This window comes from Rhipicephalus microplus, chromosome 3 (assembly GCF_043290135.1).
Source record: "Rhipicephalus microplus isolate Deutch F79 chromosome 3, USDA_Rmic, whole genome shotgun sequence".
In the NCBI taxonomy this organism is placed as follows: Eukaryota; Metazoa; Arthropoda; class Arachnida; order Ixodida; family Ixodidae; genus Rhipicephalus; species Rhipicephalus microplus.
The window spans coordinates 202,589,173-202,661,261 of record NC_134702.1 but is presented as its reverse complement, the minus strand read 5'-3'; the positions used below and the strand labels follow the sequence as shown (position 1 = coordinate 202,661,261).

Sequence of the window (72,089 nt, the reverse complement as noted above, 5' to 3'; positions counted from 1 at the left end):
TAGCAAGGTATCGAGCGGCCAATCCTTGACCGGTAGTGAGGCCAGCCAAGGGGAGTGCCCTTGGCCGGGTGATGATTAAGACATCAGAATATTCTGACTTGCCTGACCTCCAAAGGGCTGCAACAACGTTTCAGTTGAGAGAAACTAACAAGAAATACTAGGAATGAAAAGCAAACTAAATCTTAGCTACAAGGATCCTGCCGCTCGACGTTGAGCCGATCACCGATGGCGAGCGACGCGTCTTGCGTTGGTGTTGGCTAAGCAGGGAGGGATGGCTTCATATCCTGCTCCCAGCGTGGCCCCGCGCTCGTGTCCCAGATGGTAGCGCACTGCGATCTTGCCAAGCCTCTTCGTCTTCCTTCCTTTCGCTTCTCTGCCTTTCATATGTACGTTACAATATATATCCAAATCATGCAAAAAATAGCATTACTGTATATTGAACTAGCTTCTGTAGAGGCATTTATAGCGGACAAATGTAAAAAAAACACATCATAATTACCGATGCGTCCCACTGTAAAAAAAACCTGGCATCGGTACTTTTTCCGAGACGATTCCGAAACGGTTTTTTAATGATTCAGGGCGGTGTTGACCTGAACTATCTAAGTTAGTGTCATTAAATAGTTTACTTGTTTTGTAAATCTTTTGTCACACAATTATTATGGGAACACCATTTGTATGAATAATTTCTTTCTTGGCCAGTCCCAAAAAGTGGGCGTGAGCCATACACCTAAGTAATCATCATCATTATCATCAAAAGGTGGAGCAGCTCCAGATTAAAAAAAATAAACAGAAGAATGACAAGAAACAAACAATAGCAAAATTAAAAGTGGTTCTGTGCCGTATACTTTGGTGCACAACTCCAGAAGAGAAGACCGGAAAACGAGTAAGCACCGCTCGGTGCAGGCTGCACCAGAATGTTTGGCCACTTACGCGATTGTTTCAAGTTGTTGTGGATAAAATTACACTCAGCACACGAGTAGTAAAGCTTGTTCTCGAACTTGCTTGAACACCAGAGATTGAACTGCAAAGTTCGATCACTGATGTATAGAGATTCAATCCCGACGCGCATGTGCTCTCTATGCTTCATTAGCCGATACATAGACACGTTCCCAACACCAGGCATACCTTAGAACTATTTTGGGCGGACGGTATTGCAAGTGGGATTCACTTCACAATATAAGCACGAACTGCATGAGTAACTTGTAATTCGCAAGTTGAAAGCGGCTTCCAGGAGCCTAAACGAAAATGCTGGTAAATTGTCTATCGTGCTTGAATATTATAGCAATGATTCTTAGAATTTTACAACAGTATACAGTGCATGCAAAGTTTCATGCTGCCACAGACTATCTCTGTTTGTTTTGGCAATCTTTCTGTCACAAAAATGTTGTTTTTGTAGTTTATGTCTGATTTTGTTCTAAGAATGCAATCAATTACTTTGTACGCTTAGCACGGCGCCAATGAATCTGATGAGTGCTATGTCTTGCAGTATCTCATTGGATAGATGCGCAGTTTATTATCTAACGGGATAAAGTTGTTTGTTCCATGGTGACTTGCATTGCAGTGTTGTGTCCACCACGCACTGCTTCCTACAGTTTACATCTTCCATAATGAGCAGGGTGTTTTAGCGAAAATCACCTAGTATTGAAAAAAATTATACAAAGGCACTATATGTCTCTAATTACCGCAGTATGCTTCTGCGTCGTATAGAGCATGTCAGAATACTTTTTTTCAGTCTGTCAAGCTTTGCAGTTCACAAACATTGCTTGATGAACATTGCTTGATGAACATAGCATACCAGTGACTCTAGAGAAAAATTTTTAATCCGAAATTCGCAGCGTTTAACAGAAATAATAATATTTTAATTCTGCGGTAAGACAACTCCACTGGTTAATTTTCGCCTGCCTCGTTATAAGTTTTGCAAAATTGAAACATTATCAAATCACTGCCACTTTACGCACTGCGTATTAAGTGTCCTCAAGTTTAGGTTCAAGGAATTATCAAATAGTGTTTACGAAGGAAGGTTGCTTCAACAATCTATAGGTGACTAACCCCCGTATTCACAAACGCTCCTCGACTAGACTTTCACCCTTCACCTAACAGAGTTTAGCACGGCGCCACCGCTCGGCTGAAAATGACGCTGTGCGCTACTCAAGAATTGCATCTGATTATCGCTCATATGCTGTGACTTGCCGTGCCTATAAACGGCGCTCCCATCGGCTTTCTCAAGTGAAGGTGAAGCGTTTAGTAAAGGGACGTTCTAGAATACGGGGGTAAGATGAACGTTAAGCGATGCCAGAATGGCAACGATATGAAAAAAGAAAAACAATCATCAACGAAAAAGCGGCTGCCACGTGCGAATGACATAAAAGACCGCAGGCAGAATTCGACGCAGTGCCAGCATTTTCTTTCTTTACAGCGATTAGCGAGCAGCGAAACATTGGTTACGAACTTGAGGCCAACAAGCTATGTGCTTGTTAGATTGAATTTTCTTTTTCGTTGTTCTCATTCACTCTGTTGTATAGTGCTGACATGCGTACCTGTTCTGAGTAAGACGGGATAAGTGGTCTTGCCTGAACTTTGCCTCTTATATAGGGATTACTCTTTGAACGGCGCAAAGTGGCATTGCAGCAACAAAACTAGTGTGTCATCGGTTAATACTGATTGATTGATATGTGTGGCTTAACGTCCCAAAACCACAATATGATTATGAGAGACGCCGTAGTGGAGGGCTCCGGAAATTTAGACCACCTGGGGTTCTTTAACGTGCACCCAAATCTGAGCACACGGGCCTACAACATTTCCGCCTCCATAGGAAATGCAGCCGCCGCAGCTAGGATTCGAACCCGCGCCCTGCGGGTCAGCAGCCGAGTACCTTAGCCACTAGACCACCGCTGATCGGGTAATACTGCCGATGAAGTTATGCTGATCAGGAGTCGCCGCATTGGAGCTCGGCTTCTGACCTAGAGGTCCCGGATTTGGAACCGACCAGGGTGGTCGCATCTCGTGGCTTTGGAACGTGAAACACCAGGTAATAATATGTTGATCAGAAAAGCAGAGTGGACTAAAGAAAGAACGTGTTCAACGACTGTTGTTTTGCCTCACAAAAATAGCCCTGAAATCTTACATGCCTCTCGATTGTATTATCGACGGGCTTCCACCCCTTTCACTCAAGAATGGCAAACATGTAATCAGCCCAAGGCACTTTTTTCTTTGTTTGTTTGATAGGTAAGTGGTGAGCGCTAAGAACTCAAGGAACGAAACTCCAGCCAGCAGCAAAGAAGCCGATGGAAGATATCTCTGTCGTTACTATGGCAACTACGTGCAGCCACACTTTGTCGCGTTTGCGAGCCTGCTTGCCTGCCGTTTCACCATTTGTTCCGCGCGCTTATAAATAAGCCCGCGCCGCTTTCGCGGCTGACCTCCGTAATTGATTGATTGATATGTGGGGTTTAACGTCCCAAAACCACTATATGATTATGAGAGACGCGGCGGACCTCCGTAAGTCGGCGAGGCAAAGGGGGAGGGTACTTGTACAAATGTTATTTATGCTCGTGCGTTTATTTGTATATGTGCGTGTTTACACATACGAAACTTTAGAGTCTTGAAAAGAGTTAAAACACGCCCTCCACCGCCTACGCCTATGTTGGCTATTGAGGAGTACATCACAGCAACGCGTCATCTCTGACGCCTCGAAGCGGTAAATTTACGCATATGTGCACCGTTACTGCCACCGTTTTCTAACAGTGGAAGTCGCCGTAGGTCGTTCGTTTTTGCCATTATTGTTATCATGTGTATTCTGTCTCACGTTTTCATCCGCAATTGCCTTTTTTTGGTACCTTTGCTGGTACAGGAAAGGTGGAAGTGAAGTGAGCCTGTTAGCAAGGCAGCCGGTATTGTTAACCTAAATACCTCCGCTTCACATCCATTATTGTAACAATTTGTCTGGAACTAGACTGTACTTTTTATAAATGCTGCTTTTATACCTGCAGGTTATTTTTTTCACATCAGTCATGGGCGTGGATACAAAGAAATAAAAGTATTAGTGAAAGTTCCTCCAGAGGGATCGCAAGGGCCAGGAAGTTTCGGCAATGCACCAGTGGCGCCCGTTTTCTATCCCGCTTCTGTCGTGGTGTGATTAGATATGTTGACACTGTTGTGATACCATATCCAATCACACAACAAATAAGCGCGGCATAAACATTTATGAATATAAAATGTGACTTTTTTAATGGTGCGAATTGGGGCTGGAATAACGAGGATAACAACAGCGTTCGTCCTCGATGTGTGCTATGTTACAAGTGGTCCGTGTCTTCGGATAAATAAAACATTATTAAACTCATGCATGTAAAATTGTTCACCATTGTGTTTTATCCATCAACTCCCATTTTAACGCAACAGCGTTGAAGAGCTCGTTTTGCAGAAATTCTGGCATTGGTCTCGGCTTCGGCGCCGTTGCATGTGAGCGAAAAATCATCATATGCGTCACCGAAGTATGTATAACGATGCAAATAGAATAAATAACGAAAACTTCTGGATCAGAGTGGGGATCAAAGCCGGGTCGTTGGCGTCCAAGTGGAAATGGAACATGCGTCATTTCAGTGTCAAGCGGATGTTCTACCACACGGCCAATAATTGTCTGCTTGTGAATACATTGAAAATAGCTTCCTCTGCTTGAAAATGCAGTGAAAGTGGCACATTCTTCAGAAGCACACGCGTGCTGTATGCATGCTTCACAATGCAACATGAAACATTGCAGCAATGATGCGCGGTACAAGTGACCATGGAAATCAGGCGTCAGAACATGTGATTATCAGGAGGACGTCGTGGTTTAAAGCCTGTAACTCCCTACAAAAAACGCACACACGCTACTGCGTCTGTTTCTTTAGGGCTATGTAAAGGGTGCATAGCTGGTTTGAAAAGGTTTCATGCATTAAGTGTTTGAAGTAGGCACTATAGAAACAGAAGATCGTTATTGCGTCGAACTCCTAAAAACGAAGCTTTAGGATACCTTATTTTTTGACGACCAGTGTAGTCTTGTTGCACTTTTAATGAATGAACATGATCTAAGCCGCCTCTTTTTGACACGTCAGCCGCAAGGGCGTAAAGAGATTTTTTTAGGGGGGGGGGGGGGGGTCACGGGCCTGGTGTGGTGCCACGATATAGCAACGCCATCGGTCGACCCATTTGGCTGATGGATCTCTTGGACTCTTTCGAATGAACTGTCCGGAGGCAGGCACGATGCCAAGCACTGCATAACTATATCAGAAATATTTAAAAAAAACAAGCAAAGGGCAAGATGGAAGCTTGCGATGAACGATTCGTAAACAGGGCTTGTGTCGAGAGTTGTCTTCCTCAAAGCTAGCACAGAACTGATTTTTTAGCGCTAGCGTGTCTACGCTTCATACCCTCTCCTCAATACATATGAAGAAGACGCGAAAGATACTGTGTCGACAGAGCCTTTTATGAAAAACTGCCCCAGCGTCAAAATCGACGAGTCACCGGAAGTTGGCGGATAACAGGCACAGGCAGCTTTTGCAACCATGTGTGGCGAAGAGCTTCCTAGGCGTAGGACCACCATGATATACTAACAAGTGGTTTAGCACAGCAAAATATCACTTGGTTTATGTTGATACAACCCCTTCTTCAGAGGCCGGGAATCACCACTCGAAAGGAATACGCTTCCATCACGGACAACAACGTCGTAAAATATTCTCATTGATTTCAAGTATACATTTGCGTATATTACCATGGACTTTACGATTGTTACACGGCCGAAGTCCTGTATTCAAGTATTTACACTTGATTTTGCTTGTGTTTGTGAGTGCCTCTCTGCCTGTAAATTATACTCCATGTGCTATGATGTTCTTGTTTTTACATATCACTGAATGCGATTTCGGAGCAATGTGAGAAAACTAAGAAAGCAGACGCGAATTTTTCACACAATTTACAACTACTAATACATAAACTGCGATAAAATATTATAACCTCCATAAAACACTATGCAAATTTTAAGAAATAAGCAACTTAAAAACATATATTAGGAATAGATGCACCCCAAGCGACAATATTTTGGTAGCCCTCATAAAAGCTTTTCTCGTTCATGAGAAGCTGTTAGTCCATTCGGGGGTGCCTCAATGCTGGGTAGCCCGGAGTTGGAGGCGCTTTCATCAGTTTAACCTTCACTCAGTTGTAATATTATGTTCTTTTCTTGCACAGACAGTGATTATCTACTTTATTGAGCTCGTTGCTTCTGTCATCAGTATCAAAATATATGTGCAATGGATTCTTTGTTGTCACAGTGGTCACAGACTGCCGTATCGGCCATTTCAATGCGGAAAGCGTAGAACAGCTGGCTATGCTTTCAAGCATATATATATAGGTATTTGCGCTTTTCACACAAAAAAAAAAGACGGAGTGGAGCAAATGAAACATGAAAAAAAAAGTAGATAGATTGCTGCTATATAACCCTATAGCAGAACTATAGCAGTCTGCTCGTGGTCCGTCACGCGGCTTTTTTTTTTTTCAGTTTCGCGTTTTTTTTTTTTTACAAGACGACAGTTATATCGCGAGAACAGAACGACGAAACAGATACAAGAAGTCTCACGCTATAACTATCGTCATGTCATACCGACCAGCCCAAACTGTCACACTTTCTTTACAACGTGAAAAAAGTAACAGTGCGAGACGTATCGTACAGGAAACAATTTAGCCGGTGGTTTCTGGAAGTGTTCTACATCTCTGTGCTCACATTTTGGGTTTCCAGACCATAATTTCTAAATTTGGTAATCAAAAAGTACTAAATAATTAGTATGAGGTGAAACAAATAATAGCCTCAGTACCTACACGCTTGTGCGAGCAGTACGCGTCTGGTTCAATGCACCACTGAAGTGTCTTTCATTATCGCAATTCATGACATTCATTCGTAAATCATGACATTCATGACATACATGTGATAATTTTCATTATACGACTAGTCAAATATGCTCGTCATACAGTCATGTTATCCCATACCAAGTTAGGTATCGATACCATTAGTTAAACAGCCAGGAGAGCTAAAAGTTGTAAGTGGCTAAATAGATAGATAGATAGATAGATAGATAGATAGATAGATAGATAGATAGATAGATAGATAGATAGATAGATAGATAGATAGATAGATAGATAGATAGATAGATAGATAGATAGATAGATTGATAGATAGATAGATAGATAGATAGATAGATAGATAGATAGATAGATAGATAGATAGATAGATAGATAGATAGATAGATAGATAGATAGATAGATAGATAGATAGATAGATAGATAGATAGATAGATAGATAGATAGATACTACGCAAAGAAGCGCTTCACATTCAGAAAGCAACGGCAAAACGTATAATTTCACATAAACTATGCCTTGCTTCTCTCCTCTTAGTTCGTGTTCTTTGCATCGGTGAATTGTAGGGACCTGAGAAGAGCATGCCAAAATAAAAAAAAAGGTGAGGAAGAATACACTATACTACGCGTACGAAAAAACGAAGTAGCTATGTTCACCTAAATTTCACATAACAATATGCGTAAGAAAAAAAAAGAAGGAGCTTTGTTCAGCTAACTTTATCGAGCAAGGTTTTCCTTAAGATGTGTAAAAGAATAAAGTAAGAATTAAAATATACCTTAAGACTGTGATATGCATGAAGTATTTAAAAATGTACTAAAAAATGAAAATGAAGAATATCAAGACTCCTCGAGATCACAGTGATAAATCGAAACTGAAACAGAAACTTGCTTAGTTTGTTTTGGTGGCGATATCTTGTGGTATTTTGTAAAACTAGTTCACTGCCTGAAAAAAATAAATAGGCTTTGACACGTGGCATCGAACCTATGACGACGCGCTGATGTTGCGCCTCGCAACTATGCAAAAAACGCACTTGGCCACAAATGCCACTGAGCTGCTGGCGATAAGCACGAGTTTATCAATATGCCACAAGCATTTGAAGGACAGCGTTGCGAAAAAAAAAACGCGTTAGGGAACAATGTTATGCCAATTGTGGTACGTTGAGAATCGCTTTAATCGAAAGCTGAATCCCAGGACTACGTACGGTGCACTGACCATCAATAGAGCCTGCTTAATTTTACTGCAGTGAACGTTTTTGTGTGAAAAAAAAAAAACAGGCAACTTTTTTTTGCGGTTTCCTTAGACCCACATTGTACGATCTTTAACTGCTCTGCGAACAAAATTGAAGCTTGCCCCAACATTATCGCTGCAGAATACTCGTTCGTTTGGGTTTCCAGGCGCTCTCTGTTGTCTGCGTTTTTCAACATTCACCCTCTACAATCAATTATTCGAGAAAAAACTCACTGATTCTATTGAAAACGCACTAGCTTCGAGCCGAGACTGCTAGGGGCGCTGGCTGTTGTGTGTCCAGGAAAGCTGGATACGACCAACAAGGAGACCCTGTACCACGTCGAACCTAGGGCTTCTTGTCACTGGCGTAGCCAGGGGGTGGCACACCAAGCCCGTCTTCCCCTACCCCCTCTACCAAAATATTTGTCCACCATAGCGTGGATAGCACAAAATAACACTCGACCACATCTGCCTGCCCGGTCCCCGCTTTAGATCATGGAGATACGACCCACCCCATGCGAATAGTTTACTGTGGCCTGCTATCAATTACGGCTACAGAAGCGTTCTTTGTCGGTGATCCCTCTTGTCGTGATGGAGTACATTGCTTCATTGCTCCTAAATGGAAGCATCACGCCTGTTAAGAAAGAATGTAAGGTGCGGTCAGGCGTCTTTGTGTACAAGGGTTAGAGGCACAGAGATAAAAAGCTACCATGCACTACTCCTTGTGCTGAATAACTGAAAGGGTACTGGGACAATATTTCGCAGCCGAGATAGCCTGCGGGATGGATTCCCGTAAACATGCGCATATCATCTCCCAATTTCGACTGCGAATATAGCTTGAGAGGTAAATTGCAGCAATTCTGCTATTCGGATTTTGAAGGTATTCACACCATCAATAGGGACCCCATAGGGACCCCTTAACTTCCATCGCATCGCCCCGTTGCAGCCAATAAAACAAGTTGTCATGAGGTCATAGCCGCTATTTTTCTTTCGGCGCGTTCGTTCCAGCAGTCGATACTTTTGGGCAGCTGGTTGCGAGTGCGTTGCCGCGGCACACGCGTTAAATGTTTTGTGTTAGGTTACACTGAAGCCACGTTTCCTATTCAAAAGGACTTCTTGATGCAGACCTTCCGGAAATGGGTGACAGTTTTGTGTGCTGATGAGGTCGAGACCTGCTATGCTATGTGGTGGTAGTTCCACTTGGTGGCTTGTTGTTTTTGATACTATCTCAAACCAAAACTTGAGGTGGTCAATAAAGAGAAGCCTGTAAATAATTATCTGCCACTTGCTGCAGCAAACGATGAGCTGTGGTATGACTAACAGGCCCCCCAAAAATTACGTTGCAGGAAAAAAACGCAAGACAAACATACATGCTTAATGATGGATGGTAGCGCAGACAACGAACACGGACAAGAGAAGGCACATAGACACAACACGCTACCATCCATCATCATGCAACCATACCAACAAGCCCAAATCGCCACCCTCATTGAATACATGCTTAAGCTTCGATACGCCGCTCAAGTACCTCGCCTGAAGTGAAATTCTGATTTTTCGCTGCGTATTCGGGTGTTTATTATCGGCTTCATGCTCGTCACCAAAATGACGTCAGTAAAAACTTACTCGACGCCATAAAAAACACATTTGTGTCTGAAAAAAAATTGAGTGTTTCTGTAAAGCTGGATTTGCCTTTATAATGATATTTATAAGGAGAAGCCAATTAAAAACTTTGAGCAGTGTTGCTTGTTGTTTTGTCCACCGCGCCACAATGTGCGAAGCCGCACGCGTGCTTAAGTGTTCACGTGCGTTTCAATGCGGCTGAAATTCGAGAACATGTGTGAGGATAGGTATGCGTAAAAAAAAAACAAAATATGATATGCTGCGGGAATTGCGAAGGACCTCACTACGACGTGCCTGAGTGTCCCATTTTCATCATCACAGAGCTTTGGCTCTCACAACCCCAAGTGTCATAGGGGTACAAATCAACACTGCATTGTGCAGAATCTGTGAAACGTTGTAGTGATCATAATATTTTCTTTTAATGATTCTTATATGGCAAGTTGCTGGTTTTCCCAGTAATATATCTGCTAATGAGCAATACGTTCAATGAACCAATCCTTTTAGCGTAACTATTCAGCCTGGGGGCCTGCGTATTTACCTAGTGTGCGCACGCCCAACGAGGAAGTCATTTCATGTACAGTCAACATTCAGTATGGACAACTGTAGAAGTACAGTATTTGCATACTAGGTGCACGAGGCTTGCAATTTATTGTGTACCTTAATGCAAGGAGGTAAGAAGAACCCGTACTCGGACGTATTATCCACCAGCTGGCTTAACTTCATTTTTCTCTAACGTGGTACATTTTGCAACTTGAACATAAACAATACATTTGTCTTCCCCTTTTTCATGCCATCCTTTTTCTGTCCCCTGCTCATTCTTCTCACGTAAGGTCACAGTGATGACAACAACCGCTCACCTCCCAAGTTTCGTTCAGTTTTGTAGGAGTTTACGGTGTGCTGTACTAACCATGAACAAATGCGCTGCGCCCATTCATCATGCACACTAACCAATTAGCTAAACTCAGTTATCGCAAATCTCTGTCTCTCAATTATTATGTCTCGTGCATAGAGCACGCAATACCTTCGGTCGTACGGTGCCTAAGGTAGTATTGAGCTTCCTGAGCAGAAATTGTCCATGGATGTTATTTAAATGCAATCATACTATAGTGCTTATTCAGGGGATACATTTGGGCAAGGCGCGTATCTGAACACACATCTCCTGGGTCTCTCTCACCCACTCCAATATCCACGCGAAGAGTATCCAACTGGCGCGCAATGTGGTTGATCACCTAGCATGACGTTACGCACGGTACTTCTAGCACAATTTCGGTCCGAGACTAAACGTAGTTAATAGATTTAGGTGAACGTTGAAGAACCCCAGGCGGTCGAAATTACCAATGCCTTCCACTACGGCATCTCTCCTAATCACATATGGTGGATTTGCGATGTCAAACCCAACAATTATTCTTATGAACGTGGTTAAATTGGCAAGCAGGGGGAGTTGGTAATTGAACATTCTTTGCGAAATGGACCACATGAACCATGCGGGTCGTGTCCGTGTTTTTTTTTTTTTTGTCCATCGAGTGAGTCGCGCAGTCAACTTTGCGAATTATGATTTGCCTCTTTTAAGAAATGCAGTCCTACGAAGCGAGTGTCCTGCATTTTCAAATGGCGGACAACATGTGCGCAGTAGATTCACAGAGAAGCATAGTACGCGACGTGTTGCCAGTGATTGTGTCCCCTAACTACCACATCTGCCAGGCTCGAAATCGCAGAAGCTCGAGGAATGCGGATGTTTGATCACTCGTGCATGAAATGGAAACAGGCGCCAGGAACCACTTCTCCCGTGATTGCGCAACACAGGGAGCGGGAGATGGCGCAACACCTATCGAATACTCCAACTCGTTTTTGTACAAAAGAGAACCATCGCTCGCCTCCAAGCGTATCATCGCCGTTAAAGGCGACGCGTCGCAGTAACGTCGACGTTGGCCACATTTACCGGTCAGCGACAGATCGCGCGCGGTGAATCCGAGACCACAATCAATTGCAGCTTTTCAGCGGCAAAAACAAGAATGCCGCGCCGAAGGAGAAAGCGGGCCGCCCGCTTTGTCCGGCGCGCGGGCCTTCACCAACAGTATAGCTTTGACGCGCTCAAAGAGGCGAAAAGAATGTGCGCTGGGATGGCCGGGTCCGGACGGCCGACGCTTCTCTCGTTTCCCCGCGCGCGCGCTCCTCTTTCCTTCTGCGCAGCGGGACGGCGCCAATCGATCGCAGGGCGCACTGCGTTTTCCCTGAAACTGACATAGCATTGAGAAGAGAGCTCGCGCCGCCGGCGCTGGCCCGTTCGTACAGTGCTCGCCTCGGATAGTCAGCGACGATCGGGACGCCGCGGTGCGCCAACCAGCGCAGGCTCTCTCGCGCGCGACGCCAGCGGCGACGTGGCCAGAGCTGGTTTTCTTCATCAGCGCTCCGCCGGCAGGCAGCCATGTGCGTCGAGTTCGTGATCTTCGTGCGCAACCTGGGAGCCCTGGTCAGGGCTACAGTGGGTGGTCACTCCGTCCAACGGCCACAGGTAAGTTCCTATAAGTCTACACCACGTCGTCGCCACCATTCACGGCGCTGGCAGGCACCATACGACGCGCACCCAGTGGTGTGTGTGCGTTCGTTCTGGCGTCGTTGTTACGGGCATGCACTCCGAGCAGTGCCTATCGCCGGCTTTCGAAATGCTGACGCCTGCCTTCAAATGTTCTGTCGTTTACGGATCGGCATGTCATCGTGAACGTTTGACATGAGGTCACACGATTACTGAGTGCCTTGAAATGAGTACCCGCCAAACGGCACCTCATCGTATTGCGCAATCGGTTCTTCTTCACCGTGCCAAATATATTGCGTTGACCCTCTCATCTTCTGGGCCCTGTCTTGCCCCGTTTCGCATGCTACATGACGTCATGAGTACCGGGCACATGGCGCGTTTGACCCGGGCTGCGTCGTGCCCGATAGTCCGATGTGGAAAGAAAGAACGGGCATTGTTAATGGCTAGAACCTCGAACTACCTCGAACTCGATCGGGGCGCCTCCGTGCGTGCATTCCTTGTAGGGAGGGCCTCCCTCTTCTCTTCCGCGAACCCGGCGCCGACCCTGGCAAGGCCGGTGCTGTCAACTGCGTATTCGCGTTCGCCACAACGCACTCTCTCTTTCTCTCCTTTGTCTCCGGCGGTCACTTAGCAGCGTAGGCAATCCGGTGCGTCGCGACAACTGTACTTCAAATCGTCGGCTGTAACGACCTCCGTGTGTGGGTGCGCTTTGACTCCATGTTTTTGGGATGTATGCTTTCAGTAAGACAGATGTTGTTGTGCTTTCCGTTATCCGGAATCACGTCATACATTTTTTTTCAGGCAAAAGTGAACGAGCTGACGGTGTCTTTGTAATCATGCTTCGCGGAAGTAAGGGAACAAAGAACGGGTGCGATAACGGAACATCGTGTCATCGCACACAGTGTGTGCGCTGCGTGCATGTTTGCGTGCGTGTGATTGCTCGGCTCGAAAGCAGTGCACAGAAACATACAAGCCGGTATTCTCACACTGTCAGCCGTCCATTAATATAGCGAATAAATGCGACTCTCAGTCAGCGGTGTTTTAGGGTGAAATAGCGCTTGCGGCGCTTGGAAGTTTAGATTTCATGATACTGAGGAGCCGATTATGTCACCTTAGGCGCCATATTTTGTCAGTACTCACTCTCGAGTGACGTTGTTCACAGTCTAGTCGAAAAAAAGAACGGAGCACGAACGAACAAACATAGGCAGGGCTGCACTTATTAGGGCTTGTTTCATGTTTATGCGTTCTTTGTTTCTACCAAGCTACGACAGTGCAGCAAAGAGGACAAGGCAAAGGCATTCGTTACTCCACTTTTCTTAGGCGATACGCGTTCATACAGATTCTTTTCCGTGAAGGGGTTTCGTGTGACACTCAAGATGATCCGCCGAACTCTTGACAATAGTTGATTGATTGATTTGTGGGGTTTAACGTCCCAAAACCACCATATGATTATGAGAGACGCCGTAGTGGAGGGCTCCGAAAATTTCAACACCTGGGGTTCTTTAACGTGCACCCAAATCTGGGCACACGGGCCTACAACATTTCCGCCTCCATCGGAAATGCAGCCACCACAGCCGGGATTTGATCCCACGACCTGCGGGTCAGCAACCGAGTACCTTAGCCACTAGACCACCGTGGCGGGGCTCTTGACAATAGTTACCGCCGTGTACAGACACGCTGCTTGACTTGAACTTGGCTTGCCACCAGCTTCAATCGGAGTGTTCGAAGCGTGTTTCTGCTGCATTGAAGCCGGTGGCAAGTCAAGTTCAAGTCAAGAAGCGTTTCTGAACACGGGGGTAAATCTTTGAAAAGTTAAAATTCGTCCGGCGCTCTGCGAGTCTCTTATTCAGCTACGTAAGTCAGTGAGGTACTTAATTGTGCGGCAGTAGTGAGCCAATACGCCCACGTACTGGTGCAGGGACAAAGTTGCGCATGCGTGGACTAGATTGTGCGGGCACTTAACAGCACGTAAAGGTGGCTCCTGTGCTCTGCATGCGCTACAGATTCTAAAGCAGCCCTACAAAGTGTGTGGAACACGCATATAAGTGGGAATCGCCTACCTGCAACGTCCGATATCGCCCATCTCCGTCACAAGGCTAAGACTGCTGGGCATTACGTTTCAAAGGATACTTGGCCATGCTGATTTTTCGGGAAACGAAAACGCCAGGGCTGCGCGTAAGGGGCAGCACAGTCACAGCGAAAGCTAAAAGAGCGGCCCTTCTGAGCCTTTTCTAAATACTGTTTGGCAAACTGTTTTAACGAGAAATGGACATAATCTGCCACGAACAATTAACGTTGCGCAGAATATAGCCCCTGTAGGAAGGCTCTGATGATAGAATAATTCACATAGGAAAGCCTTGATTTACACGATACCATAATAGTAAATAGCTTTATCAAGTTCACTTGGTCACAACTTTTTTTCATGCTTTCCCCTATTGAAATATTTCAGTCCCCTTCCCCATATCTATACAGATTAGCATGCCAGCCATACATAGGTGCGATAAAAATCTGCCTTTTCCTGATAGAGAGTCTCTCACAGCATACGACAGCACATGACAGTCCAGGCTGCTACAATGCTCCGCACTTACAATAAAAATGCTAGAGGATTTAGGCTAAAGTGATTCTTTGGACACGCCACCAACATAATAGCCACGCTTCTGCGATAAAAAAGAAAAAAGTGAGACCGTGCTCTGTTCAATGGGATGCTAACTTCAGTTGGGTGTAAACCGTCATGGCCAGGCACTCTGCACCTATTTTGTATAGAGCACTTGACTATGTTTACGTAGCCTCACACAATTATATCGCAGTTGTACTGAAGCACCAGCCTCTCAATTGCTGGCAGTGAACGACTTCCTTTCAACTGTTGACAATGCGAAAGTCATTTCTAAGTTAGTCTAATATCTTCATAGGCATCATGATATTCATCTCGCATTTTCCGTGAGGTGACAGTATTATGTTAAGACAGTCGTTTTATTGGATAATTGACTAATCATTCGCCCATCCTGGGCCTTCATGCATAATCAATCAAATACAGCTTTGCATAACAACTAGAACTATATACGCAGCACATCGCCCAGATACAAGCCATCTGAAGTACTACCTATCCACGTGTAATTATTAAAAACGAGACTTGCCCCGAAGCACTGAACTAGGCTATGAGAAAAGATTCTTTCAGGTTTGGTCAGGATACGGGAATACTCACAGTATATAACATGCCTATTTGGAGAATAACAGAGTCTGGGCCATTTAGGACATGCTTGCTGGACTACACAAGACTCGTAGCCACCACAGATGGGCGATCTCTTTCTCGTCTTCCTTTTATGTTCATTATTCCTGAAAGTACGCATATTATAGAGTTTGTAATTGTTTGATTCGGGTTCAATTTGGGAATATAATTCCAACACCCTTCAATTTATTCAACCGTCTTGCAGCACGTTGCCATGTCTGTTTTTGCCGTGCTTTTTAGGATAACAAGTGCACCGCTTGGCATTGACCTCAGTATTAAATGTTCTTACATCTTATCTAACCACAGACTTAACCTAAATATGTCGCCAATGACAAATAATTACTTCGCGTACACTGCGTCATGCATATAAACTTTGCTACTTAATAAGTAAGTGTGGTTTGTGTGTATGTTCAAACCATCGTGTGCGTGTAGTTTGGTAAATTGCTCTCTCCATCAGTGTTTATAATGTATTTTGTTATTGCTCATGCAAAACAGTCCTTGTAAAATTTTTTTCCGTATATATCGTATAATTTCTGAGCCAAGCACTTTTTTATGGCGTAGCCACCTCGTCGAGAAATGTTGCCAACCAAATTTTAGTATATACACTACGCCAAGGTGAAAATTACCCTACTTTACCTTACAGAAATTTCTTTACTACCCTACGTTGCCCCGCTGTGGTGGTCAAGTGGCTAAGGTACTCGGCTGCTGACCCGCAGGTCGCGGCATCGAATCCCGGCTTCGGCGTCGGCATTTTCGATGGAGGCGAAAATGTTGTAGGCCCGTGTGTGTTCAGATTTGGGTGCACGTCAAAGAACCCCAAGTAGTCAAAATTTGCCGGGCCCTCCACTACGGCGTCTCTCATATTCATATGGTGGGTTTAGTACGTTAAACCCCACATATCAATCAAATCATTACCCTACGTTTTACCCTTCACCTAAAAATAGCACTGTGTAGCAACGATGACGGACAGATAATAACGTACACTCAAGGACATTCAGACGTATGAATATGAGCCTCTTTGGCCAATAATTGGCCCTTGTGCCATCAAAATCCATAAATCAATCAATCATTCAATCTATCAGTCAATCAGACGTATCGGGAGTCGGTGGTGACTTGAGGGGTTAGAAAATTAGTTTAGTCGGGAGATGAAGGACAGCGGATGAAAGGAAAAAAAAACGTTCCGACATTTGGATGCAAACAGCGTTGACTCAAAGTAGCAAGAAAAGAAAGGTATATTGGTCAGTGAGTATACGGCTGGCAGCGTATGAAACATGGTAGCAAGGAGCGTTGAACGAGAAAAGTTGCATGGTCCGTTATGCGTCCATTTAAGATGGCTGGAAAGCTAACTCTATTTTCCTTTTCTTTTTCTCTGTTAATTGTGTTGCCCGACTAGAAATATTTCAACAGTTTCCGTGCCTCCGGAATCGGCGAAACCCTTTTAATACACTTTAGCATCCTGTTCAATCTTTCTGTGATCCGTCTTGTTCTCGTTGACTTTGCGCTTCCGGAGATAGAGAGAATGAAATGAGGGAAAGGCAGGGACGTTAACCAGAAATTGGAGCATCCGGTTTGCTACCCTGTACTAAGGGAAGAGAGAATGGGGAAGAAAGATGGGAAAGAAAGCGTAAAGCTAAATAGACAGGCAAAAAAGAAAACAAATGTATCTAGGGTGTTATAGAAAAACAATTGGCCACTGCCAGGCAAAATTTCAATAAGGCGTTCACTGATTTTCTGTGCGAAGACAGATCTTGTCGCCTTTCAAGCAATTGTCATTGTTCTGACAAAGGCCTGTCGTCAAGGCGAGCTGATGATTGATTGATTTGTGGGGTTTAACGTCCCAAAACCACCATATGATTATGAGAGACGCCGTAGTGGAGGACTCCGGAACTTTTGACCACCTGGGGTTCTTTAACGTGCACCCAAATCTGAGCACACGGGCCTACGACAATTCCGCCTCCATCGGAAATGCAGCCGCCGCAGCCGGGATTTGATGCCGTGAGCTGCGGGTCAGCAGCCGAGTACCTTAGCCACTAGACCACTGCGGCGGGGCTCGTCAAGGCGAGCTAAGGCACCTAACTACCATCTTTGCACGCTTTAACGAGGACATGCAGTGACAAAGAATGTGTTCTATCGTTTTATCGCTGCCGCAATTATCGCAAGCAGCACTGTCTTCCATGCCAATTCGGAAGGCGAAAAGTTTGGTTAAAGTGACACCAAGCCATAGTCGGCAAAGCACCGTTGTCTCAAGTCGAGAGAGTCCGGACGGAGGCTGAATCGACGAGACGTGCCCAGCCTAGCAGTCGCATGTGCCGTAAGCACTTAGCCTTCCACTAGGATTTTACTTCTTCATGAGCAATTTTTCGGATTTTCATTGCAGCATCAGCCCTTGATAATGGAATACATTCTTCTTCGCCATCTTCATTTGCTGATCAAGCAGCTGCATCGGCATGTTCGTTGCCCAATATGCCGCGGTGACTTGCAAACCACAGAAACGTGATTTTGTGTCCTTCGTCGAAGAGGTGGTGCAGCAGCTCTCTAATTTCCAGCACTAGTTGTTCATGAGGTCCCCGGCGTGAGGAGAATACTAAACAGTGTGGTTAACTGCTTTGGAGCCCGTGAAAACGCTCCATTTCTTGGCTTCTAGTTCTAAATAACGATTCCAAGTTTTGAGATTAGCCTAGCAACGCATACATTTAGTACACTCTAGATTGGCCCAACCATAGCCGTGTGATAAGATTCCGTCTGATGACGCCATCATTCGACGTCACATTGTGATGCCACGATCACGTCTAATGACTTTATGATGACATCAAACATTCTGTCGAAAGTTTACCTTTTATGCATTATGAGGTATGTGAGGCTTTCTTTTTTGTTAGTGAAGCCTGCCACCGTTTCAATACTTAGAAGACGCTCCTCGTTACGAAAAAAAAATAAGAGACGACCGAGGAGCAGAAAACATCATACATACATACATGCAAATAACTTTATTTTTACCTACAAAGAACTTTATTTAAAACATCTCTGAAAAAAAACTTAGCACAATGATGCGTGACGTATTATCTTTCGTCTTTCTCCTGTGCTAGTGACATTTTAATTATTACAATACCAATGAGGATCTTTCCGGGAATGTAACCTTCGGATGTGTCACGTGGATCTTCAACATTTTCACTGATCAATGACGGGCGCAATATTGAAATTACCCTACGCCACCATCCTATACCACCCTACGATGGCTGAAAAAATTCCCTACAAGTTGAGTATTTACCCTGTGGTTGGCAACCCTGCCATCGAGGCACTTGGTCTAGCAGATCTTTCAAGCTGCTCCTTCTTTTTCATGCAAGGAAAAATAAGGCCAAAGTTTCTTCGATCATTATTTGAAAGTTTCGATTAGGGTAAGGTAGTGGGCTCTTGATATCTATCTATCTATCTATCTATCCATCTATCTATCTATCTATCTATCTATCTATATATCTATCTATATATCTATATATCTATCTATATATATATATATATATCTATATATATATATCTATATATATATATATATCTATATGTCTATCTGTCTGTCTGTCTGTCTGTCTGTCTGTCTGTCTGTATTATCTTTCCTTCTACGTCGTTTGGCGTCAGTGCTTCGATCGCATACACCACTGTCAAAGCCGACCATGAAGTCACCTCTCACTGCAATGAAGTTTCGTCGCAGACAGTAAATGAGCGGATCACCCATAGCTCTCGCCGGTGCTGCCGTGTATCTCACAATTTACCTAACGCGACGGTCTTTGCGGGCGCATAAGGAGTAGCTGACCTTGGAAGTAATCTTTTTCTTTCCTTCAACCTCGGGCTCGTGGACCCTAGGGGCCAAACCCGGGCTTGCTCGTCACGGTGTTCGCAGCCGGTCGATGAAGCCTTAATGTCCGCGTTTCGTACAGCGAGGCGATGTGCGTTACGCCTTTAAGAAGGCCGTGATGACTTAGCTCACGCGAGTCGCTTCGTCCTCTCTTTTGTTCTTTGTCTCTGCCTCTCGGTTTGTGTGTGTGTGCATGTGGTCGTTACGCGGGATCTGCTCATACATCCGGCCTATTACTTGCCGCGGTAGTGTCGTCGATTTAGCCCAGCTTTGAAGGGCTGCAGATTGAAACAGAGTGCGGTCGTTTTTGTTTTGTCTTTCCTTAATTCTGTCCCGGAAAATGAGTTCACGTTCAAAGCTACGCGTACAAGAGGGCTTTGTTCTAAAGTGAGCAATGTTGCGATCCCGGGGTGCTGTGGTAGCGTGGTGTAGCTCCGGGTTGAGGAAACGAACGCTTACGAGATGGGGATACGAAAAACAAACAGGTTTATGGCACTATTTACAAATATTTACAGCATGAGGTTAAGAGTTCGCAAACCACGAACGTGGTGGTTGAACCGCTACACAGTTCAGAGCGATGTCCCGCACTCGGCGGCGTCCTTATAAGCCCTGTCGGGCTCCTCCTTCTTGCGGGGAACACCAATCACACACACACAACAGGTGAAAGGTACGAGCAGGCACGGCGCACGTGAACATCCAATTTCGAGTCAAGATCACTGCACTTAAAGGTGGCGCCAGAGAGGCTCTTGCTCGTCGTGTATGTCGCTGGTCGAGGGGTCCCAAGCTTCGGACAGCAGACATCAAACGGTCCGCCAAACGGTCCGCTCAATTAGCCGGGCACTTTGTGGCGGCGGTCGCCGTTTCTTCAAAGGAATACGCTCTTTGTTGTCCCCTCCGGAACGGCTTACAGCTTCGTGGCGACAGGACGTCTCATCCGCCGGCTAGCAGGGACAATAGCTGGCGAGCATAGACATTCGGCGAGTCGGCTACTTGTTTGAGGATTAAAAGAGCGCCGCTCCCCCGTCATCTCTGGACGCTGGTTCCGAGAAAACTGGAGTTCCAGGCGTGGGAACGCGGCCCGGCTACGCTTCTCAGCGACAGCATGGCGCCTGCTGACGCCGGTCATAACAGCTTACCCCTCGCCAGATGAGTCACGGAGGGCAGCGGTCAACACTGCTGCTCGCAGGGACGACGAAAGGGTCCGTAGTCGAATCCCAAGAACTCGCCTTCGCTTGTGGCATGGTCTGAGTAAAGGCCGAATCTTCGACACCATTTCTGAAACTGGACCACATGCACAAGAAAGCACTCGGCCCCCTTCGAACAAACCAAGCCAAAAGAGGGATGACCAACCAATTTTAATTACTAGCTTTAACAAAAGCTCACTCTCAGAACTCTCAGGACTCACTTGAGCTGAAAAACCAGACGTGCTACCTTACAAATTTACCTAATAAGATGCACGACAAAAAAAAACTAAAATATCAATTTTCATACACCAAGAGCACTCCAGAATGGTTTAGAAAGAGCGGCTGAGCGCGTCCGCGTTTCCATTCAATTTGCCTTTTTTATACTTAATATCAAAATGATATTGCTGAAGAATCAAGCTCCACCTCAAAAGGCGACTGTTCTTTGATGTCGCAGTTTTCAGCCAGGTAAGGGGACAATGGTCTGTTTCTACTGTAAATTTAGCACCTCCGAGGTAACACTGCAACTTATGAATGGCCCACACAATGCAAGCGCACTCCTTTTCTGAAGCGCAGTACGCCATCTCACGAGAACTCAATTTCCGGCTCAAATAGAGCACGGGATGTTCTTTACCATCGTCATCCTTCTGACATAGAACGGCTCCTAGACCTCGATCGCTAGCATCACATTGGACCGTGAATTCGCGGTCGTAATCAGGAGCTTTCAAGACCGGACGGCTGATCAATGCTGCCTTCAGTTTTACGAAGGCAGTTTCTTTCTTTTCATCCCAGGCCACCTTCGTAGGCTCTGTCCCGCGGAGAGCATCGGTCAAAGGGCTTGCCAACGTGGAATAATCTCGGATGTAATGATTGTAGTAGCCTGTGAGTCCTAGAAACGCCCTGACGTCGGTCTTTGTTATTGGCCGGGGATAGTCAGCTACTGCTGAGATCTTTAGCTCGCAGGGTTTCCTGAAACCTTGTCCTACGTTGTGACCTAAGTAGTCGACGGTTGCTCTCGCAAGACAACACTTCTCAGCCTTTACGGTAAGCCCTGCTTGACGCAACCGGCCGAGCACCTCCCTTAAATGCATCAAATGATCCACCCAGGCATCGGAGAATACAGCGATGTCATCCAAGTAAGGTACTGCAAAAGCCTCGCAGCCCTTTAAAACCTTGTCCATAAGGCGGGAAAAACAAAACGGAGCATTTTTGAGACCGAAGCTCATCATAGTGGGTTGATAGCTGCCCGCGGGAGTAACGAAAGCCGCATATCGGCTGGCTCGCTCAGTGAGCGGCACTTGCCAGTAACCTCGAGTAAGGTCCAACGTAGTCACGTAAGCAGCTCGACTAACCTGTTCCACTCTCTCTTCAATGTTCGGAATCGGATACACCTGATCCTTTGTGAGAGCATTTAACTTTCGATAGTCAACTACAGGTCTCGGGTCTTTGCCCGGAGCTTCTACCAAGATCATTGGGGAAGCATATTCGCTCTCTGAGGGTTTAATTACTCCAAATTCCAGCATGCGCTTTACTTCTTTATCGAGAATATATTTCTGTCGTGGAGATAAACGATAACAATTGGACTTCACGGGTTCCTCGGAAGTCAACTCAATGTCGTGCTCAGTCAAATCAGTCCGACCTGGCTTGTCAACAAAGCAGTCGTCAAACTCTCCTATCAGCTCGCAAAGATCCGAAAGCTGGGATTCTTTTAGTTCCTTTCTTTGCTTAGTTTTACTAAGGAGTTCTTTAGCGCTGCCTTTCCCTTCGTTTAGACAAACAAAGTTGTCCTCCATCTCTTCAGGAAGATTCAGGGTCATATTCACCACAGCCTCTCTTTGCACATAAGGCTTCATTAGGTTGCAATGATAAATGCGTACCTCTTTACGTCTACCTGGAGTTTTCACTGCGTAGTTGGTCATAGATAGCTTTGCAACTACTTCCGCAGGCCCTTCCCACTGTACTTCGAGCCTGTTCTGCCTTGACGCTTTTAACAACATGACCCGGTCCCCTATATTGAAAGTTCGTTGACGAGCTGTTCTATCATAGTAAACTTTTGATCGGGCCTGGGCTGACTTCATGCTGACCTCCACAAGTTCTTTGGCCTTATATAGCCGCTCCAGTAGATTGAGAATGAACTCTACCACAGTCGGATCTTCTCCGTGTCCTTCCCACGCTTCGCGCACCATTCTCAAAGGTGAGCGCAATGACCTACCGTACACCAACTCGGCACCAACTCCGCAAAGCAAAAAATTGCCCGCAGCTTCCCTCGGGGGAACACTGAGGAGGATGCGGAAGCATGTAATTGGTTAACGGGTGTTAAATTGCGACTTACTTGGGTCGATGGCTAAATTGGTTAACGTGGTTGTGAAATGGGGTGTTAAATGAGTGAACACGTACGGCACGTATGCGAAAGGGCGGTGTTTTATTTATTGCGACGAACCAACGGACGAGCGGCAACTGAGCGAGCGAGCGCAGACCTTGAGTATGTATACAGCGCGACGGTGCATGCGCTGTCAGCTGTCGAATGTTCTCGTAGGAGAAGCGCGCGCGCGGCACAGATGGTGACGGCGCGACGGCGCATGCGCTGTCAGCTGTCGAATGTTCTCGAAGGAGAAGCGCGCGCGGCACAGATGGTGGGCGACGGCGCGACAGCGCATGCGCGCGCGTCAGCTGTCGAATGTTCGAGAAGCGGCGCGGACGGCGCGGACGGCGCACTACAAGGCGCGAGTATAAGATGCTTCCGCATCTAATATGTTGAACGATTTTGAGTACTTCGTACTCAACTATGGGAGAGCACTGAGCCGTCCCGCTAAAACAGTTTAGTGGCTGGTAACAGAGTTAGACACATGCCTGAATACACAGGCATGGTTCAATGTGCACCGACGCTCGCGTAGGTTTTAATTAGCTAACTTTACCGTACAAGCTCATGTTTGTGTTACTGGTTTCCGTACCAATACTTTACCTTCCTGGTGCATTTAATGTGAAACTTTGACCGTTTTAACTCGGACACATGTATGCTTTTGAAGTGCAACAAATAACCTTATACTTGATGAACGCGTGAACATTGCAGTAGCAGAGAACGAGTGATTATTGTATCAGACGTAATGAATTAGCTCAACTAAGGCGGTGCGGACGGCGCGGACGGCGCGGACGGCGCACTACAAGGCGCGAGTATAAGATGCTTCCGCATCTAAAAGTGCCGCTGGGAGGCATGCATCCCAGTCTCGTTTGTTCTCGTAACACAATCCTCGAAGGACGCGCTTCAGGACGGAATGCCATCTTTCTACGCTATTGCTCTGAGGGTGATGAATAGAGCTGTGCACTATTTTTATGCCACATCTTTCGAAAAAAAAGGTCGTGAGGACACTAGTGAATACGCTGCCCTGGTCACTCTGTATCTCTGTAGGAAACCCTACTCGCGAAAAGACGGACAACAGGGAATCCACAACACTCTGTGACGTAACCTCACGCAGTGCCACTGCCTCAGGAAATTTAGTGGCTGGGCATAACATAGTTAGAATGTAACGACATCCTGTCTTTGTCACAGGGAGTGGTCCCACTATATCGATCACTAACCGTTGAAACGGCTCGGTAATGATCGGCACTAACACCATAGGTGCTTTACACTTATCCTGTGCCTTTCCAACTCGCTGGCATGTGTCGCACGACCGCACAAAATTTTCCACGTCTTTGAAACAGCCAGGCCAGTAATACTCTTGTAATAGCCTCAGCTTAGTTTTTCTGTGTCCTAGGTGACACGACCACGAACTGCCATGTGAAAGTTTCAGCAGATCTGCGCGATATTTCTGGGGAACGACTAGTTGGTCTCGTTCCACTCCGCGCTTATCCCTGTATGAGCGATACAACACGCCATTCTTCAGATGGAAAGAAATATTTTTCCTGGCCTGTTTACTCGTTCTTTGGCGCTCTCTAATCTCCTGAATGGTGGCATCTTCTAACTGCTCAGTGGCCAAGTTATCCCTGTTCGCACTCAGAAGTAAAGTAAAGCTATTTGATGCTGGTGGCAGTAACGCACACTCAAGTTCATTATCACGAGATTCCTTCTCCGGCTGACCGATCTCTGGTGCCTCGCGGCCACGGTTGCCTGAAATGTCTTCCTCTGTTTGCACCACTGTTACGTCATGCGCTTCCTCAGTGTTATTTGGCTCCGAGGATAGCTGAGTTGCTAATTTTCGCACCTTAGAACGGGTTAATGCTTGAACTACCCTGTCACCGAAGAGAATGCCCTTCTCTCGCAATAACATATCCGACTTGTTTGAGAACAAGAACGGATAAAATTTAGGGAGTTTTTCTGATACTGCTGCCTCAGTTATTAGTTTACCAAAGGGGCCCTCAATTACAACGGTTGCGACAGGCAAGCATACGCTCTGCTCTTCCACCACCTGGCGGATCCACGAGCACTGTCCTGTGTAGTCGGATGGGGACACATACGACGGGTGGACAACATCCATTGTTGCTGCCGAGTCACGCAGCACTTTGCATGGCTTTCCATTTACCACCAGGTCATGCATGTAAGGCTCCAGTAACCTCATGTTTTCTTCGCAGTCACTGACAAATGAAAACGCCATCTTTTCCTTTCGGCAGTTCGCGGCTATGTGACCAGTCTCATTACACTTGAAGCAAGCGAACGGTTTCTTAACCTCAAAAGCATTTTTCGCTTTTCCCGCGTTTTGCCCTTTTTCGCCAGGTTCACCATCGTCCTTCTTTTGAAATTTGTTAGAAGAAACACTTCTTTCCCCCTTTTCATGTCGAGAGCTCGAAAAATGTTTTACGTAACCTTTACTTGAATTTGGCTTGGAATTGTGGGCTCCATCTGCACCCGGGTTATTGCTAAAATATCGTCGCGACGCATACTCCTCCACGAGTTCAGCAGCTTTCGTCGCAGAACTTATGTCATCCCGGTCCAGTAACCAGTTTTTTTCCTGCTCTGGGAGACAATTCAAAAACTGTTCTAATAGAATTCTCTCTACTACAGCGTTCTTGTCACTGTATGACTCTGTGCTCTTAAGCCATTCTGTCAAATTCGCTCTCATTTTGTACAAAAAGTCGGGATAGCTCTCACTTTTAGACTTTCTAGCGCCCCTAAATCTTTGTCTAAAGGCCTCTGCGCAAAGTCTATACTTTCTTAGAAGGCAAGCCTTGACCTTCTCATAGTTGTCTGCGTCCTCCTTGCTGAGTCGCGCAACAACCTCTGCTGCCTCGCAGGGCAGAACCGTGAGTAGCCTTTGGGACCAGGTGTCCTGCTCAAACGACATTTTCTCGCACATCCGTTCGAAATTTGCCAGGTACAGACCAATATCCCCTGACACCACGTATGGCTGGATGTACTTAGACATCTTGAACTCTGCCTCCCTGTTGGGAAGAGCTATCATTTCCTGGGGACTGCTACCCGACCTCTTCCTCAACTCGAGTTCTAGTTTACGCATCTCGATTTCATGCGCTTGTCTTTGTGTTTCACGCTCTCGGTCTAAGCGACGTTCCTCTCTCTCAGATTCCCGTCTTTTTGTTTCACGCTCTCTTTCGCGCTCACGCCTCTCTTCCTCCTCCCTCTGCTGTCTCTGTCTCTGACTGATGAGGTCCCATGCTTCACTGAGCTCCTCATCCTCAGCCCCCAAATCATTAATGACTTGTATGATTATGGGTTTCCGTGCCAAACCCTTTGTATTGATCCCCAATTCCTCACACAACAGCAACAAGTCCGGCTTCTGCAGCTCCCGTAAGTTCATGATCGTACTGAGTGCTCGCTACTTCCAAAATAACTTTCCGAAACGGCGAAACTGAGTCTTTCGGCAAAGTTAACTACCAGTTCTAAAATTTAATCCTCTTTTAGAACCTGGTTCACTCAAAGGAAAAGCCAAGCACTCACCCATACGTGATCCATGTCTCGAGCCAACTGCTTCTCTTGGGCCGACTGTTGTTGTCACTTGTAGCTTCGAATCCGACCGCTGCCGACCAGTTGTTGGGACTCGGCGTTCTGAGTCGTATCTCACCGCTGCCAACCAGTTGTTGGGAATCCCACCGCTGCCACCAGTTGTTGCGATCCCGGGGTGCTGTGGTAGCGTGGTGTTGCTCCGGGTTGAGGAAATGAACGCTTACGAGATGGGGATACGAAAAACAAACAGGTTTATGGCACTATTTACAAATATTTACAGCATGAGGTTAAGAGTTCGCAAACCACGAACGTGGTGGTTGAACCGCTACACAGTTCAGAGCGACGTCCCGCACTCGGCGGCGTCCTTATAAGCCCTGTCGGGCTCCTCCTTCTTGCGGGGAACACCAATCACACACACACAACAGGTGAAAGGTACGAGCAGGCACGGCGCACGTGAACATCCAATTTCGAGTCAAGATCACTGCACTTAAAGGTGGCGCCAGAGAGGCTCTTGCTCGTCGTGTATGTCGCTGGTCGAGGGGTCCCAAGCTTCGGACAGCAGACATCAAACGGTCCGCCAAACGGTCCGCTCAATTAGCCGGGCACTTTGTGGCGGTGGTCGCCGTTTCTTCAAAGGAATACGCTCTTTGTTGTCCCCTCCGGAACGGCTTACAGCTTCGTGGCGACAGGACGTCTCATCCGCCGGCTAGCAGGGACAATAGCTGGCGAGCATAGACATTCGGCGAGTCGGCTACTTGTTTGAGGATTAAAAGAGCGCCGCTCCCCCGTCATCTCTGGACGCTGGTTCCGAGAAAACTGGAGTTCCAGGCGTGGGAACGCGGCCCGGCTACGCTTCTCCGCGACAGCATGGCGCCTGCTGACGCCGGTCATAACAGCAATTAGCGATCTGCAGAGCCGTCTTCCGGGTTTGGTTCGCAGTGGCGTGTGGAATATTAAACGCTTTATCGCCCTAATGATTTTCCCCTTCTAATCGCCTCACTTCTACGTTTAGCGCTTGTCTCAGTGCGATCGTTAAAGACACTAAACTACGTAGGAAAAGTGGGAGAGCAGAGAGAGAAGCCTTTTCAAACACCCGGTAAAGAGAAACACATGCGACGCATGAGGATATGGAGGGACGTCGAGCTGTGCCCCTGTAGCAGAACGCACTCAGAGAACACTTGGAGCACTTTTTCAGCACGGTCAGAAAACGCTGCCGATTGGTATTCGAGGCTCCCGAAAACAGGCCAAGCATTATCGCGGAGTCCGCGTTCTGGAATTTTCAAATAATTTTGGAACTCAGCCAGAAATGGTTCTCTCTTCCTGCGAATGATGTCGTTTACTGAAATGACCGCTCCATATATCCAAAGTCACTGCCATTGGCTGATTTCAGAATCATGCGCTGCATAGTTTCCGTGACCGCCGGGAGAGAGAGTGATGTTCCGTGTAGGTGATTTTCCCCTTTTCGGAGAATTTCGGCCTGTCATTTCGAGCAAAAGGGAAAAGGGAATCTTCGTGATATTGCAGAGAATTTCAGTAAAGGTTAAATTCTTCTATGACAACCGATAATTAGCAGTCACCGGGCACCTTCATCTGCTCTAATTGCCTCTGGCGCATGCACCACGCAAGCATAGCCCTTGAGATTTCTTTCTGATATTTACATGGAGCTATTTTTAGTTCACTATTTGTGTTAGACGTGAAGCCCACAATGTGCAGTGTATACTAACAGTATATGAGTCAATAAAGTCACGCTTTTGTTGTGCGGCAGTGGAGGGGCTAGCCATGATTTCAAAAGTTGCCAGTATGACAGACACATCTAATTATAGCACGTGTGTGCATGGATGATGGGAAGGGGAGGTTAGAACTGCTGTGCAGAGAAATATACTGGGAAGTTAGTCAACGTTTGCAGGAAAAGATCCCCGTAGTAGGGAATTTTCGTGTCTCTGAACGGGAATTCTTCGGCGTAGTACTGAATATTATAGTGGTGTGGGACTGCCACGTGATAATGTAAGCTGCGCGTTCCTGAAAAAAAAAGGGGGGGGGGGCGAAATGTCAGACTGATGACCTGCGTGTGACGTAACTGTTTTTTCTTGTGTCATTTTTTCGCACTTATCTTCCAGCGCGATCGTCCACCTGAGGGAAGAGAGAAAGCAGTTACACAGAGTGCGACAACACGACAACACTTCGTAGCTCCGTTCGTTCTTTTGCGGTGGTCGATTCGTGAGGCCATGAACTCTTTCAATGAAGTCATAGCCATAAGATGGTTTCTTTGAAGACTGTTGCAGGGACCCATTTAAACAGATAACGACGAGACGTGCTCACGGAATGGGAGGGCACACGTATTCTTGGTATTGGGGAAGCAAAAAGTTAGTAGTAACAATAGTGGAGAGGAATATACGAAAGCCTTTGCAAACGCGACTCCATGTCATATTCCGCTAATTAGGTCAATTACACAGTTTCATGCAGTTAGCGCCGTTCTTAATTTATAACTACATAGGAGAGAGAGAGAGAGCTGAGCGTTCATTTTCGACACTGGCGGATGGTTACCGCAGTGCAGAAAGTCGGTAGACTTCAATGCTATCTGGGCCCAGTTCACTAGCTGTAAACAGTTTCAACTTGTTGGTAAAGCTTCATATCAAGAAACATTGCAAACGCCCGACATAAAGACGACACACTGACCAAGTCCAATTGAAACAACCGTAGCACAGTCCTACACGAAATCGCGGTTTTCAGCGAAAACTAAAAGTAGACGGTCTACTTTACTGGTGCACACTTGGAGAATGGACTGTAGATTAATATTTCACTGGAAAATGAGCCCTAGAAGTGGCTAGTTAGAAATCGCGCCCACCGCTTTCGAGCGCCATTTTGCCATCGATATTGTGACGTCATGAGCTTCGTGGAGTGAAGCCGTCGTCTTGAAGCCTCAGCCGCTGAAAATTGTTCAATCTTCAACCCCGAGCTGGTGAAAGCTGCTATAGCTTCACTGTATGCGCAGTTGAACTCGAAATAAAATCGTTGGTTGGAATGCAGACGCCCGCAAAGAAAGCAGTTTGTTCCCTGCTCCCTGAAAAAAGATAGCTCGTCTTCCCTCCCACCTACATCGTCTAGCTGACTCACTCATCTCATGGGCCGTAGTGAAAGAGATCGTAGTTGTCGCCAGAGTTACCAGATGCTATTAAGCTACTAAGTAAATAATCACTCTAAAAGAAGCCACAAGAACGCGGTGCGACACGCGGAGAACTGCAGAAGTGAAAACCCAATCAATTTTCGATTCAATATATTTTCGCAATGGTAAATAAAAAGTCGCGGGAATACAAAGGGATGTAAAAAGTGATATTAACAATTTTATACGGCGAGGATCCACGCAACAATATGCGAAAGCGCTCGTTCATATTTTGACATAGTCCCCAGCGCAGCCTCCACTTGGTTCATGACATGTTTGCAGTGCGCGAAAAACGACACTTTTTGATTACCGCAGCTTTTCGCTTTGATTCTCAACTATCCAAAATCATCAACAAATGCGCCACTCGTGAACGCTATGAGCATCAAAATTAGTATATTATGCAAGAAAACCCCGAATAAGCCCGAAAAATGTGACAGGCGACTGGAAAATTCCACAAGTGGCTCGATGAGATGAAAAAAGAACAGAAAAAGAAGCTCAAATCCGCCGATGGTAAGTGGTACTTGCAATCCTGCTTGGCGCGTATTCAGGCGCTGCAATGGCACTCTCAATGTTTACAAGCCGAGCAATCAACAGATGATTCCAATACCCGATAAAACTCTCAAGGCATCTTCAACCTATATATCCACAAAGGGATAGAGGTATACTGATGGCAGGAGCATTGGCAGTTCTCTCTGAAATTACGAAAAGCGGATGCTACGTTTCATGTCTCTCACACTTTGAGACAATCTATCTTGCGCTGATTTATTTCATGTTCTCAAAGGTATTCTACAAACAAATCAACAAATTTTCTTAGTTGGCTATGCCTTCATAGAACTAGTTCTTTAGGCTAAATTTAAAATGTCTCTTTTCTGATCTGCTTTCAGCGGTTACGAAAAAAATGCCTTGTTTCCTGTAAGTCTAATATTCGCATTGTTTCCTACGTAAAAATGACGCCCTGACAAACGTTCCTTTCTCTCATGTGCACTGTCTTGTATCAGTGCACTGCCTTGTATCAGTTCCTTAATTTTATTCAATTGTGTCATCATCTCTTCTGTAAACCTGCTGTCCCGTATAAAGGGACAGCAGCTACCTCGTTTAGCTGCTCATCCTGGTTGTGTACCAGCTCCTTTATTTTCATTGAAAAAAAAAACGACATGTTTCCTGATTCTCTCGTTGAATTCGTATGCTCCGCGCATCATTACTTCAACGGCGTCGTCACGTCCCAAAAAAATGCGCGCCCGCCCACACAGTGCCCTGTCAGTTCCTGTGCTATATATCTACCGACTGCTACTATTGCTTCTGCTTGCTTTACGGAGACTGCTGCAGCCTGATCACATTGAGACGAATGCGTACCAGTGATTCGTGTATACTGATTTTCAGCGTGTACGATAGCCGTTTAGTTTCTTGTCTCGGCTTTATTCTTTTTCATTCAATGAGTCATTTTTTTTGTCGTGCAGTGTGAAAATGCTTGTTTTATTGGCTGTCACGTTTCTCTTTTCTTTTTTTGCTACCCAAGACGCATCTATTTTTGTACACCGCTGCCCCCTTCTTTTCTCTCTCTGTCTTTCACGAAGCATATGTAGGGTTCCACGATACGGCCATCGTTCATTGGCCTCCTCCTTCCAACATCATGTCCTCTCCTTTCTCTTGACGGGAGCCTTTCTACAGACAAGGCTATATGTAAACTCCATCTTCAGATGGAATTTTCTATAGTTGCCAAGCACCGAAATAAGAGAAAAAAGAAGAGAGCAAGTCTGGACATGAAACAACGTGACGTAATAATCCCGCAGCACTTAGTATGGCAGCTGCAGAACGCATCTCACGGTATTTTCGTAGCTTGTAACGGGAGCATGTTAAATAAAAGGAGCTTGGCTTGGTGTTCTCGAGCAGCAATCCATTATTAAGGTAACTTGATAAAGCTCTCGTCCTTGAATAAACGTTGAACAAGGCCAGCGATGTTTTTGTTACGGGCTATTGTTCTTTCACGTGATCGCAGGCTTCGCGATGTTTCTATATATGTTTCTATATATATATATACGATGTTTCTATATATATATATATACGTTCGAAAAAAAAATAGTTGTGTAGTTGTCTGAATTATTCTTTGTTAGAACTGAATCCGCCTGCGTTCGTGTTACTGTTTGCGCCCTGCGCAAAACAAAAACATTCAACAAGTTTCCCTTCGCAGACCCTGATAAAACAGTGAAGCGGATGGCGTTGCCTTCATTAGGCTAACGCATTTTTATGTTTTGCAATTCTTTCCGATATGTTGTGTTCCTGCTCTTTATTGGACACTCTGACAAGCTTTGAGGTGGTAGTGTAGTTCTGTTGCATCTTAACCCTGTATTACCGTTATACAAATGTTAACAAAAAGGCGCTCGTTTAAGACGCCCCAACATGTTTTGTCACAGCACTTTATTAAATACTCTTGGCTAAGCTCTGAGGGCGTAGTATAGTCATCCCCTTTTATAAACACAAATTGTCCCTTGAGAAGGGGGTCACTGTGGCAATGAGCACACCATTGGTTGGGTTAGCTGCTGCCCTCTTCCCTTTTAAGGGAAGTCGTGCGTAGTAGAATTCAAGCAACTTATCGGCCACCTACGCATTAATTATGATTATGATGACAGTTTTCGGATAGGCCGCACAGATTTTCATGGTACGTACCCGTGTGTTGGGCTAACTGTTGCCCTGAAATTTAGTAGTTGAGTAGTGGTACTTACCCAATGACTCTGTAGCCTACCCCCCTCCCCCCCTTTTTTATTTGATGCCCACAAGCGCGACCCCAGAATTCGGACTAAAAGGCCTTCAAGGCAGCGTGCACATTTAGTACTCGCTGCCCCGTACTTGATAGGCTCAAATCGGGAAAGACGCGAACAAAAGAAGGTATGGAGGGGGGCCGACCGCTGTCTGTGCATATACGTGAATTTCGACGGTGTAGCTGTTTCAGAAACGCATAGAAAAGAAGCACGCGCCACGTTCCGTGGAATTCTTGCGACATGCACCTTCAAGTTCTGATTTACCAATGCTCCCACTCTATGGCATAGATCTGCCGGTTGCTGAAAATTACACTACTTCTGCAGGTCACGTCGATCTGTGTACTCGAAGTACATACGGCTGTCTCGTAGTGAACTTGACAGCGTGGCGTAATCTCACGCGGTCGGGGTGCAGTATGTTAAGAAATTTAAATTTAAAACGGAGCTAGAACAGTGAACATAATAAATGCCGACTAACGACTTATCGTGTGGTTTCTATGCTGTGTATTGTTCTATAAAACACTGTTTTAGTAGGTACCAACAGGTCTGCATTACTATACCCCTCCAATTTAAGAATAGTTCATCGCCAGTCGATGTAGCTGCGATGTTTCCACACAAAAAATTCATGACGACGTGATAGAAGCGACAAAATAACCGCATTTGTGAGCTACCTTGGTTACACTCAAAGAATCAGCAACCATTTCTCGATACACCTTTTAACTTCACAGGGTGAGCAGCCCATTTCGCGAAAAAAACTGTCATCGACGTCATCGTCAATGTCGGTGCCGTTGGTTGCGAGCGGTAAATTATTCATTTTTTTAATTCAAAAAGATGCAAATCTTCTGTTTGAGTGAGAGTGGAAGCCTGGCTGTCTGTGTATCTAGCAATTGCTCTGCCACAAAACGATGCGATAACTTGAAACTACTTCAAAAATAAATAAACACTATATAGTATGCTGTAGTAGAAGGAGTCTCCTTAAAACATGTAATATTGTGCTGCAGAAAGGCAGAATTGCTCGAGGTGTGCAACCATGTGAATTGCGCGAAAAGTGTGTGTTTCAAGCCACCCAATACAAGGCGCTCATCATCAGCTACGGAAATATCAATTATGTTAACCGCTTCATCAGTAGTGTGTTACTTTACTGAAGCTTAGTTGGCCCCTTCGCTGATTCACAAAAGGAAGACATGACGTAGTGGGCACGTAACAGCTGTACTTGCAATATAGGCCTTCTGTGGCAGTATAGAACGGCCTATGTTGCACCAACAGTCACTTATTTCCCTGCAGCACCGCAATAATCTGTTTCATATAGTCCTCTCAATTTTTTTTTGTGTGGCATTACTTTTGTGGTGTTTGATATATTATCGAAATAACCTGTTTTATTGATTGATTGATTGATTGATTGATTGATTGATTGACTTAATAAGTGAATGATTTATACCGCTGGTTCACGAGTGCTTACACCAGCTATTGCATGGCCTTTATCACTTTCCTCTTTCACTAGCAGGTCTTTCTTCCTTATACTCCGTTTTTCTTCTTTTTTATTGAGCTCGTTACGTTTCGTCTGAAACGAAATGTACCCTTGTGCTGGTTTCCTGCTTCTCTTTCTTTGTTTGTTTCTGTCTTTGTTTGTTTGTTTCTTTCTTTCTTTCTTTTTTTCTTTCCTTTCTTTCTTTCGTTCTTTCTTTTTTTCTTTCTTTCTATTTTTTCGGTGAACCTTAGTCCTTTTTTCTAGAATTCGTCTCGTCTGAGCTATTCTTTACACATTCACGTGCATAACTCAGATAGGAAGAACCACCCGGCATGTCCACCTCCAATTTTCGCTCAGTGCACTTATCCCCCCAATGCATTGCTGGTGCATTCGCTCGTCCGCTTGCCTATCTTGCTCTCTTTCAAATGCTCTATAGTGTAGTCTACTTGACCAAGACTAACTCAATGGAAACAATAACGCCTCCTGCCAAAATTTTGTTCAAACCTCGAGTGTGACAGTGTGGTGTCGGCAGGGTAAAAGGGGCCCTTTCTTCAAATTAGGCGTGCCATAAAAAAACACGAAAAAGATTTGCTACCGCACGCATTCTGCCCTGCTTAGTACGAGGCCATTTGTGGTCCCGTAAGCTTTAACCCGACTTTATGCCCCCTAAGTGCACTCAGGCGATATCGACTCGCTCAATTGGCTTTTCTTTCTGTACCAGGCCGGCCAACAATATACTAACAAAATCCAAGTACGACCAACAGCATACGAAAAGAGAAGGCGAAAGAAGCTGGTTTTCTTTTCTATACATAATCTCTTTTTTCTTGACCTAAGTTGACTCGTAATAGCTTTTATTATGCAAAACATTGTGGTAAAAACACGTGCACCCATTTGGACAAATGAATTGCCCATAGCGGGGAAACACCATTAAAGAGGATAGCCCTACGTGTGGTCCATTCGAAGTCGACTGCAGGAAACAGCCCTATTTCGAAGTTCGTGTTGAAAACGACTTTTAAAAACTAAATCGGGAGTGCTTACCTTATGGAAAAATCGGGACAAGCGACTCCTCATGTGCGCAAGAATAGGAATTACAAAGAGTAGTCTTTTTTTTCTTTTGCTGAGACCAACGTAGGTTACAACTAACAAAGGAGAAAGCCGAGGAAAGTGTGGGGATGTTATTTGTGGAAATAGTGAAGTGGACGAAAAGGTAAATTGCCGTGTGACTGTGACACATGCGTAATAACATGTGCGTGCCAAACATGCCACGTTTATGTATTTATGTATTTATTTATTTATTTATTCTTTTTTTCTTTTAGATTCTTGCTTTCTCTCTTTCTATCGCATGCCACAACGAGCATTACTAGCTGTTTTCCTCCTCCATGCTGGAAATCGAACCTTCACTAGACATTCAGCAGCCCAGTATCTACACGCAACAACCATGGTCTTGCATTCATATCCAAGATGCAATCGTACAAACAAATGCGTCCACGTGAAATGAAAAATTACCTCATTCAAAAAATCAGATTATCCTATCAGAAACATCTGATAGCCGACAAGCCCATCAATTATTGGAAAACCGCGCAAGCGAAGACCCAGGTATGTGACTGGTGCATCCGGGAGGACTGCATTTCTGTGCGCTAACCGGTGCCTGTTCTTTCACGTATGATGCCGCCTTCAAAATTTGTGATATACAAGAGGCTTCGATTGCGAAAGAAATTAAAAAAGAGATGAGGTGCCTGAAATGCAGTGTAGCCCTTTGTTTGGGCTTCGACCTAGTGACCTGGTTGAAAAGCTGGGCCGCCTCCAATTTTTCGCATCGCGAACACTCATTCTTTATAACTTTCTGCTCGTGCGCCGGTGGTAACTTCTGTATTGCTACTTTCCTACGAACGTTTTTTTTTTTAATCCTAACTGCTCCCTGATTACACAAAAACAAAGAAGGTATTGCAATACTTGTCAACTCATAGACTCGTGTTTGTATGCGTCACAAAATGTACACTCTACGCCAATGACTCCGGTATGTATATTGGTGCTATATTGCACTGCACACGTTCATTACGCAGGTTCCTGTTCAGTATCTTGCACTACTGTCATTAGTCATCATTCATTCGTCCCTCGTGTAATTTTCTTCGAACAACTTATCATATCGGTCGAACCATTGTGTGAGTTCGACTGCCAGATTAAACCGTTTTTTTTTCTTCCTAGCGCCGGGAAACCATCTTCGTATGCCACCAACTCTGTGTGCCATGTTTGTTTATTAGTGCATCCTAAATCGCCCAAGTATATAGGTATTACTTTAGGGGGGTGAGAAAAAAACCACAGTTTTGCAATCTAACAAGACACACATTTGCGCAGCAGTGGCTCCGCATTTTCGAAAAGCGCACATATTGTGTGATGGAGGAAATACATGTTTAGCAAGGAATATTTTGGTATCGCTACATCGCTAGATATTTACAGAACATAAAAATGGCAGCATATCCACGGAGTGAATTATGGAGAGTGGGGCGAAGCATCCGTCCGTCCATTCGTTCTTGATTCCGTCCGTCCATGCGTGCGTCTGTGTGGCCATCCGCCCGTACGTGCAGGCGTCTGTTCGTGCGTCCGCCCATCCATCTGTGCGTCCGTCTCTGCGTTCGTCCATGCATCCGCTCCTGCGTCCGCCCATGTGTCCATCCGTCCGTGCAGCCATCCGTGCGTCCATCCATGCATCTGTCTGTGTGTCCGTTCGTCCACCATTCAACACTCCACGTACCACCATCTCGCATCTTATCATCATATATTCCTCATATAGAAGCACCGCCATTCAGCGGACATTCCAATGACTGAACGAGAGGAGGCACACGCACACTTTCTTACGGCTTGCGCTTCGTGTCTACTTCCCACCTTTAAGCACCTCGAGTTCATAGTATATACTAGTTCACTGTATTCATGGCACTGCGGCCCAACACTCGCTAAACCTTTCTAAAACCAAGGAGGTTACGCCCAGCGAGTATATGTAGCAACCCTTTCTTGTCAGATAGTGCTCAATGTACATGCCAATGGCTGCTAAGAAGGAATGAGAGAAAGGAGAATTCGGCTTTTAGTTAACGCGCACGCTGCGATTTTTTTATTGGTTAACAACGCACAGAAGAAATCTCCCACCAGCACCACCTTGGAGGTCAAAAAGTAAGACTGGTTACACACTACTACTACGACTAGGAGGGTCGAAAGGGTGCCGCTATAAGGAGCTTCGCCCCTAAAATCAATGACTGGAAGATCAGCAACACACGCATCCAACTTATACCATTCACAAATACTAAAAACAAAAGAGAATTATCAATGACATCGGTACGATAGCTCACCTCACGTACTTTTTTTTCGAGTGATGACTTTTGTTAGACACGTAGTATGGGCTCATCGTGTATAATCTTTTGTGAATGCGAATTTTATCACAAAAAATTTATTGATAAACTTTAGTCGCTAGAATTTGCAGCGCTGCTCAAGAAGTTTCCATGTTAAGTCATTTTAGATGCGGAAGCATCTTATACTCGCGCCTTGTAGTGCGCCGTCCGCGCCGTCCGCACCGCTTCTCGAACATTCGACAGCTGACGCGCGCGCATGCGCCGTCGCGCCGTCGCCCACCATCTGTGCCGCGCGCGCTTCTCCTTCGAGAACATTCGACAGCTGACAGCGCATGCGCCGTCGCGCCGTCGCCATCTGTGCCGCGCGCGCGCTTCTCCTTCGAGAACATTCGACAGCTGACAGCGCATGCGCCGTCGCGCTGTATATATACTCAAGGTCGGCGCTCGCTCGCTTAGTTGCCGCTCGTCGGTTGGTTTGTACGGCGCGTCGACGTCCAAGGTCGCGGTGAAATGAATTCCAACGAATCCACAAACACAATGATCGACGTCCCTTCGACCAGCGCCGTCCTTTCGCATACGTGTGTACGTGTTCACTCATTTAACACCCCCTCCTACAACCACGTTAACCAATTTAGCCATCGACCCAAGTAAGTTGCAATTTAACACCCCATTTCACAACCACGTTAACCAATTTAGCCATCGACCCAAGTAAGTCGCACTTTAACACCCCGTTAACCAATTATATGCTCCGCATCCTCCTCAGTGTTCCCCCGAGGGAAGCTGCGGGCAATTTTTTTTATTGCAGGTTATACTAAAGTTAAATTGTTATTGTCGCTGACAAAGCGTTCAGATAGGTTTTGTTTTCGTTAAAGTTTATGTATATATTAGAGTTCCACCATGAGGATTCCACACTGCACGGGAATATTCGTCGGACATTCAAAACATACAAATGATCGTTCAGATTTTCGCGGGTAGACAAAAAATTGCGTTTAACAAAGTTTAGCACGTTGTCTTTTCCAGTTACGGAACGTATATGCGTATTGCAAGAAAAATAGGCAGACTAGTATACACCAATGCATTTGAAAAATTCAACACGACCTAGTTGTGCTCCTGACAAAATGTAGGTAAATGAAAGTCTATTAACAAAGAAACGAAATCATTTCAACGCTACAGCATTAAAGACCCCGTTTCGCACAAATTCGTTGGTATCGACGTCATTGGTTATTAGTCAAAAATCACAATATTGTCCGTGATTGACAAAGCGAGAAAGATGTTAATAAACTTAAAATATAATAATAAAAATATCCTGGCCCGAGTGAGGATCAAACCGAGTCCACCTGCAGGGCAAGTTAGTGTTTTACCACAAAGTGTGGAAATTTCTCTGGAAAGAAACGCTACACGAATACGATGTGGTGGAAGGTGTGTCTAACGCATCATATATTGCGTCAGCAAAACGTGGAATAACGCCAGGCGTCAAAAGATGGGAATAGAGCAACGAGTGGGTGCACTAAAGGTAGGCTCATTACAAGCGCTATGACATATTAGGGGCGAAGCTCCTTAAGGCGCGGTTCTGTACATCTTCTTAGGTATGTTGTTGTAGTAGATAGCCACCTCTAGTTTAGTTCTTGCAGTTTTCACTAGATGGCGGTACTTCAACTTGATGAGTCATAAAAGTACAGACTGGCAAAGGGTCAAGCAGTAATGCAAGGAACATTTATGGCTAAAAGACAAAGTGGCAGGGCAAATGACACTCCTTGGTTTCGTGTACTTGTGGGTGGGAGCAAAGGCTAGAGAGGGAAACCAGGCAATGGTAGGTTGTATATCAAAGGACATTCAGGAGTTAGGACGAGAGTGCGAGATAAATATACTAGGAGATATGAATGCGCACATAGAAGATATAGATGGGCATGCCCACCCGACAGGCAAAATTATCAAGGATATGTGTGAAAGGCTTGATTTGATCATTTGAAATAGTACCGAGAAGTGTGAAGGGCAAATAACATGGGAGGTAGATAGGCTGCAGTCGACGATAGATTACGCACTGATGTCACATGGGATGTATGATAAGCTCAGGGGAATGCACATACATGAAGGTGGCTCCAGAAGTCTGGGTAGTGATCACAAACGGATGAAGCTAAGTTTTCGAAGAGCAGTGAAAGTGGGAAGAAGACAAGATGAGCAACTACAGCAAAATTTTTATTCAGAAAGGCACTTCGAAATAGCCACTAAACAAATTGAGAAAGTAATCACTGAGGATAATAAAACAGTGTGGACATACACGAATCTAATTGGACTGTTTGAGCTAGAGCTTGCCAAAGCACGTGACAAGTCACCCCGGAAAAGGAGACAATCCCAACAGTTTGTGGGATGAGGAAGAGAGCCATAGCAAAATGTCAGGAAGCCTTTAGCGAAAACAGACATGCTAAACAGCGGGCTGAACCGACAGATGATGTTGAAAGAAAATGGGAGATTTTTCTAAGCTGTAGAAGGGATGCATCCCTTCTGATCAATGAAAAGATTAGAAGAAAGGGAGCTCAGTGGCTGGCAGAAGTACATAAAAAAGATAGAAAGGCAGCTGCGAAATTTTGGAACCATCTAAACTCCCTAAGCAATGAGACGAGCCTAGAGCAGAGGTTTCTAACTATAGCTCAAGGTGCTAGGCTAGAAGGGGACGAAGCTATTGAATATATAAGAACAAGGGTGACAGAAAAATTTCAACAAAAAAGTTCTTTATGCACCACAATAGAGAAGGATGAATCAAGTGGCGCAATGACTCCATTTTCCCAACGAGAGTAGGAAAGTGCTGAGAAAAGGGTTCCCAGTAGTACATCAACAGGCCCAGATGGCATTCCAATTATGCTGATAAAGACATTAGGTCCGAAGTCTAAGCAGGCGTTGAGAGAGGCAGTGAGCAAAATAATAATCGATTGTGAAGTTCCCGATGGATGGAAACTTAGCAGGATGAGCATGATCTCTAAAGGAAAGGGGGACGAAGCTGACATAAACAACTACCGTCCTATAACAGTGACATCAGTGGTCTACAGGCTGGCGATGCGGATTATAAAGGGAAGACTGCAGGCATTGATAGAGGATGCGGGGGTGCTGGGGGAACTGCAGAATGGGTTTCGGAAACACAGGAGGTTGGAAGACAATCTGTTCTCACTGACGCAGTGCAACGAAATAGCAGAAAATGAACACAGGGCCCTGTGGCTAGCATTTTTGGATATCAAGGGAGCGTACGATAGCGTGGTTCAAGAGGAATTGTGGGGGAATACTGGACACACTAGGCGTGAAAGATGTAGTCACTAATCTTTTAAAGGATATCTATAAAGGTAACAAGGTAGTTATAAAGTTGGGAAAACATGTATCCAAGCCTGCAAAGGTAAAATGGGGGCTTTGGCAGGGGTGTCCCCTGTCACCCTTATTATTCAAGATGTACCTACAAGGATTAGAGGCCAAATTAGAGGGAACTGGACTGGGCTTCAACCTCTCTTTCATCAAACAAGGAAAACTCATTGAACAGGCACTACCAGCATTGATGTACGCAAATGATACAGTGCTAATGGCCGACAACAAGGAAGATTTGCAGTGATTGGTGGACATCTGCGATAATGAGGGAGATAGGTTAGATTTCAGATTCAGTAAGGAAAAATCAGCAGTCATGATTTCTAATGACAATGAAGGTAGTGAGCTTAGAATACAGGAGGTCACGCTAGAGATAACAGATAAATACAAATATCTGGGCGTATAGATAAGCAACGGGGCAGAGTACCTCAGTGAACACGAAAGTGACGACTAAAGGTAACAGGAATGCGTCGGTAATGAAAAACGGGGTACTTTGGAATTTAAATAGGTATGATGTTGTGAGAGTAATGTGGAAAGTGTCTTGGTTCCTGGTCTGACGTTCGGCAATGCGGTCTTGTGCATAAGATCAGAAATTCAGGCAAGATTAGAAATTAAGCAACGTGGAATAGGTAGGCTTGCTTTAGGAGCGCACGGGAATACAGCAAATCAGGGAGTACAAGGCGATATGGGATGGACATCATTTGAGGGCAGGGAAGCTAGCAGCAAGATAAAATTTGATACGCGATTGAGCGAAATGGGGGAGAAGCGTTCGGCTAGGAAGGTATTCCGCTACTTGTACATGAAGAATGTCGATACAAAATGGGGGAAGCGAACCAGAAAATCGACTGGTAAATACATAGAAAACAGCAGGGGGCCAAACCAAAAAGAATTATCAGTTAAGCAGAAGGTGAAGGAAGCTGAGACCGAGATGTGGAGAATTGGCATGATTAAGAAGTTCGCATTAGAGATCCATCGAACGTTTAAGTGGGAAATTACCAAGGAAAGGATCTATGATAGTACTTGGGGTAGTTATCTACTGTTTGAGGTCAGGACGGGAGTATAGCGAACCAAGACATATCGGGCCCAATACGAAGGGGTAGACACGGTGTGCAGCGAGTGTAGAAAGGAGGAGGAAACTGCCGAGCACTTGATAATGTTCTGTAAAGGGCTTCACCCTATAGTTCAGGATGATGGCGCAGAGTTTTTCAAAGCACTGGGGTTTAGGGACAGGGAAGGCAAAATAGGCTTTAAGCGGGTAGAAATAACTAAAAGGAGGTTATCTGATCGGTGGCTAAAGTCAAGGCACGAGTGAAAATTAAATCCTTCACTGCAAAGTACGATTCCTCAACCTCACTATTTAAAAAGTAAATAATTCCAGTTTTTGGTTCATTAAGTATGACGGCTTGGTGGCGCTAGCCACCGCCCGATCTAAAGGGTACAGCCATATCCATCCATCCATCCATCCATCCATCCATCCATCGAAAAGATGCGAGATGTTCACTAGATGGCGGTACTTGTAATTGATGAAATATGCGAGGTGTTATAACAGGAATATCACATATGGCGCGTGTCATTGGTGGAAGGCAATCGTTCGATTTAGTGCGGCGACGTACGTTACGGGGAGCGTTGTAATAAAATTCGTTCGCGGTTGGTGCGTGGTCGGAATAACCGGATGGAAAAGGATGCAGAGCGGCGAGCGCGAGAGGCGCCGGCAGCGAGCGCTCGCAGACAGAATCTCGATGTGTGAGCCCGCGGAGCGGAAGTGCGCCGTGCAGCTACGCGATGCCACCGCCAAGATCCTGCCGTATCAGAGCGGGAGGCCCAAGCGGCATAGCATACACACACAGCGTTTGTCACGTCTTTAAATGATGACCGACTGGGCATGTTTTACGGAAGATTCACGGTTTATCGATGATTCCCTCCGGAGCTTCGCCCACTCATCATCATTCACCCTGTTGATATGCTGTGATTTTTCAAGTTATCATCAGCAACAGATCCATCGACAAAGTAGACAGCGTTGTAGGTTTGATTCGATAGATTCGATTTGCTTACTTTTCCTTGTTAAAGGCGTAAATGTTTGTACACACGTAGCCGGTGAGTGGGAATGATCATGTCGTGATGCAGGGGGTCCACGTATGCTCAGGCCCAGCAATGATGCATGTGGATGCACCGTAGCTATAGCAACTGCCTTTTTAACACACGAAGAAATATTCCACCCACTACACATTTCAAAGTATCGCTTCGAATGCGTAAGTGATTTAACGGCAGCGTTGTAATCAATTGGTTAACGTTCAGTTTTGTGACTGCAGGACTCCTACGGCCCTGGGCTACGACCAATGAGGTTTTAAAAAAATATGCCTCGTCTAGCAGCCTTATTTCTTGTTTTTTTTGCTATGTTCTTCTACTCAGACCTGGATTTAGAACAAATGTTTGACGATTAAAAGTATTTGATTGATTGATATGTGGGGTTTAACGTCCCAAAACCACTATATGATTATGAGAGACGCCGTAGTGGAGGGCTCCGGAAATTTAGACCACCTGGGGTTCTTTAACGTGCACCCAAATCTGAGCACACGGGCCTACAACATTTCCGCCTCCATCGGAAATGCAGCCGCCGCAGCCGGGATCCGAACCCGCGCCCTGCGGGTCAGCAGCCGAGTACCTTAGCCACTAGACCACCGCGGCGGGGCGACGATTAAAAGTACGAGGTACCCTTTTGTGGGAGAGCAAACGCCGTCCCAGCTTCAAGTACGCAAGAGCGACAACTGGTTTAGAAAAAAAAATTATTTGCACTATGTAAAGCGCATAAATTATGCGTGACGCATCAGTGTTCGAGAATACATTGACATTTTCATACTTGTACATCACATCACCACAACACAAAAAGCAACATTTTAATTTACAGCGAACAGCAGAAATACTATCAACGTAATAACAAATTCATATATCACACATATTTGACACAATAATTATGGGCTAAATTAGTAAACGGGTAGGTACACGTACTCTTGCATAGTATACATCAACTTAGGGTTAGATTCACCAGGGTATGAAATACCAAGGTGGCGGACACAGTTCAACAGGGAAGGTGAACAGAACATGAAATCCAACCTGAAGGTGTGGTTTAACATTATCGTCGGCCGAAAAATAGGTTGAAGACTTTCTTACTCAACGTTGGCAAAAGGTCACGACCAATGGCGCAAAAACTCGCGCTCTTCCAAGAAGAAAAGCTTCTCAGACAGGAATGCGAGCACCTCACGCCTTCACACCATTTTAACCCTAAACTTCACGCCTCTTGAGCCCGAATATTAAACTTAAGGCACGTCGATGGCCATTCCTATATATAGCGAAGGCTTGGCAACGGTTACACCGAAGGCTGAACACGCTGGCAACTGCTAAGAGCGCTGCGAAATGCTCCCGTGGGAACCAGCCACCGGGCACGAACTCTCGGACCCGTTGTCCACGAAAACCAGCATGTACCACACGCCAAAGAAGGCGGGTGACCACATCTTCAGGGGTGCAACAGCAGCGCCTACTGCGCCAATTTGATACAATTCTCTATTATGGCGATGAGCTGCTCCAAAATAAAAAAATTGCATAAATTGCGCCCCGCTTCGGCGAAATTCCCGACCAGCCTCATAGTTTTGCCAGTTGCGCTGATTTCAGCGAGAATCGGCAGCCACGTTGGCTATCTGCAGTCTGCGTCCTCAACCAAACCAACACAAGCGACACCAATGTTTCCATTTCCACAGCAGACAAGCAGCCAGCAATGTGGGGAAGGGAAAAGATCCAAGACTGCTGTTTTGGCTGCAGAATAGTTGCCACTTCTGTTGCTTTGGTCGCTGAGCATGGTGTCCCCACTCCCTGGAGAAAGGAAGGAAATGGGGCCTCCTGTTCAGAGACCAGGAGCCGTGCGCTTGTACTGAGCAGGTCAAACAATAAGCTTCAGCAGCTTGTGGCATGTATGAAAAGCAAGAAGGATGGCTTCCTTCAGGTAGCAAGTGGGAGCTGCATATAAATTGCTAGATGCATCTGCCAACTTTACTGGCATCTAAATACCTACGCTGATTTCATCACATATCCAGCTGATCACAGCTTTGGAGAGAGAGAGCGTAACTAAGCACCACGAGGACACACCCGGAAGCCACCAGCTTACTGTGCATGCAACTCACCTGTAAAAGCAAAGGCTCCAGAAAGCAAGCATAGCCACCGGTATGCCAAAGTGGATGCCCATTGGCTAATTGCACTGACCAAGGTTTTCAATAAATAATAAAGGAGAACTAAAAATGCAAGGGGACAAAGGGCTGCACCACTTGGCAACTGATGAAATGCAGGTTGGCTGTGGGAATGGCTTGGTGTCTGTGACAATGAATTTGTCTTCACAGGGGAACAACAGCTGGGAAAATGGGGAGCAGGAATGGGAGGACTTCTTCAAACTCTAAACTGAACATGGAGGCATCTAAGGACGTGGCAAGCAGTTGTGTTAGGGCTTGAAGATGTTGTCGGAGCGCGAGTCATAGTCCATCACCAGGCGTTTGATGTGTGCTTTGGCGACTTCGGCGACATTGAGCATATCTATCTATCTATCTATCTATCTATCTATCTATCTATCTATCTATCTATCTATCTATCTATCTATCTATCCGCCTACGACTTTTAGCTCTCCTGGCCGTTTCAAAAGCGGTATTGATACCAAACTTGGTATGGCAGTACGTTACTGCATATGAAAAACATATTTGACTAGTCATAACATGAAAATCATAGCATGTATATCATGAATGTCGTGATTTAAATTTCATGGTCCTGCAGCTCTTGCGGTGGTTTTGTTCACATGGTACGTTGCAAAACTGGCATAGCATGGCATGATTGCATGACGAACACAAGCGACAGACCCTAACATGAAAATCATGACGTGCGTGTCATGTAACAACATGACTACATCTTACGCTCATTATTCGCTCGTGGCCGTTTCGCTAGCATCACAAGTACCAAACTCGGCTTTACGCGACGCGAACGGACGGCATAGGTAAATGACACATCCAAACATGATAACCTTGACATGCGCGTCGTGTAAAAACATGACTACATGCCACACTGATGACGCGCTCGCGGCCGTTTCGCTAGCTTCACATATGCCAAATTAGGTATTACGTGACGCCAATGAATGACAAAGGTATGTGACTGGTGCAAAGATGATAATAATGAGATGCGTGTCATGTGAGAATTTTACTACATGACAATACATTTCGACGTGACGCGGTGCGCGTGCTCGCCGGCGTTCATTTCGTCGCGACACACCGGTGTTTGCCATGCCAGGCTCCAGTCCTGCCATAACTTGCCGGCACGTGCCGTGCTGCGTTGCGTTGACACATGCGCGTTTCAGTGTGTCCGGCGTCCCTCAATCACGAAAAGAGGCAGACGCAGTGCTGGCTGGGGAACGCATCGGCGCGAAATGCAGCATGTCGCAATTCGAGCCGGTTGCCGTCGGGCCGTGCCGACGGACGCTGGCCGCGCCTGGCGTCACACTATGGAGTGCTTGAGTTTTGCTAACGTATCGTTGCTGGGCGCAGCGTGGACGCGTGTCAACGCAACAATGTAGCATATGGGGCCCTTCATGATGTGCTCATGGCCGTTTTTGCTAACTTCACATATACCAAATTTGGTGCTACGGGACGTCAATGGATGAAGAAAGTATATGACTGGTGCAAACATGATAATGCCGACAAGCGTTTCATTTAGGAAAATGACAACATGCCGCGCTCTTAGCGCTCTCGCGGTCGTTTCGCTAGCTCCAGATATGCTGAATTTTGTATCACGTGACTTCAATAGATGACGAAGGTAAACGACACAACCAAACATGATAATCATGACAAGTAAGTCATACACGGCATCATTTACCTCCACCTCGTAACATTGTGCTGATTTTTGAGTTACATATCAGCCTTCCTCATTCGTGCTTCGCATATCATCGATTCCCACTGTACGTGAGATCTGCAGTTTTTTTTCGTTTTTTTCTGCTAGGGGGGGGGGGTAAATCCTGGCGGCACATGCCGGCATCTCCTGTCCCTTTGCGCCAATTTTCAGGCCCATGCTCCTCCGCAGGGGTGGCGCTGGTGAGTAGGACATAAGTTTATAGAGAAGGTCGTGGTCAGTGCTGCCACAGAAAGTTGTCGCCGAGTATAGTCATGGGACACAGCACGTTTTGTTCAATTACTCATGTGCATACGGCGCATAATTGTGAGTACTAGTAAGACCGATGACGTCTGAAATAGATACTGGCAATAATATGGAGCAGTATGTGACATTTCTGTCGCCCTAAAAAATTTGGTGTCAGTTTTTTTTTATCGGCACCCCTATGAATCTCTTGAATTTCAAAGTCACCAGCTTGGTAGATTCACATTTGAATCCGCATAGTCAGACGCGGCCAATTTTAATGTGGACGTTATCAATATTTCCTCAAAGGCATGGTTAAAAACACGGCTTTTATGTAAAAAGCACTGCTATTACTCACACTGCATGATTTAGGGCGTGTTGAATGGTTTGTACGTAATTGTTTTCTAAATGTAAGATATCGTTTTCCTACTGATCCAAATTTGGTATTTCGGGATAAAAAAATGAACGTTTTATTCCTCGTAACCTGCTCTGAATTCAGATTCTTGTGCTTCAAATATAACAATTTGCTGCTCCGAAAATAGCTCAAGATTTTATTTTGCCTGCCGCACCACTGCACCTTCGATCGTCGCATGCCGCTTGGTTTCAACCATGATGCAGTTGGGGCATGTGGACACGCCTACCATCTGCCATTGTTGCAGCCAATCGCGAGGGGGGAGCAAGCCGCAGCACCATCGCCAGAGGCACTAAGATGACCTGGCAACGCCGCTGCGGTCATGTGGTGCCACGGGTGACTCATGACCGCATGGTGGTGTCGGAGTACCAAAGGGCGACGATTGCGTCTACCGCTTTCGCTTCAGCTACTTCGAGTCCAGGGCATGCAGTCTGTAGACGGTGATGGGCGGCCAACAAGACACGATACACAGTCGCCAAATGAGAGGACCGCAGACCACATTTAATAGGACCATCGGGCACTAAGACACGTAGGGACGGACCTATAGGTGGTAACGTGCGATTGTCTGCACAGACGTACCATCGTTATTTAGAAGGCGCATTAAAGTGCGGAGGCACGAGATGGAAGCCAAGATGATCACGTCGGGAACGCGAAACCTCCTCGGTTGCGCTAACGTGGGGCGCGATAATAATTCTGTACCGTCAGACAAAAAAAACAAGCTGATTATACTCTGAACTTCGTGTCAAACGGGGAGAGAAGGTTTTATGGTCAGAAAGTCATCAACAATTTAAAGTACTTGGTGCTTTACTATGGGAGAGCAGAATGCCGTCCCAGTCAAAGATGACAGTAGTAGAGGGATGAAAACAGCATCACTTCGGAGAAAAGGAGGCACATGTGTGTTTAGAAGAAGAGGTTAACGATTTGAGTACTCGGTACTCTACTATGGGAGAGCTGAGAAACGTCCCTAGCGAAATCGTTTAGGAGAATTTCATTTACAGATATGTCTTGCATAGCTTATGTGCACACAGAAAGATAGGCAAAGATGGACAGTGCAATGCAGGCTGTTATATACAGCGAAAATAACTTATTTGTGTATGCAGTGATGTACACTGCAAAAATTTTACAAGGACAGAACATTCATGAATATCGAGATGAGTAAACTTATATAAACAGTAGGCTATATGCACAATCAAGTGGAGGGGGGGATCATTCACAGTACAAAATAACGTTTTTGCATTTACCTGTGAGTACAATTTGCTCTCATGCTAAAGAATAATATTGCACAAAAACATGTTTTTAAAGAAGAACATGAAAATACGCACTGTATTTCACAGTGGTACAAGCTCTCGCCCACCCCCTCAGTAGGGGAGGAAAGGCATGAACACTGTTGTTTTTTTTTTGCAATAATGAATCGCGTAGAACTGCGTTGGAGGAAGGCCTCCTCTCCCAGCATAACTAGTTCTTCATTGAGATGCATAAGCATTATGTTTCTTAACCGGTGTAGCAGAGGAAACATGGCTCTCTGAGGGCATCTCCTCAGGTGGGCCAGTCCCCTCCGCTTCCATAAAACGAAAGCTCCGATAGCCATTAAGAGTTTGACAAAGTTATCCATGTGGCGGGGCTTCCACTGCATACTTATTTGGAACATACTGGTAACCATGCGCCATAAGGTGCGTGCTACTATACATTCATGAAAGACATGGTTCAGCGTATCGACGCGGCCGCATTGCGGACATGTGGCGGAAGTCAACACGCCCCACGCCACAAGGTGGTCGGCCGTTGGTAAAGCCGCCCATTCCCTAAGCCAGTTTAGATCACGGACTTCGGAAGGGAGGGACTTGTTTGTAAGAGTCCAACGTCTTCTTACGTGGCATTTCCGGCACTGTTCCTCAGTTAGGCTTTTAAAAGCTATTTGTTCACTTATGTCGGTGGGAGACATTTCCATCAGTTCTTGGGCTGGGAAATTGGTTCGCCATTGTTGCAAAGATTTTATCACATGTGTGTAATACGCCGGTGGCTGTTCAGCAGCTGGTCCAGTGTCGTTTGTTAAACCGAAAAATTTTCTAGAGGTACCTAGCAGATACTCTACGAGTTGCCTGCCTCGATACGATGAATTTTCTAAGAGTGCCCAGGTGTTTTTGAGAGCCAACATGCGGCACATTACATCAAGGTTCGGCATGCTGAGCCCTCATTATTTCAATGGTAGGCGGACCAAGGCTCTAGCAACAGCTTCAGCGTGGCCATCCCCTCCCGCCCAAAAAAAAAGGAGCCGCACGCAGTAGCCACTCTCAGCAAAACTCGACGAGGTGGTCGAGCAATTCTGGCTACATAAAGCAGTGGCGCTGTTATGCTGGATTTAATTAGATAAGCTCTTTCAGCGAAACGTAGTTGAAAAGTTCTGGCGACCTCAATGCGTCTGTGCACTTCGCGTTGGATCTCTTTCCACGTGGTGTGGGCTATCTCACCAGTCGAAAGGAAAGTTACGCCTAAGACTTTAACTCCTTGGACGATTTGGATGCCATCAGGGAACTCTTCAACGTGCATTCCAAAGCATAATGCCTTGCTTTTTCCGGGATTAAGACGTGCTCCCGACAGGTAACTATACGTGTGGAATATTCGCAGAAAGGCTCTGTAGCTATCTATGCTCCGAAAAAACGGCGAGATGTCATCGTATGCCGCTACTTTCACTTCGCCCAAGCCTGGGAGAGGAAAACCACGTATCGAAGTGCAGTTCTCAATTTGTTTCAATAATGGATCTATGCATAATACGAAGAGAATTGCGGAGAGGGGACAGCCTTGTCGAATGCCCCTGCTTACCGCAATAGGTTCAGATGTATGGCCATTCACTACTAATGACGTTTCTAAGTCCGTGTAGAGTAAGCGGATGACGTCGGTTAAACGTGCTGGGAAGCCGTAACACTCCAGCACAGCGAAGAGGTAATTCCATTTGACGCGATCAAAAGCTTTTTCCTGGTCCAAGGAAACAAAAATGCCAGATATTTGTGTTCTTGTAGCGTACGGGAACAAATCGCGAGTCATCGCAAGCGAGGAATAGATCGTACGACCTAGAACACAGCATGTTTGTATGTCGCTTACTATTTCCGGTAGAATGGTAGTTACGCGATGTGCAAGGATGGCTGTCAATATCTTATAATCTGAGTCAAGTAGGCAAATGGGCCTCCACGCCCTTGGATCGGACGGCTCTCCCTCGCTTTTAAGCAAGAGTATAACTCTACTCTCTCGGGACGTAATCGGTCTGGTCCCGTGAGCAAGAAGCCCATTGAGCATTGTCAAGAGATGAACTTGTATTGTTTCAAGGAAGGTTTTGTAGAAACTCAAAGGTATCCCGTCAGGGCCGGCGGCGGTGGTTGCGTTCAAGTGCTGAAGCACAAAGCGTAATTCATCCAACGTCACTGGGCTGCACAGACCATCGCTAAGCTCCTCCGGTACGCGGGAAATTCCCGCGCAAAACTCATTAACTATGGTGGCATGGTTTACTTCGCTCGCGTTCTCTGCCCTGAAAAGATTAAAAAATGTGTTTTTCAGAGACCCTCATTATGACCTTTGCTCTTGTAGACTGTTCACCGTTCAGCAGCAACTGAACGAAAGGAGCATGCATTTTAGATGCGGAGCATCTAATACTCGAGGCTTGTAGTGCGGCGCCGTCCGCAAGCTTACTCCTCCTTCTTCCACCATCTGTGCATCCCTTCCTCCTCTACACACCGCGCGCGCTTCACTCCTCCACCATCTGTGCACCCTTCCTCCTCTACACACCGCGTGCGCTTCTCCTCTTCACGAACATTCGCTAGCGGTATAATGTAGCGCGCATGCGCCGTCACGCTTCGAGAACATCGGCAGCTGACGCGCGCGCATGCGCCGTTGCGCTTCTCCCCCTTCTCGAACATTTGACAGCTGACAGTGCATGCGCCGTCGCGCTGTATATATACTCAAGGTCGGCGCTCGCTCGCTCAGTTGCCGCTCGTCGGTTGGTTTATACGGCGCGTCGACGTCCAAGGTCGCGGTGAAATGAATTCCAACGAATCCACAAACACAATGATCGACGTCCCTTCGACCAGCGCCGCCCTTTCGCATACGTGTGTACGTGTTCACTCATTTAACACCCCCTCCTACAACCACGTTAACCAATTTAGCCATCTACCCAAGTAAGTCGCAATTTAACACCCCATTTGACAACCACGTTAACCAATTTAGCCATCGACCCAAGGAAGTCGCACTTTAACACCCCGTTAACCAATTATATGCTCCGCATACTCCTCAGTGCTCCCCCGAGGGAAGCTGCGGGCAATTTTTTTCACCCAAGGAGCCGTTGCAAACGCTTCGAAGAACAGCTGGATCTGAAACAGCCTGTCAGGGAAAAGGTATCTAGCTTGCAACGATTGACAGAGTGCGACAAGTAATGGCGTCGAGTTTACATCCTCAAAACGGCCCATTTTTGTGTCACTGGTGGCACGCCGGAAACTCGAATGCCCGTGATCAAGGCCATTTGAGGATCCGACATCTTTTTTAAGCGTGGCCTATTTTTTAGTTAGTAACGATGAACCTTTGTGTAATATGAAACGTTTTGCTTACATTTGCCGAGAAAAAGTACTTAGAGTTCAAGTGAAAAGCAGCTGAATCAATTCGTTTCACTGGGGTCAGACTCATTGTTATTTTCTTCTTTTTTTTCTGAAAATTTTTCTGACATTTTTTTCTGAATTTCCGGAAGATTAAATCGTACGCAGGAATGGTGAAAGGAGCAGCTGTCGCGATGGTCAGGTAATCTTATATACTTTCCGTCGCGTGCGCCACCGATGGCGGCGCTACGCACGGCGCTCCGGTGACGTACAAGGGTAATTTGGTTTTTGTCTTCTGCTGTGCTCTGGCTAGAAACGCAGCCTTTTCGTTATGGTTTGCTCTAGTCGCTCGGAGTTTCTAGACTACTAGGTGTATTTTCTTCTAGTGATAATTCTTTAGATGTCTGCCAGCATTACAGATATAAAAAACTGTTTATACTTAACATATCTTTTTATAGGTAGAGCCATCGCGGGGAGGATCATGCCACTAGTTTAGTATTGACACTCACTGGTCTGCACGGTGTCGAAATCGCTTACGTGAAGGCGTGAATGTCTCGTCGAGCGAGGTAATGAGAGTATGCGCTGTTTTGAAAGTGGAGCATGACGTATTTGTCGCTCATCAGAATAAGCTAGCGTTGTGTAAACAGACTTCAGCTTAACGAAAATTCACAGCCGACTTGCAATCGTAGCTATGGTATCTTGTGGCAATGTTGCCAGATGCTACCAAGCTAACAAGTGAATAATTAACCGTCACAAAATAAGCCCAAGAACAAAGCTACCTGGCCTTAGCGATGATTCCTCTAAATACTGTTAGTGTTATAATGAAATGTCCCTCAAACACGAAGAGGAGTTGAAAAATGGATTTGTTTTGCACAGCAAAATTATGTGCAAATGTGAACAAAAGCCCATATTTACTTAAAACATTGTGTCCCTGGTATTCTTTATTTATTTAAATGCAAGTTTACCGGTGAATAGTTACATTTTTTTGTATCTTCATTCAAAGTATGTCTGACTACAACAACGAACCATTAAAAGTCATTGACAAACCCGGTATTGAAGAATGGGATGATACTGAAATATTTATTTGCTGAAAAGTTGCAAAGAAGCCCCAAAACAACGACAAGCAACTAGAAAATATATATACGTCTACCTGGCGAAAAAAAAAAATAAGCGGTGATACTGAGAACTCGGTCGCGTGTACAAAAACATTTGCCGATAAAATAAAATTGGTAGTTTCACTGACCAAGGGGTTTTTGCAGAACTAGTGTACACTGGGCCATTGAATTTACATTAAAACTTGTTACGCGTACTGTCGGCTTCCAACGGAAACTCCAGCAGTGGTGCGCGGGGTACGATTCGCATCTTTATGATTGGAGAAACGCTCATGTGCTTCCCCGCTCGTGGGTGACATTCACGTTTTCAACTACGCTGTGCTGCCTAACGGGATGGGTGAGCCTATAAAAGGCGATTGCAGAACGGTGCGACAATATATTGGGACAGGCATGTACGGTACGGTTCACTGCTAGGGGGAACACGCAAGCGCGTGGCCCGCGGGGTGCCACCTGCTGGCGAGATTTGGAAATGCGGAGCATGCGCACAGAATGGCGTCGTCTGCTACTTCCCCGCCCTACCTTCGGCGTGCGCTATAGCGACAACCTTGCTGTGCTCGCTTCATCGATCATCGATTTCCGTGTCTGTTATCAAAAGTGGCTGGCTGGTTCGAACAGCGTTTGGAAAGCTTACAATTACACTTTTGTTGGGCACTAAAACCAGGCTACGCGAGTGATTGGCTTCGTTACCACTTTCACAGAATGCCACAACTGGGGGCGTATTTACTCGCTCATTGCATTTTCGGCAGAACCAGTTCTTAGAAGCGGCATGGCTAGAGTACCTGAGGATGAAAGGCTTCGAATAGTCAAGCTGTAAACCAATAAATAGAGCCAGCGTGCTGTCAGTGCCATCGCGAAAAGGCCACTTTCTCATTACCAGCGTAAGCATCAGGATTACGAATGTAATTTTTTCAGTGCCCAGTTCTGTCATGTGTAGTCTTATTTTTCTTACACAGATCTACATTTTATTTTGTGTTTCGTAGGGAAAGAATGTGTTTCATTACATTTGCACTATTCAAATTTCGAGGAAACAGATGTGACCTCACTCGACTAGTCTGTCACAAAGGTTTTGGGAATAATGTTTTTCTTTGTTTACTCCGTAGTGTACTACATACACCGCTTTTCAGGGCGCGTATTCGTAAAACGTAATGATTTTCGGAAAAGGGAACGCTGTCAGATATTCCGAATAGGGAGCTTCTACTCTTTTCGCTTCAACGAAGAAAACGAAATGTAATGCGAGTTGTAAGTAACACTTGCTTGGTATTGCAATCCACAATAATGATATGTTTTTCTGTGCCGCCGTAGTGCATACATTGAAGTATATTGAAACACATGTTTCCTTAGCCTTTTTCTGAATACTATATAGGCACATGGCATTTTTTTCGCATTTCGCCTGTATTCTGAAATCGGCTGCTGTTGTCATGAATGGAATTGCAACAAAGCTGCCGAGAAAGCACAACAACGAACAAACGGCACTTTTTTTTCTGCGAGCTGATTACCCGTGAAGGAGCAGGGAGAGTGGCGGGGACATGAATCGCAGCACGGAGAAGCGAACGCGGTATTCAGCCCATTGTTGAATAGCCCCGACGAAACGCGACAAGCCCCACCCTTTCGCGTCTATGCGCATGCGCTGTGTTTACAAATCTTGCCGCCAGTTTGCGTTATGCGAGTCGCCAGCCACGCGTTGCCGTGTTCCCTCCAAGAGGGAACCATACGGTACGTACGGTCGGCATCATAAGTTTAGAAACCACTGTAGGTCTGAGGAAACATTAAGCTCCCCCAAAAATTGTGACTGCATTTGGCTTAGGTGCTTAGTGTGACCGTCTGTAAACGCTTAATACCGCTCCGTAGCCTGATATAGACTGGTTTGTAGTTACGCCAGTACCACGAATCGGATAAAATGTTATTTTGTGTTTGTGACGGCTCGCGGTAGTTCAAGCACTGGATTGTGAGCGCGCTCTTCCCGCCACTATGATACGAGTGAAGTACACGTCGACGACCCAAATGAAGCTGCGCTACAGCTATTGTTGTGATGTGGCCTCCGAGATGTCACGCGGCGAACAATACCGGAGACAATGGTCGGCGGCGGCAAACATGCCCATGCCACTTTGCCGCTATGGCGTCAGTTTCAGCTGGTCCGGTCCAGGTCAGGCTGCGGAGCCTTTCAATTAAGCGTGCGGACGCTCGTACACGTCGCAAGCATGTTTAGTGAAAATTCCAGGCCTGCACGGAAGGCGCAGTGCAGTCACAGCGAAAGCTAGAAGAGCGGCCTTTCAGAGCCTTTTCTAAACACTCATTGGGTAACTGCTGCAAGGACACTTGGTTGATACCCACTACGACATTAATAATAAAATATTTTGGGTAGTCGGCCGACATTCGCTATGCTGTTTCACGTCAATATTCTGAGAAGAGCGGTACCCGCTAAACACTTGGAAGAAATTTTCTGCCAATTGTTCATGTAATGGCTGACGACGATTAGGAATTATGCCTGAAGTGGGCATGCGCCACAGTTAATAGGTGAACAAAAACAAGCTTTCGTAATGGGTTAGGGCATTGGACGACCCACTCATTCCACTATTCGCATTGTGCGACAACTGGTTGTTTTTTCGCTGATTCAAAACTCTTTATTAGCCGTATAAGCGCCATTGCTTTCCCGACATCAGCCCTCCCTAAGGCAAGTTCACTGACAAGTTTCAAGCACCAGTGTCGCCCAGTGGTAGAATGCTGGGCTGTTACCCAGCGGACACGTGTTCGAGCCCCTCTGTGCCTTTGGTATTACGTTCTTTTTTTTCTAATTTCATGTGATGTGGCGCCGCGCGTGACCCGAGTTTTGATCTCATAACAGCTTTCACTGCAAAAGGCTGTAAATGTGAATTCAACCATGGCTGGCGAAGCAGAGGAAATATTCGGCTTTTCTCCCGGCTCCATAGTGGTCTTCAACCTTTGAGCGATTACTCCATGTCTGCATGCTTTAAATGCGGGTTCGAAGGTGAAATAGCTTGGGCTCCACGCACGCACTTTGTCATTTGCGAAAACGTCTCCACGTCTTACTAACATTCACTTCGTTGTTCTGTTGTCTCTTGCAGCCAACGGACACACCCGAATTCGGTGGCCACATGGTTGAGCGATCGGTAAGTGCTTTGTGGGCCTCGGGGTCTCTCTGTACTGCTTCGAACACCTCTTGCTTTTGTTTGTTTATTTTTCCTGTTGAATATGTGTTCATACTTATTAAAACCCATTGAAAAAAAGGAACTTCAATGGAGGGTAGACGTTCGGGGCCCGTTTGTTTATATTGTCACGGGGTCGTGACGTGCCACGTTTTATTTCACGTGCCACGTTTCATTTCCCCACGTTTCATTTCCAAAAACTTGGAAATGAAACGTGGCTTGGGTGCACTCAAGTTGAGGAGCCCTTGTTGGTCAAAGCTTTCGCAGCCCTCCGCTAGGTCGTCCCTCATAATAATATCGTGGCTTTGAGCGGATAACCTTCCACATATGAAGAAAGGGGAATTTGATGAGTCCCTTGCACATTCGCTCAGCCGTATTTCCCAATTTTCCTACTTGTACAGGTAGTAAGAAAAAAAAATGCCGCTTCATAGAGCGCTAAAACTGCACTGTAGCGGCACTACCAGAATGGCACGGTGAGGGAACCATCCCATTTCATGAAGTGTACTCCAATAGCTTCTTTCGTGCACCTTGTCATTTCTTGTTGTGTAGATTCCAGTGCTCTCGAAAGATCGGAGAGGAATGGAGAAACGCAGAAGGCGCTAAGGACGCCACAAGTCTCTGTGTAACTGCGCTCGTTCTGGACCAAGGCGAAAATATTTGGCGATGGTTGATGTGTGAGGAAATAGGCGACGACGCTAAGGCAGTTTGATTCTTCCTTGGGAAAAGTTGCTTGGGAACCCTTTGAACAAGCAAAACTGCTTGAGCTCACAAAATTTAGCGAACTTGTTTGATTATACCCTCAAGGGCATTTTTGTTTCCTGAGTGGAACGCTGGTTTCAGTCTCTGTTATTTTTTCTCGTTTTTGAATGGTGCTTGTGGAAGACGCTGTTCTTCTGCCTGCCGAAATGGACGTAGAATCACCAGGGCCTCCACTCATACCTTCCACGTCGTCTGTGGCCAATCTAAGAAAGCGCTCCAGCCAGCCAAATGACGTCGACAGCGAGGACACGCTGATATACTCTACGGCCAGTGATGAGAGCTCCGATGAAAGTGACTTTGTGCCCGTGGCAACACGCAAGGCAAAGAGGAGGCTACTTACGACATCTCCTTTTCAAAGCAAGGTCACCCAGAATATTCAGGAGCCACTGGTTCACACTATTCTGTTTGTCCCGCTGAATGCCGCTGACAGCGTGAACCGACCTAATCACCAGGTGGTATTCCGGGACAAATACCAGACGTGAGAATAAATGGGCGCAAGAACGTTCTGGCGATAGACGTTACGCAGCGTACTGCTCTCAACGTATTGACCAAGGTGAATGTTCTGGGGAACATCAACGTACGTTCTTTCATACCAGATGGCCAGGACTCTAGGGCAGGCATTATCTACGACGTCGACACTTCTATCAAAGACATTGATTTTTTCATTCTAATCAAACCAGTGACGGAAGCTACTATAATTTTGCAAGCCCACCGTCTCGGGAACTCACGATGCGTGAAACTAGTTTTCAAGGGTGACAGTTTCCCAACTCAAGTAAGAGTTGGTCATTTTCGACACACAGTACGGCCATTCGTTCCAAAACCTCTTCAGTGTTGGAAGTGCTGTAAAATAGGACACGTGAGTGCTGTTTGCACAAGTTCTGCTGTGTGCTCCCGATGCTCGGAGTCGCAAAACACAGAAGCCTGCCAAGCAGAACGTCGCAAATGCGGCAATTGCCAAGGTCCTCATGAGGCGTCATCAAAGCAGTGCTCAAATGTGAAGAAGGAGATGCAAGTGCTGAGGCAGATGGCCAGAGACGGTTCCACCCACAGGGAGGCTGCTGCTGAAGTGCGATGTCGGCGTTCGCGCCATAGGAAAACACCTAGGACATCCCCTGCCAAGGCCAGGGATATACCGCTACCCCATATCACGCACTCGCCACCACAAGCATAAACAAGTGCCAACAACAAGCATCGTCAGAAAGGCGCAAGAAACATTGACACTGACGCGTGGCCAGCGCTGCCGTCAGTGACACCGCCAGTTGAGCCACAGCATCGCACGCTGAAAGCTACTTCAGAGCGAGTAAATCGTGACAGTCAAGATAACGAAATAATAGACGTGATTAAGACCCCCATGAAGACAATTCGAGAACTCCTGAAAATTATTCAGACTCCTGCTGCCCACAGCACTCTTCAAATATTGGACGCTTTGAATCCGGTGCTATCAAATCTAGAGAAGCACCATGGCTCTTTCTCTACAGCCCTTCCGTAACCAAGTGAAAGAGGCATCAATTTTCCAATGGAATGCCCGAGGTCTTAAACCCAGCATTTCGGATTTTCGACCATATGTTTTCAAGAGTCGGTTTCAAATTATCGTAATTTGTGAACCACGTCTTCACAATACTATACGACTTTGTAAATATGAGGCTTTCAGATCTGCAACCCGTAACGAAAACAGTAAGGTCATTGTTTACATCAGGTGCGAACTCAGATATATTTAGCATCGAGTAATACGTGTGCCTGACAGTTAAGCGTAAGAACGTGAACTTCACGCTAGTGGCAGTATATATTTCGCCTTCAGGCTGCTTCGACCCAGCAAGATTAAGTGCCTTTATATCAGCGACACCTGGGCCATGGATTATTACTGGTGATTTTAACGCTCATCACCCACAGTGGGGAAGCCAGAAAATGGACCGTCGGGGAAGAAATGTGTCCTCCTTTGCATCTGACCACCAACTATAATTTTTAAATGACGGCACTCCCACGTTTTTAAGGGGTCTGGCATATAGTAGCTGCCTCGACCTAACTTTTGTGTCAAGTAGCCTAAGTACGAAGGTGCAGTGGTTTGCGGACAATGAAACGCATGGCAGTGACCACATCCCCACTTATATAAAGATCAAGGGGCTAAGCAAGTCGCAGATGACGTATGCTTCACGGATAAACTGGTCAAAGTACAGGTCATCCACAGAGAAGCAATGCGAGAGAAACCAAGAAGGTTCTCGTGAAAGCCTAGAAGGTATAATGAAGGCCGCTATCCAAGAAGCAACGTTTAATTGTCGACCTTTGCCAGATTGTCGCAAATATGAGGGGGATTTGGAGCGACTGCGAGCAATCCGTCGTCGTGCCGAATGACGTTATAGGCGCACGAAATCAATCTACAACTTGAGGGAGGCGAGACGTCTACAAAAGAAGATTCAACGTCGAATGAATGCACTACGGTCGCTACGATGGAATTCACTATACAAGTCGCTCGATCCCTACAAAACTCTTTCGCAAATATGGAGAATAATCCGTGGCCTACGAACATTGCCACAACAGCATCGCCCGTTCAAATGCCTTGCTCTCCACCAAAGCCGACGTGAAATCGATGTAGCAGAAGACCTCTGTGCCAGGTTTGCAAACAGAGGGTCCGGGATCAACATGAGTAACCTACGAAACGCGCCGTTGTCCAGTGACACTCGGATGGACAATATGTTTTCTCTAGAGGAGCTTCAAGCAGCATTGGCAGCATGCAAGCGCTCGTCATGTCCTGGATCCTATGTAGTCACTTACATGGCCCTTGCTAACCTAGGACAAACAGCTCGGCGTGCCCTTCTAGCTGTATACAATGACTCGTGGAGCAACGGTTTTTTTCCTCCTTCGTGTAAGTGAAGCCGCCTTGTGCGCCTGCTCAAACCAGGCAAATCACCTCTGTACATGGCCTCCTATCACCCTATCGCGTTTGCCAGCTGTTTTGAAAAGGTGATGGAGAGCATGGTGCTGACTCGCCTGGAGTGGTACCTGGAACATAACAATATATACCCCGCGGCTTTGACAGGCTTTCGACGTGGACGGTCTTCCATAGACAATGTTGTTGATCTTGTCACGTCCGTACAACAGCAGAAAAGCCTAAAGAGATTATCAGCGGCATTTTTCTTGGATATTAAGGCTGCATATGACAATGTACTACATGAAACCATCCTGGACGCCTTGGGCAGCATTGGATTGGGAGGCCGCGTTTACCAATGGATTTACAACTATTTGAAGGACAGAACCTTCTTCGTTTAGACAGAAGATGGTGCAACAAGGCACCATCATACTTATCGCGGCGTACCTCAAGGTGGGGTCCTAAGCCCCCTATTTTTCAACTTTGCGCTCATCGGCCTCGTTGACGTCCTGCCACACTCCGTACGTCTGTCTATATACGCGCACGACATCTGCATCTGGACATCAGGGGTCAAGCGTCTACACGTACGAGCCAGGCTTTAGAAAGCGGTTACACTGACGTCAAACTACCTTCAAGGACGAAGACTGGAGCTGTCATCTGAGAAATGCTCACTGGTTGCGTTTACGCGCAAGACAATGACGCCATATCGGATAAGAATTAATGGACACACGATCAGCTATCAAAACACCCACTGTTTCCTGGGAGTAATAATAGATCGTGACTTGTCTTGGAGCCCTCATATCGCTCACATGAAGAAGAAACTGACCATGATCACCCACGTCCTAAGGTTTCTTGCGGGAAAATCATGGGGTGCATCGGTACGAGCCATGCTTCAACTGTATGCTGCACTTTTTCTTGGCTTCATGCGCTACAGCCTACCAGTGATTGGCAAATCCTGGCAATGACTGGAGGACGTGCGCGTCCTCCAGTCATTACTAGCTCAAGCACGGAGAATATGCCTCGGGCTTCCGAGATGCGCATCCTCAGCAGCGACTGTCGCAATCGCTCATGAACACCCTATGACAACCTACATTCGTGTCGATGCTTTAATAACGCACATAAGACATGCCACCTGGATTCAATCGCATCACCTCGCCTACCTTCCAACTTCCAGGCCACGCTCTGCGTTCTGCTCTATTATTGCCCCACATCGCACCGTGATTCCCACGAACTTCACGCACGCAGCAAGCCCGTCGTTACCATTGTGGTGTCTATATCCACTGGAAGCCCTGATAACCATCCCTGGAATGCATAAGAAGAAAAACTTGCCGAATTTGGCCCTAAAACAAACAACATTACTGTTTCTGCATGATAAAAACAATGGACGCATTCACATTTACACGGATGTGTCGGTCACTTCAACATGTTCAACAGGCGCAGTGGCAATTCCGGAGAAATCCATCACGATAAAGTTCAGGACCTCGCATCTGACATCATCCGCGGTGGCAGAACTCGCCGCCATTCGTGCCGCTCTGGAGTTCCTAGTTGAAGAACCGCAGCAGACATGGTCAATCTTCTCCGAATCCAAAGCAGCCCTCCAGGACATTGCCTCGCCATATTGTCATGGACCAAACGAACAGCTAATTACTGAAATACGACTGCTTCATCACCGGGCTATAGAGAAACAACATGACATAGCGTATCAATGGATACCAGGACACTGCAGCATTTATGGAAACGACCGTGCAGATGAAGCAGCCCGATCTTCTCGTGAGAATGCCCCTTGTGCAGCTATACTATTATCAAGAACAGATGCCGCTGCAAGGCTTCGATAACTTGCACGAGAACTGACACTCGCTCAGCGGAATTCACCGGCATTCACCAACGTCCGCCTTCATAATTTGGACCCACACCTACAGCTCCGTCTTCCATCAGGAATAACCAGAGCTGAGGAGACACTTTTGTGCCGTCTGTCGATTGGGGTGGCCTTTAGGAATGCTTATTCGTTTCGAATCGGAATGGCCAGCAGGCCGACATGTGACAACTGTGGCTGCGCAAAGACTTTCTCCCATCTTCTCTGCGAGTGTGCTCGCTTCAGTGTGCCAAGAAAATAACTGTCGAAAGTTTTAGATAGACTAGACAATCGCCAATTGTCGGAAGAAAGGGTATTAGGACGCTGGCCGAGACCGTCCTCTGCGCGCAAGGCATTGAGAGCGTTGTTGCGCTTTCTGCGGGCAAGTGGTCTTAGAGACAGACTGTAAGCAGCGTCGTGGTCGTCTGATGACCTTCTTTTTTTTTCTCCTTCAACGTCTCTTTTCTCCCATCTTTTATCCCCCTTACCCCCTTCCTCAGTACAGGGTAGCCAGCCGGTCCGAGAACTGGCTAACCTCCCTGTCCTTCCTCTTTCAATCCTCCTCCTCCTCCTCAACAGAAAGTCTTTTCGCATAAGCCAGCGTTTGTTGGGGGGGGGGGGGCTGTTTTCAAAGTGATAGCGTTAAATAGCTCGTTTTTCAGTCATTCCGGCGTCGGCGTCGTTGATTATAAGGAATAACGACCATCGTCTGGAGCGTGACCGAAAAATCTAGAAAGACTAAAATAGAATAAATAAGGAAAAAAACCATGTGTTCTACCACGTAGCCACGCGTCTGCTTCGACATACAGTTAAAATAAGTTACTTGGCTCGGAAATGTAGGGAAAATGACTTCCATGCTTTAGAAACAAACATGCGCTTTATAGTGAAATTGCAATACCGAAGTATTATTACGTTTTCAAGCGTACATGCATATCGGGCGTCACAACATGTGACTATAACAACCACTTTATTGTTTAAAACCGGCCACCCATTACGAAAGGCGCTCACGTTACTGCGCGTAATCTCTTAACAACACGTCGTGCGTGCATAGCGAGTTCGAAAAAAATTCACGTGCTAATCACCCGTGGTTTAAGGCATGCTACCTATTAAACAGAATGTAGCCATGGGCGAAAGCTTCACTCACACAAACCACTTTCAACTTTATCGATTGCGTATTGGTAATCCACAATTTAAATTTATCGAGTAACATCATGCAATCAAAAGTATGCCCGAAGTGGTTGAAGTCCGATTGAGAGACATGAAAATTCTCTGTTTCGGTAATTTTTTCCTGCAAACGTTGACAAAAATACCAGCTAAAGTCTCTGCACAACAGGATATCGGTATGGGCAGGATATATATATATCGGTGGGGGCAGGATATCGCTATTACGTTCAACTCTTTAGGCGAAGGTTAAAGCTTAAAGACACCCAGTTTTGCGACGTTGGAAACCATCGTACACAGGAATATTGGAGGGGGTGCGCGTTAAAGCACCCCAGGTGGTCCAAGTTTCCGGACCCCTTCACTACGGCGTCTCTCATATTCAGATGGTGGTTTTGGGACGTTAAACCCCGCATATCAATCAAATCAAATCAAGAATATTGGAGACCATTTGAGCGTCACCTAAAGAGTAGAATGCGATAGTGTACTTGGGCTCCGTTTTTGGGAGACACCTCAACAATGCCGTGAAGAAACGAACGTTTCTGTGTGTAACGTTGCCCATGTCAAACTATTCTGAGATGCCGTCTTTAAAAAATGTTGGGAAGTGCCCAATGCACGTCCGTAAGGTGCCACGCGCACCGTAAAAGCCGTACACTTTGTTGGTTTTGTTGCTGATAATGATGATGAAATATGCCCGAAGCGTTTTATAATGAGTGTACATTTCAAACACCCACTTTTTGCTGAATTCGCACGTCTTAGTGTGTGGTGTAAAAAAGACTGCATTGATTAAAGATAAACCGAGAAAACAATCAATTTCGATTTATTGGTGCTATAAATTGTTCTATGGTAGACACTGTCGGCAGTAATATTTTAAAGTGGTAGCGTCAAAGGGGTTGTTTCACAGAAATTCCGGCGTTGGCGTAGTTGGTTCTGAGCTAAAAAGTCATCTTATGCGTGACCAGAAAATTGTGAACGATGCAAATAAAATATGTAATAAAAAATCCTGGGTCAGAAACTGGACTGAAACTGGGTCGTTCGGGTCCGAGTAGGGTTCGAACCCGGGTCGTTTGCGTGGCAGTGCATGTTCTTCCACTCGGCCATGCGTCTGCTTGTGAATACAGTGAAAATAAATTCGTCTCACGGACTTGCAGTCGAAGTAGCTTTCATGCTTTACAAACGCACGCGTCCTGCATACATGCTTCACAACACAGCATGAAGTATTGCACTAATAATGCGTTGTACAAGTACCCACTGCCAGAAGGCGTCAGGACATGGGACTCTCATAATGGCTTCGTGGTTTAAAGCCGGTCACTCACTACAAAAGCTACACACGCTGCTGCACCTACTCGCTTATGGCCACGTAGCGGGTGCATTGCAAGTTCGAAAAGGTTTCGTTGACTAAGTCTTTAATGTATACGCACTAGAAATCAGATATCGCTCTCGCGTTCAACTGCTAAAGGCGAATTTTCACGGTTCCTTAACTTTTTCTTTCGAATGTTAGGAAAAATACAGTAGAAAGTAATGGGAAAAAAAAGTAAGTAAGTAACTCGGCCGATCATTTCACGTCTTTTTCAACACAAATCTTCGAATTATAAAATTGATGACTATAGAATTGAACTATCGCCCATATTAAAAGGGCTGAACGTTATCTGCACTTTTTTTTATAAATAACTCAAGCTAAACGAAATATGATGAATATCTGGGTGAACACCTATATGTACTCACAGACTTTACAAAGACCTACTGAGTACACACTCAATTAATTAAGCACGATCATTCAACGACATTGCTTTGAGTGTCACATTTGATAAAACATTTTTGACAGTTAGGACAGAGTTTATTATGCCCCTCGCTTACAAATGCGGGCGATAGACGTTAGATATATCTTCAAGCATTGATCTTGCACAGTATAGTGAGACTTTATCTCGATATTACGCTATATTTGAAAGGCCGACATTCACACATTCACTTGAGCACATATATTCTATTTTATTGTTTGTTTGCTCCAATTTTCGTCACCTAGTAGTCGCCTGTTGCATAGTGGTTTGCTTTTTCTTTGTTAGACACAATATTAATCCTAACTATCTGACCACAGTACCAAACAAAGTATAGATAATGTCACTAGTAGTAATAGTAATGTAAACGTGAAGAAAGAAAAGTGGACAAAAATATAACTTGCCGCTGGCAGGGACCTAACCCTACGACCTTCGAGTAACGCATCCAATGCTATCCGTTACTTCATTGCAGTGTAGTCCGGTAGTTTTGATTAATAGCATGTGAAAAACCACGCATCATATATGTCGCCTCACTTGTAAGCTCTGAACGTCGCCCCAAATCTCGTCGCAGAAATATCACTAATGAGATTTGTAATCACCGCATATACCAGGATTTGTGCTTGACGTTTCATTTAACGCAGTGTTGCAGTAATATAAACAACGATTCAATGCAGAGCTGGACCCGAACCCCTGAGGTCGGGAAGGTCAAATGAAGAAAAAAATTAATGAAAACCAACATGAAAAAGGCAACAAAGAAAGCAAAAAAGTTAGGTGACCCTTAAGCTTCGCCTCTAAGAGTTCAACGCGATAGCGAAATCCGGCTCCTTGTGTGCCGCTAAACCGCTCAGTGCATATTTATAATTATGTTTTCTTACATACACACGCACACACGCACGCACGCACACACGCGCGCACCCAGTTGATTGTACTAGCGCGCGCACGCGAGTGGTACATATAGGTTTTTGATCTAAAGCAAGAGTCGCGTAGCCTCCAAAGTACACGCCGTGCGCTCGCCATCTCGGAGGCCATCAAGAGTCTCACAATGCCTCACAGATGGCAGCACATTATTTAGTGTTTGCTGCTTGCTTGATCAACGCCTCTGAAAATGCATGATATGTTTTCCACTATATGGACATAGTTGTCTATTTTTACAGCTGTTTGGAAGTTCCTGTGAGTTTTTAGCGGCAGTGGTTGCACTATCCCGGCCTTTTTCGACGTAGTTTGAGGCCTCCCAAATGCGCCTACAAATCACCGAATGAGCTCGTTTTCGTCGTGACACCTGTCGAATAAAATGCGTTGAAGGGTCCCTGAAACTTTTTTTCCAGCAGCCAAGGAATGAATTCACTAGAAGAGGTTAATGCCTCACGAATTCTACGCCGCAAAAATTTTAAGTATCTGTCCAGTGCGAGTGGCGTTAAAAAGGTTTGTCGTAAGCTGCACTTGCATTCTATCTTCTCTTGTCCCGGTGAAAGCGCTAGAAGATAGGCGGGGAAGGACGCACGAACAGACGCACGCACGGACGGGCGGATGGACGCACGGGCGGCCACACAGACGCACGCATGGACGGACGGAAGCAAGATCGAATGGACGGACGAATGCTTCGCCCCACCCTCCATCATTCACTCCGTGGATATGCTGCCAATTTCTTTTCTTGTCTTAACTCCACCCTTATATATGGGAGCTGATGCAGCAACCCCGTCCTTGTACCAAAGGACAGCTTGGGTTACCGCTACATGGCACAGCACCGCTTGGGTTAAGTAGCAGTTCAATAAAGTAGCAAATAGGCCAAACATGTACCTTGGTAAGATATCACTGTGCTCCTTTATTAGCAAAGATCACGGGTAGTACTGGTGTCGTTGAACTTGCGGCTTGCTACGTTTTAACCTTGAACGGGTCAATTACCTTATATGTTCACCGTTGTTTTTGGTAATGATCTCGTATGTGGCTGTGGCCTTGTGCGTGGCAGTGGCCTCTTAAGTGGCTAAGAGATAATGAGCACCGTAGGCGGTGCCTCACCATATTATTGAGCAACGTTAGATAACGGCATGGTGTAAAATGCGCCTGCATGCGTAACTGCAGTGATTGTCTGCCCGAATGTGATGCCTTTACCTTTCCATCTCTCCCCTCTTCGCAGAGTCGTGAGGTGGGCACCAAAGTGAAGGAGTCCTAGACTGCGACGTGGCTGGTGAATCTGCGGGAACCTTTCTCGTTTTCCTGACCACCGTTACCACCACCACTGTTACCACCATCTGCCACTGGTTCCCGGTTTGAGTCCCGTGCGGGGCACTCGTATTTCCTCTCAGAAAGGGAGGGAAAACAAGTCCGTAGCGGCCAGGCAGCCCACGACAATTCGGGCGTGATCGTCGGTTGTAAAACATTGTGGTTGTTACATTTGATGGTTGTGCGAGTACGCAAAACATAGAACCCGCGGCATAGCCTCACATACAACACAAACACAGACATACCTTTGTCGCACGGCAGTGCTTCTGTACTACAAAGCAACACCTTCGTTTGAACGAAATTTGCGATCATACGTTTCTGAAAGCGGTCCTATATTTCAGCATGCTTACAGGCGTCGTTTTGGTCGACAAGAATCCCGATTGAGGAAGAACCACTGTTTATAATTTTCGCTGAGAGCGACAATGAAAGCGTGGGAAATCGTTGAACTCTAGCGGAACTGTACAGGAGTACTGTACTTGCACGATTTCACCACAATATTGTGGAAGTCCTGAACCACGTCACCAAACTCTAGAGTTACGATCTAAGACAGGACATGTTACACTATACTTAGTTCCTTGACACCAGGCAATACAAATATCGTACAAATAAAGTTTTCGTGCCATGGCGTCAGACAACGCCGAAAAAGATTTATACTGCGCAGGTATCGTGCATAAACAATTACCTTAGGATGCAAACTCGCGAGTATCAACCAAATATTTTTCTTCTCGCCTCACCAGGGCCTCTTACTGCATTACCGCACGTACGTTTTCCGGTGCTGATAGAAATATTACTTCATGTACTGCACCTCATTGTAGCATCTACTTTCGCATAATTCAAAAGACACTGAAACCAACTCATCCTACAAAGCGGGTATACGTAAGTAAATCAAGCTTATTTAATGCAAAAAAAAAATACGCCAGGCCGGCGCGGAAGCCACAGCACAGTCACAGTGAAAGCTAGAAGAGGGCCCTTTCAGAGCATTTTCAAAACACTCATCGGGTTACTACTGCAAGCGCACTTGCTGAATGCCCGCTAGGAAATTAGAAACATTTGGGTAGTAGGCTGGCATTCGCTATTCTATTTTTTGTCATTCTTCTGTGAAGCGTGGCATCCGATATACACTTGAAAGGAATTTCGTGCCAATTGTTCAGTTTCAGTTTCAGTTGTATTAGTTAGAAAGCATGCATTACATAACACTTGTAAACAGATAAGGGTTCCAGAGTATAAATATTGAAAATAGGACTCTCAGTTAAAAACAACAAGTGTGAATTGAAAACCATTGGCAGAAAATTAGCAGGTGGTAATAAGAAACACATACAAGGCAAACAAGCAGCAACGTGCTAGAAGAGATAAAAAATGAAAGAATACAGTAAAACAAAAGACACAATGTGAAAAATACTATAAAAAGCAATGCTATGGGAATACAAATATGACACACAGAAGTAATATAGACTAGGAACCCAGTTCTTCCCTATTTCAGGTGTTTCACCTACGAATGGGCTTTGTCAGATCACCCAGTTATGAACGGCTACCCTCAACACCTGTGCAGTGCCACGTAAGTGTGTCAGCGAACGTTTTCACGCCATGCACAGATCGACTGCCGTCATTGGTTTGCTTGATTAGTGATGATCACAAATAAACGACATGTACTTTCGTCTCAGGAAGTTGCCGTGACCGAAAATTTGGACGCGCCTAAATGGAGTGGACACGATAGTAGCCCCCAACAATGAGGCACGAATGCCTATGCAGCTCCCCAAAAGGCTTATCATTAGCTATAAAGACAAACAAAATTGAATAAATAAATCTTCTGTATTAATATGGATGAAGCACCTCTGCTCTGGGCACCACCGACAATTGTGGTTCCCCTGACTAGGTCAAAGGTTGCCAATTTGGTTTCCCATGACGAGTGAAGGACGGGTTACGGCACCTTGTCAGGCATTTTTTGCCTGTTTGCCAACCCTGCCCCTTACTTGTGTCTACTGTACTTTGAGTTTGGAGAGCCGCCCCTTCGGAGACAAACTGATGAACCATTCTTTATTTGAAGGTGAGACGGCGTCTGCCAGTCGAACCCTGCATGCGAGATAGTTTGCGTGTTTTAGTGTCTGGGTGGAGGCGCTGTACTTTTCTGTCAGCACATTATGCACAAGTCATTGATTTCCGCTTCTTTATTTATAGATCATGGCACGACTCATATTTCTCATCCTTTCTGTTACTGTCACTGCCGTTCCTCCTTCACTTTGAGCCGTATCGGATAACTCGGTGGTATTTACGAAAGGGGCAATTTCCATTCCCGCGCTGCAGTGTTTGATTGGTGCTGTTTGTGTAATAAAAGTGGGGTGTAGACTTTCTGCTACATATTTGTTCTCCCGTCTCATTTCTCCGTTTATAAGAAGTTATGCTTCCCCCACGTGATACACAACGCTTCGCAGCTGTGAAAATCTCTATTATACAACGCGGCGGAAGCGATAAAAACTATACTCGGTCCGTCAACAAGAGAAAATAAAAACAACACCGCTTAGATTGAGGTCATTGTTCATGCATGTCGCGATTGCGTCGCTTCAGCGAAATACCCCTATATTCCGCAGAATCTCCTTCAGTCGTTACGCACTGCCGTGCGGCGCTGGTTGATTTAACCTATACACATACACAACACACAAAAGACACATAGTGAAAGAGAAAGAAAAAAAGCGTTGCTCCCCTCTGTCTTGTCGGCGTGACATATCTGTCGTGTATGCCTTCGATATGTTCCTGCTGTCTGCGTAGTGCGTCTGCCTTCGCCCGCATGTGTAGTATTGTGTACTTTCGTGGCTTCCCAATTTCATGCTTCGGTTGTCGTAAACGTCGATAATCATCATCACGGACTCGTGAATGCCCCTTTTCTCTCCGAGCTCAAGTTTGATGGACCCTTTGTGAAAGAGTGACAAGCCGCCGCTTAGACGGCATCCAAAGTAAAACGCGTGCACCTAATGAGGAAAAAAAAAAGCTGTTTACCAACTCCGAATACGTGTCCTGTGCACCAGATATGTTGTTCGTCGTGCTTATATATGAATAGAGAAACCAATAAAAGCCCTCTTGTGGTTGTCAAGTGGTTGTTTTGTTGTTTATACCAATGACGTAGCACTCTACTTTGTAGGACCATCTCCGTGAGTTTCTATCTTGTATAGTACCCATGTAAGTAGACAAACAATGAAAAACTACGCAACAACCAAATTATATTATAAAAGCATGAATGAAAAGCATGAATGGGACAAGACAGAGACGGGTGAAGATACACCAGCTGGTGCAGGTAAGTAGTTTATGAATATGAAGGCCGAGAATTGTTTTAATATAACAACGAAGTATGCATTCGACTGGGGAAAGGGAGGTACTTCTCCCCTCCCTCCCTGGCACACCAGTGATTATGGGAGAGCCCTGAGCCGTATGCGTGCGTTTACAAGCAGTATTCAACAATTACGAGCGCTATGTCCGCCGCTATGCGGAATCCGTATACAGCTGTCCTAATCTCAAGTGTGTATAGAAAAAAAAACGTCACACTTTCGACGAACAATGGATGCGATAGCAAAGAAATGAAGTGGCTTCGCCTCGGTGGTCTAGTGCATGACTAAGGTACTCGGCTGCCGACCAGCGGTTCGCGACATTGAATACCGGCGGCGGCGGCGGCTGCTGCGTTTTCGATAGAGGCGAGAATGCTGTGGGCCCATGTGATCAGATTTCATCATCATCATCATCAGCCTGACTACGTCCACTGCAGAACAAAGGCCTCTCCCATGTTCCGCCAGTTAAACTGGTCCTGTGCTTGCCGCTGCCAATTTATACCCGCAAACTTATTAATCTCATATGCCCACCTAATCTTCTGTCTCCCCCTAACCTGCTTGCCTTCTCTGGGAATCCAGTTAGTTACCCTCAATGACCAGCGGTTATCCTGTCTTCACACTACATGCCCGGCCCATGTCCAATTCTTCTTCGTGGTCAGATTTAGGTGCACGCAAAAAAAAAACCAGGTGTTTCAAACTTTCGATGCCCTCCACTACGGCGTCTCTCATAATCATGTGGTAGTTGTGGGACGTTAAACCCGCATAAGAATCAGGAATTAGAATTCAAAGCGAAGAAAGACGCACAGTTCGATACTTGTAGCGCGCCGCGGGAACATGAAGAAGGACGCTCGACGAGATTGCGCAGATAGACACAGGAGAAGCGTGAACTAACAAATGTCACAGTTGTTTCGTCTCCGTGTTTTAGAAAGAGAAGGAGGAAGAAACTTTAGTCTGAGAAAGAAGATAGATAAGCGCAGACAGGCTCTCAAACCAGCGCTCCACTAGCACGAGCGACTGACCGGGACTGGTCAAACAAAGCTGTTTTGCCCTGCTTGGCCTCATCCGCAAACAATGTCTCCCATGACCAGTGTGACATGTGTGGTTTGTTAGCAATGAGTGGCTCTCAAGATGTGTGGGCTTCTTTCTGCACTCCATTGTTATGTGGCTGAGTCTCGGTATATCTGAACGCCATGTAGGAACGCTATGGACTTGTGTCCCTAAGTTGTGTGGGATATATTCTACTTAGGTGATACAAGTTTGGGAAGCTATTGGTTGCCACCTGCTGCAAGAGTCGACATTGCAGAACGCTATGCTCCGAGGTATTAAATGCGAAGCATTTCTTAGTGAACTTCGGTGACATTGAGCGTATCTATCTATCTATCTCGCCACTTACGTTTGGGTGTTCTCAGGGTCACACTTTAACTTGGCGTGAACCAAAACTAGCATGGCAAGGTAGCATGGTTTGACGAATATGACGCACTAGTCAACACACGAATAATTGCACGATCCCGTCGCGTACGTCGTCAAACACTTCCCACCAGACGGTAGCACATACCCATGGGTGCGTATGTCCCATTGGTATACGAGTATGTGCCACAGGTGATTCACACTTATAGTATATACCCAGGAACGCCGAGAACACACATGATCAGTTTTAACGCATGAGAGCTAAGAATTACCCGACGTCGGTAGCGTCGACCCTACAAACGCAAATAATAAATGCCAGAGCCCCAACTGGAATTGAACTCCAGCATTCTGCGTGGCAATGAAGCATTTTACCACAGAGCTATGCCAAGGCTCAGAACTACTTTGCAATAGACGCTGATCTTCGCGAAACGTACATATTGGTTTCAATGCTGCCTACCTAATTTTATAAACATTACATATGTACTCCTTCGATACTGCCGTCACGTCGGGTTACTGTTAATTGTCATTAGTCGTCATGCGCTGAAGTTGATATATGTAGCAGTGTCCAGAGTTAACATCCTCGCGAGTATCAGCACTTCATATCACTTTCTGGTGTTGCTGATACGCATGTTCCCACCGGCATCATTGCGCAAGTGCAAACAACTGGTTAAATGAATATCTGAAACTCTTCAACATATGTCTGGGCGTGCATTCTTCGTACATATATTTAGGGTCATTTCGTGAAATGGCACTCAATAAAAAAATTGAAGCACGGTCACCTTCCCTCCGCATGCTTCGCATAACGTCGATTTCCAGATACGTGTGCTGTGTGTTTAGAAAAAGGTATTGACGATT

The 72,089-nt window shown here is 45.8% G+C and overlaps 1 protein-coding gene across 1 annotated transcript; it reads left to right on the top strand.

Moving 5' to 3' along the window:
* Nucleotides 1-12,002: 12,002 nt before the first annotated feature.
* On the top strand, nt 12,003-66,689 carry LOC119173056 (uncharacterized). The gene is made up of 3 exons (XM_075890682.1): nt 12,003-12,239; nt 55,806-55,850; nt 66,428-66,689. Exons 1-3 carry the CDS (start codon nt 12,153-12,155, stop codon nt 66,461-66,463), a joined length of 168 nt encoding a protein of 55 aa, XP_075746797.1. The 5' UTR covers nt 12,003-12,152; the 3' UTR covers nt 66,464-66,689.
* Nucleotides 66,690-72,089: the final 5,400 nt, after the last annotated feature.

What these genes read in the sequence shown, in the direction of transcription:
- LOC119173056 (XM_075890682.1), top strand. Translation starts at nt 12,153, where the DNA reads ATGTGCGTCGAGTTCGTGATCTTCGTGCGCAACCTGGGAGCCCTGGTC. An exon ending in ACTCCGTCCAACGGCCACAG is followed by an intron (nt 12,240 to 55,805) that starts GTAAGTTCCTAT and finishes TGTCTCTTGCAG; the next exon opens with CCAACGGACACACCCGAATT. An exon ending in GCCACATGGTTGAGCGATCG is followed by an intron (nt 55,851 to 66,427) that starts GTAAGTGCTTTG and finishes CCCTCTTCGCAG; the next exon opens with AGTCGTGAGGTGGGCACCAA.